Source organism: Pogona vitticeps, chromosome 6 (genome assembly GCF_051106095.1).
Source record: "Pogona vitticeps strain Pit_001003342236 chromosome 6, PviZW2.1, whole genome shotgun sequence".
In the NCBI taxonomy this organism is placed as follows: domain Eukaryota; kingdom Metazoa; phylum Chordata; class Lepidosauria; order Squamata; family Agamidae; genus Pogona; species Pogona vitticeps.
Window position 1 is genome coordinate 32,713,314 of NC_135788.1, and position 60,948 is coordinate 32,774,261.

General features: G+C 39.5%; 1 protein-coding gene across 2 annotated transcripts; it reads right to left on the minus strand.

Moving 5' to 3' along the window:
* Positions 1-55,394: 55,394 nt before the first annotated feature.
* POLR1F (RNA polymerase I subunit F) lies at positions 55,395-60,092 on the minus strand. Of its 2 annotated transcripts, none has more exons than XM_073003279.2 (4): positions 59,980-60,092; positions 58,993-59,134; positions 57,434-57,642; positions 55,395-56,106 (listed from the first exon to the last, which is right to left on the minus strand). In XM_073003279.2, the coding sequence occupies exons 1-4, from the start codon at positions 60,075-60,077 to the stop codon at positions 55,776-55,778; spliced, it is 780 nt and encodes a 259-aa protein (XP_072859380.2). In that variant the 5' UTR covers positions 60,078-60,092; the 3' UTR covers positions 55,395-55,775. The 2 variants fall into 2 exon arrangements, with proteins under 2 accessions (XP_072859380.2, XP_072859379.2); XM_073003278.2 differs by lacking the exon at positions 59,980-60,092 and adding an exon at positions 59,580-59,864.
* Between the last annotated feature and the right edge of the window lie 856 nt (positions 60,093-60,948).

Consider the following 60,948-nt stretch of genomic DNA (forward strand, 5'->3'; position numbering starts at 1 on the left):
GAAGAGTCGGACACGACTTAATGACTAAACAACAACAACTTCCCTAATTTAAACAGAATCACAATGCATCTCAGTCACGTGACTCATGTGGATGGGCAATTTCAAAGTCCCTGATTTCTCTCCTTATTTTAAGGGGGGGGGGATCTTTGAGCCAGATTTGGAATGGACAACTTTTCAAATGGAAGATGGTCCTCTCTAAAACAAGGCAGGTGGGCATCCTAAATCTGTTACTCCTCCAGTGAGGGCATCTTGGTGATGGCACCCTATCTGCATAAAAGAGAATCTCACTTGTCATATCCTTTATCGTTTTCTGCCTGTACCACATGAAGGCATTTTGATTTGCCCGCTTCTTTTGAAACCATACATTTCAAACAGCTGAAATCCCCCCCAAGCAAACCCCTTCCCTCAACATGTCAAGGTATGTACTTTCTTGGACTAGTCAAATTGCTTAGGTGCTTGATGAAGTAACACCCTGTGTGCATCTCTCTCTTCATGACAGTGAAAATACAACTGTAACAAATTAATTAATTATCAATTTGCCGTCCCTTCACAACACCCAGACATCACCATCTGAGGCAGCTAATGGCCACTCCAGTTTTAAATAAACAAAGTCTGAGCACTGTATGCAAACTCTGTTTGGTGATATGAGCTGCTAAATTGTTTAAATTTTCTCTACCAGAAGGTTTTATGATGCATTTTTCTATTTATTAATGGTCTAAATTATTATTTTGTCTTTACACTGTACTGTGTTTTGTTTCAGGAACTTATGTTGATGGATTGTCAAATAATAAAGCCATCATTTGAGGAAAATTATATTCTGAAATGTGTAATTTCATGGGAATTTTACCTTTTAAAAAAAATCAAAATTTCACACTGATGTTGAAAATGGGCAGAATGGATTCTGAGTGGATGTAAGAGAAACTGACATAGACAGGAAGTAGACTTATCCCTGCTTCCTTCATTTTCATTGCAGCTGACATGGTAAATCTGTATGGTTTTTGCTTGAATAATTATTACTATAGCTGTGTATGCTTCAGATGACTTTAGCATTGCACACACAATCCTATAGAACATACATATGGAAAATTAGGCAGCAAATGCTCAGAATCACTGTCTTTTGGATGTTCCAAACAATTAAATGCAAGAAAGTGACATGTGAACCACAATAATCTCGGAAAAGTTTTTGTGGGTTATCTGCTACATATTCACAGATGGCCAGTCTGGCATTTTACACATTCAAGTTTTTGGCTCTTTTCTGGCAATGTCCCAGCTATGAAATCTCATCTCAGACTATCTTTTGTAGTTCTGTCTTTTAAAGTTTAATGGACCCAGCAAAGGAAAAGAGGTGCCTCATTTTCAAAAAGGAAGTGCAGCGCCCTCTAGCCACCATCTTTCAGAAGAGCTTTTAGCTTTATGATTTTCTTTCAGGAGTTTTCATCAATGCAACTATAAAACTCTGATCTAACCCCAACTAACAACCGTGTCATATCTTCTTATCACAGAAGGGGCCCTATGGATCATCAAAACCAGCCCCTGTCAGGGAGGCATACTGGGGGATCGAACTCCCAAACCACTGAGCTATCTGGCAATTCTTTAATTGCTTCTCATTACCTTGACCATTTAGATTAGAGGGGGGGAAATTGTCAGGAATATACAATGTGTGACACACACAATGATTACACTCAATATAATCTTCCAGCTTAAAATGGCCAGTGCTGTTGATTAAATAAACAAATTGACCAAATACATTTTTATCAAAACTTAAGATATGGCCCTGATTAATTAGTGAGGATGATAAGAAGCAACACTTGTAATTCAGGACATGTCACATTGGCTCTTTCTTGCTTTTAGTGAGAGGAGGGGAGAAAATCCTTTCAAAGACAGCTTTTCCTTCGGATTTGTTTCCAAAACTAGTATGTAATGGGCTTGAATATATTCCTTTTTTAAAAAAGTTGGATGTGTTGTGTTACTCTGGAGCATCTAGCATTTCAAAGAAAATAACACAAAACAAAAGTATGAAACATGTGACCCAAAAGATGTTGTATGTGTAACAAAGTTTTGAATTTTTGATTAAATTATTTTAGCTGCACAGCAGAAGTACAAGGATCCACAGAGCAGAATAGCTTCAAGTTTCCCCGATTAGTCCACCCCTTTTCTCATTAACTGGCACTTACAGTATCAATAACTCATGCTTAGACATTTATAAGACAAAGAATAAACTATGTTTCATGTACTTGCAATTGAACAGATAAAACAGTGAAATGACAAAAACATGGCTGCTTAAAAATACGGGCCTCAACAGACTCTAGAGGGGGGGAAAGCTCTCGGCAGAGAGGTAGGGCTCTCTTTGAACTCAGAGGCAGGGAAGGAATTATTGGTTAGTGCTGGATAGATTGACAGTCACCCCAGCCCAGAAAGGTTCCTCCCAGACAAACTTACTAAAGGCAGCATGTGGGGCTGCAAAAACTCCAACAGTTGGACTGCATCTCCCATCAGCTCTAGTTAGCAGAGTGAATGATAAAGGAAGATGGTAACTGCAGTCCAGGAACATCTGGAGAACCTTGTTTTCTATTGGTGTAATCAACTATGTTTTATGTTCTCTCTTATTGTGCTATTAAGAGAAATTGTTCCGTCTCTTTCTGAATCATCAAAAGGCTCAGTCACTCATCACATGCAAATTTAATCATCTGTGAATTAATTGTATATTTGGTAAAAGCCAAGACAAACTACTAAACCAATATATAATAATATTTTCTGTAATGTTTATAATCACAAATAATGTATTTTCTGCCAGGCTGCAAATTTGGTTTAATTGCCAGATTAATCAACTAAATCTTTAACTGTTTAATAATTGGGATCAATTTTAATGAGGAGAGGGTTGGAATTTAAGGGCATGCCTATTCTTTCTTTTCTTTTCATGTGTGCATATTTTGGTTCCAAGTTTATTATATTTGCTAAAAGCCGTCACAATTGTTTAAAATACAGATATGATCAAATAAAATCATGATAAAATCACAGACATATAGAAGAATAAGAGACCCTTCATATCTGGGTGTCCCCCACACAATTGATCGCGATGGCTCCCAGGAAATTAGTGCAGATGTTTCTGGACGCTTTTGCAAACAGCGCTGTTCAGTATGTAACATACGGCTCACAGTCCAAAAGTAGCCTGCCCACATTTATCTGAGGGCTTTCCTCCTGTAGGGCAGCCAAAATGTTTCCCAGGAATTTTTTCCCTGGGATTTTGATAGGGCTGACAGTTGAGCAAATAGTGGACAACATCCTCTATCTCACCTGCTCTGTAAATATGCAGCCTTAGATGCTTAGGGACATTTATGTACCTGCCGTCTAAGACAGCAGTTGGCATGTTTGAAAGTGAAGTTCTGTGAATGCGGTTCTTAGGGAGGCAAAAGTAAGTGCACGTAGGTATTGCACCCTTAAGTGGTTTGTTTTCAGCAGATGGTACCAGTGAGAGAAATTTGAAGAGTCTATTAAGGCTAAGTCCTGGTCATTATCCAATTTGTAGATCCAGTCCCTCATCACCTCAACACCTTTTTAACCCCAGAAAAAAAACAAAAATGTCTGTAGAGAGGGATTTAGATTTTAGTTTTGAACTGAAGTTGCCCAGCCACCACTCTTCCATTGCTCTATTTATTTATTTATTTATTTATTTATTTATTTATTTATTTATTTATTTATTTATTTATTTATTTGCCGCCCATCTAGACATAGTCTACTCTGGGCGGCTACAGCGTTTCGGTAGATGGTGATCGGACATATCCATCACCCTTTTATAGTAGGAGAATATATCTAGAGTTGTCCTGGCTTTAATGGACACCATGCCTGTCTCTGTTCTAAGAAAAGCTGCCGGAGTTCCCTGAGGTGTTGCAAGGATGTGGCTCAGAAACATGTTCTGTCCTACTTCAAGACGGTGTAGGCTGTTCTGATTCATACCCCAGATCTCAATTCCATAAAGCATTTGAGAGATCACCCTCCCTGAAAAGATTTTTAAAGCTGGTTACCATCTTTAGAATGGAAACATTTGGCATCTTTTGTTAGTAGTGCATCCAGTAGGGAAATAATTAATACATGTAGCATTCCCTTATTTAAAAAAATGATAGCTTACCTTTATTATTTATTTTATTTTATTTTATTTGTTCGATTTATATCCCACCCATCTGGTATATTCTACCACTCTGGGCAGCTTGCAGAATATCAAAAACAATAAAAAAAACCAAAAAACATAAAAACATTAGCATACAACAATAACAAATAGTGCAGGAATAAATAAATAATAAACAGCAAAGCAAAGAAATCAGTAGTTGACAGGAGAGAAGGCCTGGATGTACATCCATGTTTTCAGTTGGCATTTGAAAGTACCCAGCGTTGGGGCCTCGCAAATTTCTGGAGGAAGGTTGTTCCAAAGGCAAGGTTATGAAACAGTTAATTACCTCAGACATCCCCCAATATACCAGAAAGATATTGATTATTTCATTGCTATTCAGTTCAAATGGGATCATTAATCAACTCAATTTTCTGTAATCAGTAGATAGCCCTGAGATGGGCATTAGTCCAAAATTTACTTGGAGATGAGGAGAGAATGTTCCAACCACAGTGTGTCTATGAACATCACACTGTTCTGATTTGGAAAAAAAAAATTTCAATGTTGACATGGCTTGTGTTGCATGTATTTTACAATATGAGCTTATGCTGTTGAGTCTTTTCAAGATCAGCTTTCCATCAGAATAACTGAGGTAACTGATAGTTATACTGGGAGATGCACTTTGAATGCTCAATAGAAAGTTAACATAAGCAATTCTGCATTTTGAAAGGGGGGAGAGATTCATAGCTATGTAGCTGTCCCAAACTGATCATCTTAAACATAGTCCTTTCACAAGGTAGAAACAGATGTAATGGATGTACCACGCAAACTGTGAAGAACTTCCATGAAGCATTGTTTTGTTGCTTCAGAGCACTCTTGTCACATGCCCTGAGAACTTTGTCCATCAACATCTAGTTTTAAATACAAGGGAAATCATAACGGAGTGAGGTTAGTCATTTTAATATGGGTTGGATCCATCACTCCCAATCCCTGCATGCCCCCTCAAGTTGGGGAGGGGGACTCTGTTACATGTGATATGCTCTAGTACAGATGGCTGAGGAGAACTACCTAGAGATACCATCTGTCATTGGGCAGCTGAGTTTTCATGAACTCTTGCATCCACTGTCACCATCTAAGCCCAGGGCTGACCATTAGCCCCACCCCAGTCTGCCAGTGGAACATCCTTGCTGTACCTCGCCTCTGAAGCCAGAGGACCATGGCAAAGCCTTTTCTTTTGTCTCCGTCTCCCCCAGTGCTTGGCTCTAAGAATGAAAGCATTAAGAAATAGCCAGGCTGTTAAAGCAGTGCGGGCCAGCAAAGGCTCTCCTCAGGCAGCAAGAGCACCAGCCCTCCTTCATTTTTTGCATGAGGTACAGTCACCTCATGGTCTGCCCACCTGACTTCTCGCTGCTCTTTCTTCCCTCTTTCATGTGAGTGTTGCTGCAAGCTATGCATAAGAGGGCCGGGGTTGCCCTTGCTGCCATGAGTGACAGGACAGCTTTTGCCACCCATGCTTGTACCACAGCCCACTTAACTCAGCAGATCTCCCCAACCCTTTCAGTAGCACTTCAGGAGGTTTGGGGGAATTCGTGAGGGAAGTAGGGTTTTAAGAACTGAAGTTTCTCTCTGGGGGAGGGATCAATCCAACATTATGGCCTGAAAGTAGCTGGTAGTCCAAACTGCAGAAAACGTATTGCATTGATGGGTTTGATACAAAGGTTGACTCATCATTCAGCAATTGGATCCATTATGGCCGGGACTAGCAATTGTATTTAAGTCTCTGCCCATATTTTTCTTGGAGGAAGCTGAGGGAAAAATCACTCGGGACTATATAAGTGAATTCCCACCACCTCCATGATCCCTCACGTTGTCCCTCAGATTTACTTTGTAAGTTGGATTGTTCTTAGAGATGGTGACAGAGTCACCTAGTAGGATTCAAAGTTGCATTGGAATCTGAGTCCCAAGTCCAAGTATGGCATTCTAAGATTTCTCTAATGTTAAGTATGATATATTGGCTTTCTCTTACGTTATGTAATGATATGGAAATAGAGTGGCATGTTTAAAAATAATCCAAAGGCAGTTATAGCATTCATTGCCAGAGATCAATAATATAGTAAATATAGCATTCATCAACATGGGCTAATAATAATTTACAAAGCACAGAAGCGTTTCATGTTTTTAAAAAACAGTCTGGCATTTTTCAAGAGGAAAAAGCGTTACTAGCTGATTTCAAGATGAAAATACATTATGCTTAAACAGTGTGAAATTTTACCAGTATGTATTTAGCATTCTTTAAAGCATACAGCTGGACCGCCATATCTGTGGGATCAGTACCCACAGTTTCACTTATCTGCTGCCTAAAAATATTAAATAAAAAACCCCAGAAATACAGATTCCCAAGGTGTATTACCAGATGCCATCCACAGAGACTGGCAAAACGTTAGGAAGAAAAACCTCCAGAACATGGCCAAAACAGCCCGAAAAACCTACAACAGCCATGTATTACCAGAACTGATCACTAGAGGGATCCAGAGACTATGCTATATATAGGATTTCTATATCCCAACTTTCCAGCATCTGCGGTGGGGGGTGGGTTGGAATATATCTCTAATGGATACTGCCATCCTAATGTACTTTCAGCTGGCTGGATAGGTCAGGTATCTGACTTTGGAGCCAAAGGTTGGGAGTTCAATTCCCCACTGTGCCTCTTGAGAACAGAGCCAGCCTGTGTGGCCTTGGGCAGGCTGCACAATCCCAGCACAGCCCCAGAATAAGAGAATGGTAAACCACTTCTTGACTGGAAAACCCTGCAAAAGGGTTGCCATAAGTCAGAATTGACTTGATGGCATGCGATTAATCTTACAGCATACTCCCACAGAGTACATCGGATCAAAATTAATGCTCATGGGGGCAAAAGACAATTTCCACTTCAGAGGAGTTAGCACATGCCAGGGGCTAACAGTTCCCTAACCTGCCGGGATTTGGGGAGTTGAAGTCCAAAGATCAAGTTCTGCCGCCTACATAGGCTACCACCAGGGAGGCTTGACTTTTCCGGAAATCAGTCTACTTGTGGATGATTGACAGCTGAGGTACTGGACCCCTCCAAGCTTGACTGTCCTTATTCCAGTGCTGAATGTATTCACATAAGTCAGGCTGAAGCAGGCTGAAGCAGAACTGGTAGCTGCAAACCTCAGTGATAACAAGTACTTTTACTATGATGAGGTACTTCCTGTTTGGCTTCTGGGTTTGTGGCTACTATCACTGGGGAAATCTGACATCTGGAACTGCAATTACGGTGCAGCCTTCTCCGATATGAAAGGGGTTGGTTACAGCTTCCCAAACACTGGGAGTTTCAGCTGAGGAAAATGCTGGCTTCATCACCTCTGGCTGGCCCAGTGTCAGAGTCAAATCCTCTAGTGGAGCTTCAAAAATAAAAAATGAAAAGTGGAATTTCAACCTTCGTTTACATCCAATCCACAGGTTTCATAGCGAGGCTGCCAATTTTATCCACTTGGCCTCCCTCAGCTTCTCGAGCCACACCAAGGCAAGAGAAAGGCCGACATATTTGAGTGCTGTGGGTTGCTTGATGCGGACAGTTTTTGCAGGTGGCTCACTCTCTTTCTGGCAAAAGAGGGGGAAAGGGGAACGTTGAAATAGCTACCAAGAAAATCTCAGTTCAGGAAGAAATAGTTATGCCGCTGAGCCATCAAAGTTAAATTGACCTCAGAAGCTTATTGAGGTTCCAGCTCAGTGCTGACAATAAACATCCTGGACACATTGGCTTTCACTACAAAATCTTCCACTGCCTTTAAATAAGTGTCAGTGGTTTCATTCTGAAATGTCATCGTATTTGACAGAATTTTGAATCCAAACCCAAATGGTCTTCCTGCTCTTGGAAGCTGGTGGGAGTAGAGAAGAATTTTCTTGAGGTTAAGATGACTGAGAAAAGGATCCATTCCACAACTCCAAGATGTGTGATGAGATGAAGAATACCTTGCCATAGAAATTCACATATCTGGGAGGCTTGATGAGCAAATCAAGGCTGCATTTTAAAAAGGCATTAATTCAAAATATATCTGAACATGTCTTAGTTGACAGAGAAATGTGTATGAAATTCAACTGGTAGGAAAAATGTGGATGGGAAATATGGATGAATATTCGTGCAAGAAGTAAAAAAAGAAAGAAAATCTGATGTGATTCATGACTGAGTTTAGAATGCAAGTGGGATTTGGAGAAATCTGACAAAATCAAGGCTGAGTATAGCCATATGGTGTACCTGTCATGAACTTTAGGAAGTCCTCCTTGCTTGAATGTAATTATTAGCTGATGATTGTTACTAGTTACAGAAAACCAATGCATTATATTTAGCATCTCTTACCATATACAAACAGATTTGTTTGAAATGTGGTGCTCGAGGAGAGCTTTCCAAATACGCTGGATCAAATAAAGCCTGAACTGTCTCTGGAGGCAGAAATGTTGAAATGAGACTGTCCTACTTTGGACACATCATGAGAAGGCAGAATTCTCTGGAAAAAAAAGACAATAATGCTGGGAAAGGTAGACAGCAGCAAGAAAAGAGGAAGACCAACAATGAGATGGACTGATTCCCTAACGGAAGCCACAGGCTTGAGTTTACAAGAGCTGTAGACAGGACATTTTGGAGATTTCTCATTCATATGGTTGCTATAAATTGGAGGTGACTTGACAGCACATAAAAACAGAAAATAGATACAAACCATGATGGGCTCCTTCCTAATCAAGTCAACACTAGATAGTGAAGGTTTGGGGCTTCCCTCTAGTTGATTTTGATCTCATCTTTTCAGCCTCAGCTACAATAGCCAACGATCCAAAATCCTAGATGTTGTAGTTCAAGATTTTGTGGAGCCATCAGATAAAAGATGGCTAGGTTAGAATGTAAGAGCATTTCAAATCCTGCTCAGCTACTGCAAAGCTCATTGGCTGATCTTGGGCTAGTGCACATATCAAGTCTCACCTCTGCATACCTCACATGTGGTGATAACATGTCTGTGAGTGAAGATCTTTTTAAAAAGTCCCCCTTCAAGGAAAGGTTAGATACAAATGTAATAAAGAGCCAGCCCAACTCAAAGAGAAAGCAACAAATGCAGTCAAAGCAGCTGTGACCTTTGTGAAGGTGGCATATTCATCACCACCATCACCTTAGACTGCAGAGCTGGAAGGGACTCTATAGATCTTCGAGAGTCCAGCCCCTTTCAAGGAGGCACAGTGGGGAACTCCCATCCTCTGGCCAAATACCTAAACCACTAAGCTATCCAGCAGTTCTTATTATGGAATCCCTTTCCAGCCACTGACATAAACATCAGTCAAAGCAGATACTCAATACACTTGCTTGTAATTAAAATATCCAACTGAACATGCTTAGAGTCATGATAGCTTATAAGATCTTCAATGTAGGTAGAGGCACATCAGTAAACAGCAAGAAAACTATTAGAGAGCTATGATAAATGTGTTAATTTTATATATCCAGTAACTAAATATTGATATTTCCAGTCTAAAGTAGTAGACCTAGAGTAGTTACACTGGAACTGTGCAGAATACAGTTGATTGCCATTCAGCTATGGCTTGCTATGTGATCCTTTTCTGACAGGCAGAGTTCTGAGGTGGATAAAAAGGAGAAGAAATATCATAAATGTCACAGTGAACTGTTTGGTAGCTCTCTGATGGGCTCTGAATGCAGGTATATATATTTTTAAATGTAGTTTACTTAGGGGGTGAATCAACATAACAGTAGCTTCACATTACACCCACTGAAAACAATAAATCTTGAACTCATTTGTCCCATTGATTTCATTGTGACTAAAGCATGACCAACTTAGTCTGTATCCAAGCTAAATTTTTGTGTTATATATTGCACATGAAAGGCCCTAGAATATATAGTATTTACATATATATTCTATACTGTGCTGTGCAGTAGTTCTCCATCTGGTTTGGGCCCTGTTCAGATTCAGGTCTGATTTGATTTAGGCTGATTCAACCCTGATTCAATGTGATTCAGACCTAAATCTAAATGAAAATATGAATCTTCACACACCCCATTGATTTACACAAAGGAATTTAAAATACCTGCAACTTTCTGTTTTGTATTGAAAGTCAAAGGCAATTGGTCCTGACCAAGTCTTGACAACTCACTGAGTTATCCAGCCAACCATGACATTCTTACTGAGTCCAAATGAAAAGGAGTAAGGTGCATGATTAAAGAGTAAATGACAGTATCTAACATATCTAACACACTGGGTTTCACAATGAACAGGTCACTATTCAAATAAATAACTTAAAAATAACAATATAAAAAAGATGTGGCTAGATTGCTCAGACCGAAAAGACTAAAGTTGGGGAAGTAAAGTAACAGAGGTTCAGAAGATTCATCAAGACAATTAATAACCACTAAAACATTCATTTTAGCTTTTCCAATGGTTTGCTACCAACGGCTAATGAAAAGAAAAGGCAAAAAAAAAAAAAAAACCAAAGAACTGAACACGAGCGCTTCAATGAAATCATATAATCCTTTCCTGTGAACGCTGGTGAGATCTTTGTCTGAGACTGTAAACAAGAGCTGTCCATAAATGGAGTCCAGCCCGGCTTTCTGCATCATCTCACCCTAGAGTCTCCCTTATCTGGTGCTGTAGCACTACGTTTTGATGGCACCCTCTGGCTCTTCTAGATTGCTGAATCTGGCCAAAGGTATCCTGACCTTTCCAGATCCACTCCAGACTCAATTCAGCCTATGATGGACCAAATTCCAATCATTGCCAATCAGCCTGATCCAATCTGAAATTCAGGATTTCACCAAATCAGTTGCCCTAGTCTTACGTGTGCTGTCCTAGAGATTCTTCTTGAAGGCTAGAATACCAGCATACAGCCAATCAGACACATAGATACTATTGTGAGCCCAAAATACTCACCCATGTGGGTGATTTACTCTTCCTGTGTCCTTTGCACCAATCTTTTCTCCATAAAACAGCTGGATTGTGCTCCAACTAGGATTGCACTATTACACACTTTAAAAATAACACCTTTCTTCTCTGTTCCTGTTAGAAGCAATCTGGTGGTGCTTCTGAAGTGGGAAGATCAACTGACAGGGTGTTGTCAATGCCCAGGGGATGGCTGAATGGGCAGCCCTTACACTCTTCGGGGAGACCCCTTCTATATCCCTCACATAACACGAAAAGTGCTCTTTTGATTTTAGTTCAGAAGAAAAAATATGCCTCAGTTATCAGAAATTTGGAGAACAGCTTTGTGAGGAGAATGTTTTTCAGAAATGTCATAAAAAGAAGAAATAGGAACAATTGCAAATTATTTCCAGTTCACAAGCTGTTTTGCGTTGGTGGTATACTGTGTCAAACATGGGAACATAACAAACAAAGATGATAATGTTGTTCCCAAAGTTTTCTAAAGGGACCCCCTGCTATCTCATGATCTGCCAGGATCAAAACTTCTTTGTTTCCAAGATCTCTCACCAGCAGAGTAGGAACGGTAATGAGCCAACAAATATATAGATTTTTTTAAAACAAGAAAAGGTGGGGGTGGAAATAAATCTCAAATAAGTAAGTCACATGACTGGGAATGGTCTGGAAACTTACCACTTCTGTAGAGTTTTATCATTTTGTTGAAACTAAAGTTTGCTATAAAGCTTTAATGGTTGCAAAAGAAGCTGTGTTTTAAAACAGATTTTTTTTTAAAAAAAAAGTTTCCGATAAAGGTAGCTGAAAGGCTTAAAAGACTAGGCACAGGAAGCCGCAAATGAAAAACAAAAGGAAAATGAGTACGAAAAAGAATTAAAAAGAACAATGGTTCGCTCCTGGAGAAATCATTCCATATTCACACAGTTCCTCTCATACTAAAGAGGCCACAGCATCCTAAATTCTTAATAAAAAGCTGCCTTCTGTGATGTGGAAATGCTCTTAGAATTAGGCCTTGTTCCATGTTGGGCTTTTGATATTATTTTACCCTAGCAGTCAAGCCAAGGCAGAAGAAAACCTTTTTGAAGGCAACTATGAAGCAAAGCTCACTGTTGGAATACTTAACTTTTATTACCTACACCACTAAAATTAGACAAGACTGCCGGCCTAGTTCACAAAAGACAGCTCTAAGGTTTATTATTTTATGAAGTGAAATACAAGCAATACTTTCAGATGAGCAGCTAAGCAGTGCCCGCTGCAGATTCCAATAAATACCGGTACCTCTTCCTTTCATGTTCAAGGTTCAAAGCATTGCAGGTCTGGAAAGCTTGATGGAGGACCCAGGGCAAGCCAGATACAATTAATTAAGACACATCTTAGCCCGTGGCTTGTAAAATATGTGCTCAAGCACCCTGCTGAAGATGATAACTTCGCCATGCAAAGTCAGCAGACAAAGATTTTCTTGTATGCCGAGCCTGCAACATGGCAGGAAAATAAGGTGGTGATGTCCCATATTCAGAAAGCCTAGGTGAAAGCTTTCCTAATTTTGGACTTCAGTCAGCCACTTTTTCAGTCATTTGTTCAATTACTGTGTAGGAAAAAAAGGCAGTTAGCTGCATGCTTGTGTTACATGAAGATGCACTTGCCTGGCACGAATAAACATGGTGGCCTTGTCAGTTCCAGTTTCCATCGCATAAAGCCCACTTGCAGGCATAAGACCTGATTATTTATTATTATTTAGTGGAGAAATTAATGCTCCAATAATATTCATGCAAGGGAATCACTGTGACTTTAATAAAGAAACTATACAACTGTCCACACGTACAAAAGCAAAGAAGAAGTAATGGAAATCAGGTTTCAGTCAAACAACAGAGCACAGGGAAATAAGGGGGAGAAGAGGTCAATATTTTCACAGAACCTCACACTTCTTTTTGGTTTACAGCTCTTCTCACACATTCACTTTATACGTGGACAGGACAGACACATACCTGTTTGTCCAAACAGAGAAGGTGCCTCACAACTAACATGGGGCACAATCTCTCCTCCCTGCTCAGACCATGAGCTATGCTAGACCATGGATAAATAAATATTGCTGTCTTGTCAAGTCTTTTCTGACCCACAGAGAAATTAAAAACTAGAGAATTATTTATTTTGTATTTGTGAATGCTTTCATGGCCGGGATCTAATGGTTGTTGTGGGTTTTTCGGGCTCTTTGGCCGTGTTCTGAAGGTTGTTCTTCCTAATGTTTCGCCAGTCTCTGTGGCCGACATCTTCCTCTGAAACCCACAACAACCAATTATTTATTTATTTATCTATTTAATATGCTGCTAAATCGGAATGAGTTTTTTAAAAAAAGAAATAATGTATTTCAGAATTTTGTGTTTGCAGCTCCTTGTTAAAATGCCTAGCGAATAATAATTTTTTTCTATGGTATGTGGCCCTCAGGAAACAATGTGGTGGTTTTTTTTTAAAAAAAAAAACACTGTTAAAGTGGTTACACATCTGTTTATACTTTCACACACACATACACATAAATGATGATGTTATGCTCCTCCTTGTAAGAAACAGAAATGCTGGTCCAGAACTAGGAAAGAATTCTGGCTTTTGTCTTATCACAGCCTGGCATTTAAGTTAGTTTGCTTGGCAGTTTTGTTTCACTTTCTTCCAAGCTTCAATTTTCACTGTCCCATTAAGTTCTTTGTGTCCCTCACAGGGAACCACTGATTTCAAAGAGCCTTCATATCGCATGTATGCAGCTTTACCCAAGGATATTTTCTGTTCAATGTAGTGTTGAAGTGGAATTTTTAAAATGTAAGCTGAGGTTTACAAACTTACTTGTTAAAAACAATCCACCTCATATTTGGTCTTCCTTTTTTCCTCTTGCCTTCAAGTTTTTCTATCTTTTCCAGTGAGTCTTTCCTTCTCATGATGTCCCCAAAATACAACATCCTCAGCTGAGTCACTTCTGCTTCTAGAGAGAGTTCACGTTTTATTTCATTCTAGCCCACACTTACCTGTCTTTCTGGTGGCCCATGGCATCTGCAAAGCATTCCTCCAACACCACATTTCAAAGAAACCTTTTTTTTCCTGCCAGCTTTCTTCACAGTCCAACATTAACTCTTTACTCCTACTTTTATGTTACATTTTAAAAAATTTTGAGATGTTCTTACGTAGCATTTTAAAAAGCCAACTGGTACAAATTGCTGGTCTGTGATGTGAAACACTGTCTTTCATCTTGTTGTTACTTTACCTTTTATAACATGAATAAAAGTAAGAGATTAGTAACATGTTACTCTTTGAGTAATAAGTAATGTTATCAGTCATTTTTACTGGATAATAGGTAATAAGTAAAAATACTTCTTTCAAAAAAAATCTTCCAGGATGTATTGATTAGAATCCCTCAGGTAAAGAGATTACAACTCCACAAAAACAATAGGCTTAGATTTATTGGTAGGTGAAGTTACTTTCAAGAATAGAGCACTCAGTATAATGTGTGTGACTATGGTGGCTGGGAGATGTAGTACAAAAATATCCCCCCCCCCCCCATCTTCAGTGGCAACACTGGTCCTGATGCTGGCATTGCTCCAGACTTGCATCTTTCCATTCAGCATTACTACCATGGGACGGACATCCAGATGTCCATTCCCATCCACCTTCAAAGGCTGGCAGGGATGGTCTTTTGAATGCGTATCATATCCCACTGAAAGTAATGCAACAGAGATAAGCAAATTCTGCACTTAGGTATCCATCAAATTCTAACACACAGTTCTTGTTACTTGTGTGGAAATGCTCTAGTATTTAACAAACCAGAAGACTCCTTTTGTTTTTATAGATTGAATTATATATTTGACTGGATTGTTCTGAGTTCAGGTACGCTCAAGTAAGCAGAGAATGAATGTACTGTACAATCAAGTCCATCTTCCTCACTTCACATTTCTTGTGTAATGCCTGGCCATTGACTGTTGACTTGCATGCAGTTTTGAAACATTTGCTTGCAAGGATCTTTTAGTTAAGAACTGTAGCTCTTAGGAGAATTGGTGCTGAGAGATACTTTAGTTTAAACAGTAAAGTACACTTGAAAAGTCAAGCGGCACTTGACCCTCACACTGTTCTCAGAGCCTCATCTGGGTATCAGCCATGTAAACTGGAGAACCATTTACAGTAGCTGAATCAGTTTACTGGCATGAAGACAATTGATTTTCCCACAGAAATTCACAGTATTAAAAAAAAACCCATGTCCTCACTATGTTTCAGATTTCTCAACCAGCCCTCTTTTACATTGGTACATTTTCCAGTATTTTAGACATGAAGAAACTTTTATAAATCTAGATTACACTCATTAGTCCTCCTTGGAAACATTAATTTAACATTAAAAGACAAATATGGGGTTGCCAAAGATAATTTTAGTTTTAGTTAGTTAGCAGTGGATGAAATCCTGTCAAGCAGCTATATTGTGTAGGGCTGATGACATCATCATCAGCAGCAATTCTTTTGAAATAAAAAAATTACCCTCTCCCCCCGCCCCAGCCACAAAAGGCTCTCATGGAGTCCCTTTCATTATAGGGAATCCATTAGACAGAGAATCTTTAATTTCCAAATATTGCTGCCATTGGGTTGATTTTATTAGTGGCTGTGATTTTTGGAAATTAAAGACTTTCGCACTCCATCCTGCAGCTTCCAGAGCTTCCTCAAAATGAAACTTACTTCATAGAAATCTCAAGATTTGGTGGGAGAGGGGGAGAGATTGGGTTTTTTATTTTCTGAAAATGACCACAGCCGATGACATCATCAGACTTAACATAGCGTAACTTATGGAGCAGGATGTCAGCCATCTTCTCCAAGCTCATCACAGTTAAGTACAGAAGAAAGCCTGAAGAATGAAAATGTTGTAAAGCGATTTTTAAAAGCCCATAGAAACACATTAAAACCCGGTTAATGCGTTCCTAAGGGCTGGAAACTCACTGTCCAGCGAAGATCCTCCATAGCGCGACCATTTTCGCTGCCTGTGCAGCAAGGAATCCGTACCAGAAAGCAGCGGGTGGCCATTTTGTTTACCCAGCTGCCATTTTGAAACCGTCGATCAGCTGTTAAAAAAAATCATTGCTTTGCGAGAATCTGTTCCCAAAGCAGGGAACCAATCATCGCGAAGTGAAAGTCCCCCATAGGGAACATCGTTTTGCGATCGCTTTTTGTGTGTGTGTGTGTGTGTGTGTGTGTGTGTGTGTGTGTGTGTGTGTGTGTGTGTGTGTGTGTGTGTGTGTGTGTGTGTGTGTGTAATAAGGAATGAAAAAATGTATTTGGACTGTCTCTCTAACATGAGTGATAGCTTTTGTCTGTTCTCAACTGTGGAACAACCTCCTGTTGGAGGCTTGATCAGCACTGACATTGGCATCATTTCACTGCCAAGTACAATAAGTACTTATTTATTAGAGCCATTTGGTGGTTAAGAATCATGGCCTGCATAGGTTTTAGTGCTATTCTTTCATTGTTTTTAATGTTTGAATGTTCTGCTGTTGCATTTTAAATAGTTTTAAATATTTTATGTTTGAAAATTGTTTTATACAGCTTTGTAACCCACTCTCAGATCTTAAGTATAGGGCAGGTTATAAACAAACAAACAAATCTGAAGCTTATCCCAGTCCCCAGCCCCCCTCCCTGCAAAACACAATGTATATTATATTGGTGGTTTGGCAATACACCAATGTATTTGAATTTAACTTGTTAATTAATTAAAAGAGAAGTCAGTTGCTTGGATTGTTGTGAGGATAAGGGGGAGAACCATGTATTTTAGAATTTTAACTCAAGAAGAACATGAGCTATATCAATTCCTGGGGCAGGGGAGAGATTTGAATTACAACTCCGAGAATCCACCAGCCATGCTGGCCGCAGAATTCTGGGAGTTGTAGTTCCCAAAAAAATTTCCAAATTCAGACCCGGCCATGGATGATATGAATATAGCATAATTCAGAATTCAAAAGATGTACCAGGAATCCGTAACTAAGCACAAGATCCCTTCCTTACACATCAAGTTGCAGACCAGAGACAAAATTAACATGTAAATAAACATTCGGAGCTTGTTGTAGACACTATAATGATTTCTGTTTCTGCGCCTAATATTTTGATTAAAATGAAACAATAAACTGAAAGTTAAATTTCTAAATATTTTTCTCATTATCTTAACACAAGCAAAAGGTGAACTATAGTGCCCTCCAAAATAATAACTAATTGTGACAAACCCAGACCTACTGGGATCTGCCACACGTTAACTGAGCTGCCACCAACCATTCCCTATAAGAAGTCACACAGACCAGGGATGGATTTTCAACAAATAAAAGAATAAGGTTTATTTAAAACACACACAGGGAAAATAAAATGATCAGGTGAATAAGATATAGTAACGTGGCTTAGTCTCATTCATACATGCATACAGTTTGGTTCACACAGAACCCTTAACTTGAAGCACAGACCCTGAACCTATCAGTTCTGGCTAACCAACAGACACCTGAACCTATCAGGTTGGTACTGACACACAGTAGTACCCTGTCTGACACACAGACTCCCACACCAGCTTCTTCTTCCCAGCTGCTGCTTCTTCACATCCCAGCGTCTCCTGAACTTCACCACACAGGCTTCACATATATATACAGTACAGCCCCTCCTCCTGATGTCCCGCCTTCCACTCCCCATAGGATGGAACTTTCCCTCCAAACCCATGACAGACAGGTAACATCAGTGCTGTATGTAACACTAATTAGCATGGGTCAGTCCTTCAAAACAATTAGGTTGGCTGGTCCCTGCTGACTCTACATGGAATCCAGTCCTTGTGCTGTCTTCAGTGTGTTGCAGGAAGAGTGAGACAGAAATGTAATTTTAAAAGTCTACCAAGTGTCCCAACAATGAGAGGATAAAAACTTCACCTACCTTCTCTTTGCAGAAGTATTTGCAGTTCTTACTTCTCGAATGTCTCTGATACTGAAAGAGATAACAAAGTGAGTAGGTGTAGCATACTCAGATAGATGGAGAGGATATGGGTCCACAGAAACCCAAGCCTTCAAGCAAATCCCCGAGTGGAAGGATGGGAAGGATTTCTGACAGTCCTGAATGGGACTGGGAAGGAAATAATAATTATATGCCATCACGTCAGTTCCAACTTATGGCAACCCTTACATGGTTTTTCTGGATATAAAGTACTCAGAGGTTGTATTATAAGTCCCTCCTATTGGTGGGGTTTTGAGACTGTGCATCTTGCCCACGGCCCCACCGGTGGCAGGGCACAAAACCCCCTCAGCCACATACACGCTGAGTGATACTAGCTGGCCTCACTTCCAGAGGAAACAATGGAGATTCAAATCTTTGGTTCCTGGTTCACCAGAGAGACGCTTCAGCCCACTGAGCTATACTGGCTTTCTAAAAAAAAAAAAAATTGATTTTTAAAAGAAAAAGAAAATGGAAGGAGGATAGTACCACTCTCCCCATACACACATTTTCACCCTGTGTACCTTGAACTTAGAAGAAAGTCATACTAGTGGGACTGTCTCTCTGCGGAGTGGAATGGTGTGGCCAATTCTAGGCTTTGAGGCTTTTGTTTGTTTGGGCTGGGTTCATATTTTGTTGTTTTTTCATAATGCTTTCTCCCAATATTTCTAATAATAATGTTCTTCATTCTTCTTGAGTATTTGAATCATTGACCGTTTTTAGCTTTTAATACTGTGTTTTTAATGGTGTAAGGGCCTTTGGGTTCTTTTTTTAAACGAGAAAGGCAGGGTAATAAATAGATAGATAGATAGATAGATAGATAGATAGATAGATAGATAGATAGATAGATAGATAGATAGATAGATAGATAGATAGATAGATAGATAGATAGATAGATAGATAGATAGATAGATAGATAGATAGATAGATAGACAGACAGACAGACAGACAGACAGACAGACAGACAGACAGACAAACAAACAAACAAATAAATAAATAAATAAATAAATAAATAAATAAATAAATAAATAAATAAATAAATAAATAAATAAATAAAGTTATTAATCTCAAGCTTTTTGGAGCAGCCATACATACAAAGCAAAGAGTTAACAAGGCACTTCTTTCAGATAGTTCATATTAAGTATAGAAGCCTTGCCTGAATCTTCTGGACTGGAGTCCAACTGCTCAGTGTGAGCAGACGAGAGAGAAACCGTGCTGTGTGGGTAAACTGATGACTCACTTTTAATATCAGACAGAGCCAGGATCTCTAGGCCTGCCAAGTTAGCTCTACAGGGATCCCCCGCTCCAGCCCACTCACATTTCCTCGGAACAGCACTCTTTTTCAGCAAACGCTGCTTAAGTGAGGCCCTTCACTTTGTAAACAGAAGTGCTCTATGAAATACTGTCTCTCTCTGTGGACAGCGAAAGGAAATTATAAGACAATGAGCTCTGAAAGGCATGGTGTTGTCAAGCCCTCCAAAGACACAGCCCCAATTTGATTACATAATCATAAATCTGTTTAAATGCTACCTTTGGCCCTGTGGCCCCAGAGAAGCTTATTCTGCATTTCTCTTTCCTTCTAGGTCGGCTTTTGGCTTTTTTGTTTGTTTGCAAGAGCGACGGTTCCGCTGAGATTTAATTTGTAGCGTGTGAGCCAAAAATCCATGCAACTCATTCTATGTGGTTCTGTGTTTTGACATTAGGACTTAAGTCATCATGCTAGTTGGAATTTTTTATGGACTTGTTAGACATATTTATTGGAAGTCCCCCAGTCTCAGCTTGGCAAAATTGAGGATGTGGAGAAGTCTTCCAGGAGCATAGGCTCACCTCTGGCAGATTTGTGTCCCATTCCAGCATAAAATGACAACTCATATATTTGTTGCCATATAGATCAAAAGATACATGTTTATTGTTCTGACAGCTGAACAGAATATATAGTGCTGCCTAAGTAATGCATCAGGTTTCCTGGTAGCAAAGACAAAACACTTTCTGTTCAAGCCTACAAAAGTTCTCTTAACGGAGAGCTCCGTTCATTTATGAAAGTCCACTGCCTAGCTGATTGCATTCAGAAATGTTGAGCTTTGCTCTCCCTTTTGTAAAAGCCGCAAGTTTCTCTCTAATAGAGACTCTTTCCCTTTTGCAACGCCTAAAGATCACACCACAGAAGATTAAGGCCGTTCATAGATTGCCAAAAGCAAAACAAAAAGAGGGCACTTGTATGTGTAAAAGTGCCTGTGAAAATATCTATGCTCGGATGCAAAATGAGAAATGGTATTACAAATCTAAACAGAATTGCAAACATCTCATCAGTCTAAGGGTAAGACAAGCTAGGTTCCTGGATTTGTCCCACAGTCTTGTGCAGGTTGGGATTTGCTCGTTTTCCCGGCGACCACGCAACATACAGTATGTGCTACTGTGGAAAAGCCCATCCCTGATTGATACCAGCCTGCACCTATTGATTTTTTTAGTGCGAATAGGATCGTGCCATCTTGGTTTGGTGCCAGCATGTGTGACCGCTGGAACTGCACCAAAGCAGATGGCTTAAGCTGTCCCTCTGCTTAAGCTGCTTAACAATTTTGAGAAATGGAAAGCTTCCTTCCCACTCCTTTGTGGAGAAGAAGAGAGGAAGTTTTCTATTTCTTTTTAATTGTTACTAACACATCAGCAATGATGTGCTGTGTCAGACATCACCAGTTAAAAAGAAATGGAAAACTCTGTTTCCTTTCCTCTCCCCAGGGGAGCAGGAAAGAAGCTTACCACTTCTCAGGATCCTGGGGTGATTCAAGCAATGCATGGAAGAGGAAAGAAGAGGGGTGGGTTGTTTTGTTTATTCTTTCCCCTTAAAATGAAAGACGATCAGCTTAGATTGTGCTGAACAGAGTCACCTGAAGTTAACACATTGCATTTCAAGCCTGTTCACTACAATCTAGTACAATTCAAGCCAGAATAATTGAGTTGTCTAGTTGCACCCTGAGTAGGGAAGAGCATGAATGTGTAGCCCATGTGCCTTCTGAGTCTGCTATCCAAGCACTTACTGTGGATAAGCAGCGTCAAGATCCCGCATCTCCTTCTTTATGTTTCTTCCTCTTTAACTGCAACTTGACTGAACAGTCTGTTGGAGAATGCCTTCACAAACAGGACTGTCCTCAGGCCATGCTTCAAGTACCATCCTCTGTAAAAGGTGTGCCTCTCTTACAAGAAAAGAAGTAAATAATAAAATGTAGGGCAGTTGTACATCTGTAAGACCGAACCATGAGAGCAGCTACTAGGGATGAGCGAGTCAGTATTTCTGGAGTGACCTATAAACACCCTTGTTCTCCATTCTGGGAATTCTATCTCACAGGCAGATATCTACAGAAGCCTAAAAATGTGGCTCACCTGAGAGAAAGGCCTAAGCTTGAAGGTTTTGTGATGTCACAGAAGTAGGGCAGACAAGGGTGGGGTGAGGAACAAATGTTTTCTACACCAGCTTATTATGAAAAAGGGACAAAACTGAAATTAAAAATAACTGTGCACCTGCTAATTTATATACAGTATATGGATGAAAAATACAATACATCCCAACATAATGGGGGAAACTGTGAACCTCTGTGATCAGTCAGTTTACCATGCAGCTGCTAACTGGATGGCTTTGCTCTTTTTTTTTTCTTAGCGTTCCTATCTTCTTAGACCTTCAAAGACAACTTCAAAGAGAGGACAGACCTTTAACTATAGAAGTCTCTCAGACAAAGGGCACTGTAGACAGTAGGATTTGTGTCAGTCTTTGCAAATCTGCTTCTACTCATCACCACTGTGTCATTTCCATAACTTCCTCCAGTTCAGAACTAGAAACATAATTCATGCTATGATTAATAGAAGATATGCTTCCCAAGCTTCATGTGAAAGGATTTCCCCTATGGTTGATTGAGATCCAGAAGAGATGTGATTAAAAGGTGCACCTCTGTGAGGGACTATAGCATGTAAGCACTTTCTAAACCTTTAGCCTTCTTTTTTTTCTAACGGAAATATGTCACTCTAGGCTGATTAAAAAAACAAATCCATATGTTCAAGAGGGATCTAGGGGACATATTCATCAGTGTAGATAGTGCTTGTGCTTCACCTGTGCACGTAAATTCACCCATTCAGTTATTCTCCAAGCACAGCATATGCTCAAATAAAAATGTTTGGTTTACTTCACCCTTTAGCAAATGACTTCTGTCTTAGGCTCCGTCCGTCCGTCCATCCGTCCGTCCGTCCGTCCATCCATCCATCCATCCATCGATTCATGGTCTGCCTTTCTCCTAATAAAGGGATTCAAGACACCTTACAAAATATTTAAAGGATGAATACCTGTTAAAACTACAGTAAATCAACACTATTGAAAAGCACTTGACCATATTATTATATTCAAGCCAATAAATAATGTAAAACAATCTAGAAGTGCATTTTAAAGTACTTAAGAATCACAGCATCAAAGGGCCCATCAATTGCTGAGTACTCACCTGAACAGAAAGTTCTTTGGCTATCATTATATGGACAACAGGGAAAAGCCAAAACTGGTATCCTTGGGGAGCGAGTTGCACAACTTGGGAGCAATCACCCAAAGGGCCCTCTCTTGTGTCCTTACCCAGGAGTGGGACTGTGAGAAAACCCTACCCATAAAGATGTTAAAATTTAATCAGGATTAAATATGAAGATACAGTCCTTGCATGGGTAGATACATTCCTAGACATAGGTCATAGTGGGCTTTGTGGCTCTTAATTAGCATTGTGAATTGTGGTTGGAAGTGGACTGATAGCCAGTGAAACAGTTTTAGCAAATAATTTCTGGTCTCACTATAAATATCTCCATCCAACAGCCTGGGACCAGTATTTTGCATCCACTGGAAATTCTGAACACTTTCCAAAGGCGCACATAGAGAACATATGACAGTCATCCAAAGGAATGGAGCTAAGGCATGTGTCACTGGGGCCAGACATCTAATGCCAGTTGGCACACTGGCTTTCACTGTGCAAACACATTCCTTGCCACCATTAAACTAGGCATACAGGCTCAGAGCTGAATCCAGAAGGACAGCCAAGTTACAAGTATAATACCATCCAGCATAGGTTGAATTGCTCTTCCCCGATCTATCTTTCACTTAACCAGGAACACCCTTATATCATATAGATTAAGCTTCAATATGTATAGTAGTCCATTCAAGACACAGGACAATAGATCGGAACTGAAACAGCTTCCTTAGGTTGGGATGGAAAGAAGAAATACATCTGAGTATCAGCTACATTACCAGTAGCACCAAATGCTAAAGCTCCAGACAATATTTCCCAGCATTTTCATGTATCATGCAAAATGGTTCATTATGGGCTCTCAAAAAGTCTTCAATGCCTTCTTGCTCATGGCCATTTGAGAATACTACACTGGACAACTCCCTCTGTGTGGTTTCTTCACTGCCACCATCACCATGATGGAATAGAACTTCTGATGGGCTCTAAACTGTGATCAGTTGGATTTTCTGTGAGTTTCCCACCAGCATCACCGTAGTCATTGTTGTTCCACCCATCTCATTACCACCAACTCCCTTAAAAACCAGAGGTCAAAAACTTGGTTCACCACCACCACCAAAAGGGAAGAATGCTCAAAGAAATAATGTTCCTCATTCTGTTCTTCCCCGCCTTCCACAAATCAACCAGGGCTTCAACAGAATTACCTACCAAAGTGACAGGAAATCCCAAAGAGCCATCAGGAAATGACCTGATTCCCATCATCTTGTGGGTAGACCATCTTAACCATCTCTTTTCCCTGTTGAGGCTCTGAGTTTCAACGAGTCTAAGTTCTACTACATAGTGATCTTCCAAGACACTTTAACCTATCCTCGTATTTGCCTTGCAAATTCCAATAAATACTTCTCGTTTCTCTTCATATCCCCCCACCCACTCACATCCTCCCCTCAATTAAACTTGTTTCAGAGAGTCAGCCATTAGAAGCTAGAAAAAGTGCTAGTGTTCCAGACACAAGATTTAGGCAGTCCTACATGACCGAGTCTCCCGCCAACCTAGCGGTTCGAAAGCATGCAAATACAAGTAGATAAATAGGGACCACCTCAGTGGGAAGGTAACAGCGTTCCGTGTCTAAGTTGCACTGGCCATGTGACCACGGAAGATTGTCTTCAGACAAAACACTGGCTCTATGGCTTGGAAACGGGGATGAGCACCACCCCCTAGAGTCGAACACGACTGGACAAAAAATGTCAAGGGGAACCTTTACCTTTACCTTTTTACATGACCGAGCAATCAGGTTTGCAAACAGAGCATGTGTTGACCCCCAAAAGACCAACACAAAAGGAGGAGGTCATTTTGCAATCTATGGGAGGTGCAAAAAGTTCCTACTGTGACAATCAGACATCCCCAGCACTTTAGGGATTCTCTCTTCTAGTCAAAGACTACCTGTCATGTACAGTCTGGCCCTTAGAGAGTTACAAGTTATAGGCACTACAACAATGTGCAACTGTGTCCAAACCAGGTATTCTCTTTTACCTACAGAGTTCCAGTTATACCAGAAATAGTCTGTGAAACCAACAGCTTATGAACCATTTCCACTCTGAATATTTTATGTGTGAAGGTGCTATAAATGAAATGCCTGCATCTTTAGCATGATATATGAGCGGTTGACTTACAGCTACAACCTTGCTAATTAAATTTTGTTGCTCTTAAGCCACCAACCTTAAGAAAATGAGACCAGAAAAAGTGGAAACATTCCCACACACATGGCTTTAAAAAGCTCAAAACAAAGGTTATTTTTAAGCAGGGCGACTACATCCTTGTTGATTTTCTCTCTTTCTCCCAAGAGTCACACGTTTCATTTGGAAACCACACAGATGCAAGTGATATACAGGGTCTGTAATCATACTTGCTTAGCTTTTAAAAAATGTTATAGTAATAGAGGGTTCCCCCCCCCTTCCTGTAGTCAGCAAATTTGGTGAAATAGGAAATATATTAACTTTTCTAAACAAATGAAACAAAATGGGTGTAGCAGAGATCCCGAAAAGACTTTATGATTATTTCAGACTATGGGATCCTTTGTATCTTAAATGCCACACAGGTAGTAAGTGAGCATTGAACTCCACAGCGTGGTCAGGGAACAAGCAGCTCTGGTAGGCAAAGTCCAGGGGATTGGTCAGAGGGCAGCCTTCCTGAACATGGTGCTGTCCAGATGTGTTGGAATACATCTCCCATAACCCCCAGTCAGATGGGGAAATGTGAGAGTTAAAATCCGAAACTTAAGACCAGATCCGAAAAGATGCCCAAAAGGAGTGTCCATTCCTTGAATGCAAGTCTTCATGAGCAAACACACACTTAAAGCGATTTGTAGAGTGTTAAAGAATTGAAGAGGTGAGATATCTTTGTCATGCTCCTAAAATAAATAAAGGGATGCTATCTGTTATAAAATGTTATTTGTATTTCTCTCAGTCTCACTAGGTTTGTGTTTCCTGGTTCACACAACATGAAAGTCCCTTAGCAATCTCTGCATCATTTGCTCTCAGCAAATCACTAACCATGTCTTGCTCCTTTTTCCTTTTGGACTTACCTAGACACGTAAAAGAATGCATTCACAGAAAAGGAATATTCAAGCATTTTTCCACTGCTTGGTTTATATTTCCTCAGAATTTAGAAGCAATCCTATTAGCAAAGTTTAAAATATATTCCTAATGTCCCATTGCTTGAAAAGCATCATTAATATATGCCACTTGTGCATTGGCCAGAATTCATCTGGTGTTCATGTTAGGTTTGAGTAAGTTGTTGCAGCTAATTGCAGCTAGTCAGCAAGGTGCAAGTGTGCATCTGAGTTACGTGCCTCGTTGTGTGCTGGATTGCACAACTCAGATGTGCTCCAGCACCTCATCAATTAGATGTAGCATTACAAAACATATGCAAACATCAGTATGATTCAGGCTATTTCTAGATTTTAAATTTTAATTTTAATTTTGTTAAGATCTGTAAAATCAGGATACTGACGATCATTTGAAATAGCCCTGTTTCCGATCATTTGAATATAATGCTACTCCTCATCTTGAGTGATGTTTTCCTAGTTTCATTTGTATGGTTTTTTTAAAATCAGCACAGAAATTTCTTTTTTTACAATTACTTTTTCCTATTAAATCTCTCTTGGTCATCACTAGTATAGGGAAAACAATGCAAGAATAATATGGGGATTTGGTTTTTTTTTAAATGTCTGGTACTTTTCTGGCTCTTCTTACAATGCTATTATTATTGGATGTGTTACAATTCTCTGGAATCTGACAGAACCCTACAATTTCCTTGGGTGTAGGGTTTCTCGTTTTCCTGTGTTTTAATGCCACAAAAACATTGTTTAAAAGAATGCCCTTCTCTTCCCTACCAGAACTGTAATAGTCTCAGCATATTCCTAATCTAATTAACATCCATAACACTTAGACAATAAATTGACTTCAACTGCTCTTGAAGCTCCATGGCACCTTGTTAAGTTGCTTTCCAAGGCAGCTGTAAATCAAAGCAAAAAGGCTAAGGTCATGGCATATGTTTGCTGTATGCTTTGGTGAGAGCAGTTGATGGCTTTACCAACTGCTCATTGATGTTGTTTTTGCAGACCTGGGGAAAAGGAAGGCTTCATAGTCATAATGTTCATTTCTTAGTCCCAAATTTTCCTGTTCATCTCTAGCAAAGCAGACATCCATTTAAGTGTAAGCATTGGGAAGACTGTCAGGAGGTGGAGGAGCAGGAGGAACAGATTTAACAGCTCTTTGCTTAATGTGCTAATCTAGAAGTTAGAAACTCTGAGATCAAGGGACTTATTTCCTAGGTGATAACCCAAAAGCAACAGATTCACCCAAGCAAATGATTTTATGTGTTGAGAATCATATCTAGCTTCAGCAAAACCCGTTTATAAAGAAAGAACATCCTATGTCCCAAACCTGCAAGAGGGCCATGGCCAGCAATGCTTAACTGGGTTATCTGTTAGCAAATTGATATGTCCTAGGAGAGTGGTGATTTATTAAAGCCCCATTGATTCAATGGGTCAGAGTAGATTCAAATAGGCCATCAGATTATCCCATTGTTCTATCTGTTTGTTTAAAAAGTTCATCTTCAAGTTAAACTATCAGGGTGGCATACAAAAAATGAATTTAAAAAAATCTATGTAAAGTCACAGTCAAAAAAACATGGAGTGAAACAATGGAACAGGGGGAGGGAGGAAGAAAACCAACAAAATGAATCAATTTAACCAGCCAATTCATACCTATGCAAATATTACCCTAGAGCAGCAACGATCAATCCTTCAGTTTCTTTCTTAAGGGTCCCCAGATTTAGCCATGCCCATGTTGAATTACGATCATGCTTTCCATCAATATTTCTCAGGTGTTGTCCATGTAGTGGTTTATTTTTCCAGCTTTTTAATTTATTTTCAAATTGTTGTTTCTTATATTCAGCCTCTGTTTCTGTTGTTTTCAAAATATTCTCCATTTTCACTGCCTTAAGTAATTTTTCTCTGCTTGTACTGATATAATCATTTAGGCTTCTTTTTTCCTTCTCTATTACCTGCTGTATTTGCAGTAACCCATGGCCTCCAATTTTTCATGGTAAATATAATCTGTTCACATCACTTTTTGGATGTAGTGTTTGATGTATGTTCGTTAGTTTCCATGTTTTTCGATCCAATTCTTCTAATTCATGTTGAGTCCAATCTGTTATTCCAGCTGGGTATCTCATTACTGGAACTGCCCAAGTGCTTTGCTTGCATTTCCACCATTCCTATCTTTGCTTGCATTTCCACCTGCATTTCCTGCATTTGATTTTAAGATTTTCCTCAGCCTTTTGATATATTCCCTTTTTGTCAGTTCTTTAACTTCTGTGTGCACAGTGTCATCTGCTTCTAGTATTCTAAGGTATTTATAATTTTCATCACTTGACAGGGATTTTATAATATTGCCATTTTTAACTCTATTCCATCTAGTTTTTGGATTTTCCACAGTGTATAGACAGAGCTGCACTGTCAATTCTAAATTTTATTTGGATATCTTCACTAAATATTTGGACTGTGTTTAGGATTCTTTGGTATAATTTTATCAATAAGCAGCTGATCTTCTGTCCCTCTTAACTTTTTAAAGTTTTCTTTCTGTTCAGTTGGGTATAGGGAGTTTTCAGTTAAGTAACTATATATTGATCTTGCCAGTATTCCTGTGAGGAGCTTGAACATTGATGGAAGGCATGTAATTGGTTGATAGTTACTGAGTTCATGGCCCTTTTGATGATCTTTTATTATCAGAAATGTGTGGCTTGTTGTCATCCAGTCTTCAATTGTAGAATTTTGAAGTGGTTAAATTGCTATATGTTGATGGAGACTTGTTAGATGCTTTAACCAAAATTCATACAGCTCATATGGACCAGGTGCACTCCAGCCTTTACTTGCCTCTTAATCATTTCAGTTGTTATTACAATATCATCCATTTGTTTTCTTTGAGTTTCTTTACAAATGTCTTTAATCCATGAGGCGTTTTTGTTATGCCCATTTGGGTTTTCCCACATTTCTTTCTAAAATTTTAGAGCATCATCTTTACATGAGCCAAATTTCTTTTGCTCTGCATTTTCTGTATGCAATAATCATTGGTTATTTTGAAATAGTGTGTTTTCTCTATATTGTTTCAAGCGTCCATCATATCTTTCCATTTTCTTTGCTGTAGCTGTTACCCACTGTTTTAATTCTTCCATAGTTTAAACAATTGTTTTCCTTTAAACAATTGTTTTCCTTTCTAGGTCATATATTTTGCATAGTCTGGCTTTTACTTTTTCATTTTTAAGTTTTGAACCTTCCAAGTGTTTTGAGTTGCTAATGTCTGCACTTAATGTTCTTGTTTTGTTTTTCAGCTGAATTTTCCGTTTTGAAGTGCCACAATTTTTCTGTTTGTTTTGCAGCTTCTAACCAGGTTCCATAGTTATTATGGTAGTTGTACTATACATAAGCTGGCTTGTTTCCTTTAGCCTGTTGACTGGGGATTGTTCTGATGACAACATTTCCATCATTTTACTGGTTTACTTTGTAATTGGCATAAATTGGGGATCCTTTGTCTTTCTGTGTTCTGGCTGATATGTGTTACTATTTTCCCCCTCAGTGATGTTTGCCGTTCTGTCAACTCATAATCTCCAAAAGTTGTTCCTCTATTGATACGTTTTTGTTTCACTATCGTGTCTATTTCTATCCTCCATTTGTCTTCCATATTATGGTAATTGTTCTGTGTTGATTTTGACACCTTTTCTAGTTTCTGCAATTCCAGTTCTGAAAACACTTTACTCCGGATGATAAACCTTCTCTGATCCATTAATCATTTTTCAGTTATGTCACTATTTGGGTATTTCTTTTTCCTGTTTTGAAAACCTCAGGCTGTTGGATTTGCCTCATAATATCATCTCATAATTTCTCGATTTTCAGTGAGAGTCCAAGTTTTGCATTTGTACATTGCTCCAGTAGCTTTGCAACAGCCTGTCCTGATTCCTCAACAGGTTGTGCTGAGCCCTGTAGCCCATTTGTCGCCAAATGCCCAGTGGCTATAGCATCTAATGTAGTCCTTGTTGACCCGGAAAATGATTGGTTTGGTATGGATTTCTGTTTATTTAATTGAATCATAATTGATGACTGGTGGACACTGGCTTCTAAGCTGAGACCTGTCTGGCTTGGGATACCCTTCAGCATAGCTCTCAACCTCACTGAAGGATGCAAACCCCTCCACCGGAACAAGGACTGTGCCCGTAGAGGGGTGATGATGATGATGATCCCTGTCTTTTAAAAAAATCCTTCATCTAAAGTAGGATTCCACATCTCTACCTTTCATGGTTTCAATCTGGTCCTTTCTAGTTCAATGGAATGTGGCAATGGTTTCCAAACTTAGGTAATCCAGGTGTTCTTGGACTGCAATCCCAAGAAGTCTTTACCAAACACTAGCTGTCTGGGGTTCGTAGGAGTTGCAATCTAAGCATATTTGGGTTACTCAATGTTGGGAACAACTGAACTATGGAAAGAGAGCACTTGGGGAATGGTTAGCTGTTAATACTCGGGCACTTCTACACTTGGATCCAAAGTTAATAGGTTTATTTTAAATATGTCTACATTTGTATTTTACCTGGCTCCTAGTGCAGGGCTAAGAAATGGGCAGCCCCAGATATTTTTGGACTAGATCAAGCCATTTTTGGATTAGATCAAGCCAACACAGCTGATAGTGATGGATCAAGGAAGTTGTAGTTGACCAACATCTGAGAACCTCATGTTTCCTATTTCTGGTCTCAGTTATTCCACAGTCTCATTAAAATTGCATATCATTCAGGTCTCAGCTGGATACCTCTACAAATGTAAGACATGATACCAGGTTATTTAAAATAAATTTATTCAATGCTCTTTCTTCACTGCCCCCAAATATTGTGAAGCTTCTGGTGTCTGAAACCAGCAGACTCCGCAAAGTATCTGTTATAGGGAAACTCAAGGGAGGAATCCTCTTCCTACATTCCAAAACAATTGCTAAGCCAATATTTACTGTCAAAGGGTAAGATCGCAAGGCAGTGATGAAGTGTGCCATATGGAAATGCTATGCTTTCTTTTTACACTTCTCTTTTTCAGATTTGGACAAAAAGTAATTTTGGAAGATTAAAGACAGAAAGGCTGTGGTCTGGCGTGTACTGGATTATCCATCTTTTCAAGGAATCTATCTGTGATTTCTGATACTTTAGTATAAATATAAATTTGTCGTATTGGTTTATTGTTTTAAGCATGGTATTTCTATGCACATGAAGAAGAAAAAAATCTGTTACATTTCAAATGAACAGCTCGTATTACGTTTTACCACAAAAATATTGTTATTGCTACTGCATTACAAACAAATATTTTAAGATGGAAAAGCTGGAGCAGTCTTGGAAAAATGAATCTCATCACTGACTCACACAAATTGAGCATCTATATCCATATGGGCTTAATTTTAAAAGTATATGTATATTCTCAACTTTCAACAGTAAGATATACAGATATGGGCCTAGTCGATTTGGTGTCTAGAAGTGGCAAATAATCTACAAACCCTTAATGGAGTCCAGAAATACTTAATTTATAACCCTTTATTGATCTGCTGTCTTGTTGAGGCTGTGCATTCAAGTGTTGGGTCACACAGAAATATTCATCAAGCCCAGATGGGGTATCTACTTAATTAAGGCTTTCCAGAGGAGGACAGCTGAGTTAATCTCCTGCAACAAAAGCAGTACAGAGTGACAGAGGTGCTGCGTTACCAGACTACGCCAGGGGGCGTAATGGTGAAGTGAACTGCCCAGAGATGAAACCAAACAGACACTGTTGTAGTGTTGAAAGTATTATTTACAATAAAGTCCATATATACAGGGGCAAATACAGCTTCTCTTGGTCTTTATACAGTCCTGGTCATTCACAGTAGTTCTTCAGTTAGTAATGGTAAATTACAGTTTCAGTAACCCAAGATTGTTACCAATATAAAGAGTCCAGCATCTACGAAGTCTTCTCCTCTCACCACGGAGATAGTCTTCTCCCGGGATCTTCTCCTTGCAATATGGCAAGTCTTCATCCAACGATGCAGAATATACAGTTCTCAGCAACACGATCACCAGCAACACAACAACCAAACACTACCCAACAACCCAAACTACCCAAACTACCCAACAGTTTGTCTCTGTAAGCTTGGCTAGTTTTATTCTTGGTTGAACCAATCAACTTGGTTGTCACACAGCTGCCTCAATTAACCCAGCTGTGCTCCTTTGTTACATGTTGCTTCACTAAATTCTGATCCTGTAACAACTTATACACTGAATTGCAATGAACAATTCCCTAGGTTGACTTTGAGACCTGTCAATCTCCTCCAATTGTTTATAGCAATTCTGTTACATACATTATACATTGCTTTGAACATATACAGAGTTCTTTTTACATTCACATACATCATATCATTCCCAACATTTCACATGCTTTGTTATGTTTGGTTGGCCCCAATACTTTTGTTAAACAATCAGCTTTATTATTTTCTGTTCCACAGTATACCAGTTCAATTAAACCATTCTCTATACTTTGCTTAACATTTTGGTACCTGATATCTGTGTGTTTAGATCTGCTTTTTACATTTGGTGAGTTCGCCATCTGTATGACAGCTTGATTATCTTCAAAAACCTTTATTTGTGTTTTTATATTCAATCCCAGATCTTGTGCCAATTGTTTATAGAATACTAGATCTGTACATAGTTCAGATAATGCTGCATACTCAGATTCGGCAGAAGACAACGATATAAATTTCTGTCTAGCTGTCTTCCAGCTTATCAAACTTCCTCCCAAATGCACAGTCATGCCTGATGTTGATCTTCGGGTTGTTAAATCACTCCCATAATTTGCATCGGCATAAGCAGTAATAGACAGTTCTCCCACTGGTTCTAAATTTAGCTTTTTATTTTGTGCCTCCTTTAAATACCTAAGTACTCTTTTTGCTGATTGCCAGTGCCTTTCATTCGGCTTGCTCACATTCCTTGATAGCAGGTTTACAGCTATAGAGATGTCTGGCCTTGACCATCTGCTTAAATATAGTAAGCTGCCTACCAGTGACCTATATACATCAATATCACATTCCGGGCCATTAATATCTTCTTTCTCAAACTCTATGTTCATTGGAGTTGCTGCACCTTTACAATCCTCCATCTTATATTGTTTTAGGAGTTTTAATATTTTGTTCTTTTGTGCTATTTTAAATCCTTTCTTACTTCTTTCTATTTCTACTCCCAAGTAGTTACTTATTTCTCCCAAATCTCTCAATTTGTAGTGTTTCTTTAACATTTGGATTGTTACTTCAGCCTCTTTCTTATCTTTGGTAAATATGGCTAAATCATCCACAAATACTAACATTATAGCTTGTGTCTTCTCATTTATAAATAAACAAGGGTCAGCCTTTCCTTGCACAAAACCATTATCCTTTAAAGTTTTGGTTAAGTGTTGGTTCCATTCATGGCCACTTTGTCTGAGACCATATAGACTTTTTTCAATATCCAACATTTACCTTCACTTTCAATACCTGGTGGAATTTCCATATAAATCGTGTGTTTCAAGTCAGCATATAAATAGGCTGTTTCTATATCAATATGCCTGGTCATGAGATTATGCTTGGCTGCATAAGTTAAAGCAAATCTCAATGTCTCTGGTCTTAGAGCCGGTGCAAAAACTTGATCATAGTCGTTTGAAGTTTGTGCATACCCTTTTGCCACTAACCTTGCTCTATACCTCACATTTCCATCGGCATCCACCTTCCTTTTAAATACCCATCTGGAACCAATTATTTTTGATTTTTCAGGCAGTTTTACCTCCTCATAAACTTTCAGTTGTTTTAATGAATTTAACTCCTTCTCCATTGCCTCTTTCCATTTTATTTGTTCCTGCTCAGGCATATTACATATGTCATCATATGTCTCTGGTTCAGCCACATTGAGACAGTAATAGGTCTCAGGCTTGTACCTGTCAGGAGTTTTTCTCTCTCTGCTAGACCTCCTAGGTAATTCTCTGTCCTCCTCGAGAGTTTCCCTCTGTTCTGAGTTGGATGGAATTTCTTTATCAGTTTGCATATCTTCAGGTTCTACCTCTCTTTTTATTTCTTGCTCTGGTTGAGAGTCACTATCCTCTCCACTATCCTCACTACTTTCATTCCTATCAGGCAATTTAATTATTGTTTCTGGGGGTTTACATATTTTGTCCCAGTTACTGTGCTCATTGAAAAAAGCACTGCTACTTATCACAAGTTTGTTGGTATTTGGCAACCCAAACCTAAATGCTCTCCTATTTTGTTGGTATCCAAGGAAATACATCAATCTGGCTTTCTTCTCTCCCTTTCTCCTTATTTCTTTTGGGATGTGAACCCATGCAGGAGATCCAAATACATGTAAAAATTTTAAATTTGGTTTTCTCCCAGTCCAAACTGTGTAGGGTATGTTGTTTATTCCACTGTGCCAAAGAATATTAATATAAAAATTCGCACAAAGTGTAGCTTCACCCCAATATTTATCTGATAGATTACTCCCCCTAATCATTGCCTCAGCCATATTCTGCAGAGTTTGGCCCCTTCTTTCAATAAAGGCATTCTGAGTAGGTGTATAGGGAGCGGCTCTCCTGTGAGTAATACCATTTTTCTTTAATATTGCTTGAAATTTGGCATTGGTAAACTCTGTTCCATTGTCAGTTTGTACCACTTTAACCTTTTTCCCTGTTTTGCGCTCTACAAATTTGAGCCATTTTTCAAACTCTACATGTACAGCACTTTTATCCTTCATGAGATAGCAATATCCAAACCTGGACTTTTGGTCTTGGATAGAGAGAATGTATCTAGCTCCTCCTAATGATGCACTTTTGGGTCCAATTACATCAACTGACACCAAATCTAATATATTTTTCACTTGTACATCACTATGTTTCATTATAGGAGCTTTCTTACTCTTGGCTAATTGGCAAGCTTGACAATTCACATATTCATTGCATTGCTTTAAATTAACTCCTACTGAGTTTTCAATTGTTTTTCTCAATGTTTTGTAGTTTGCATGTCCTAGTCTTTGATGCCATAAATGAATACAATCTTTGTGTATACATTTGTTTTCATAGACATTGTTAGCCTTAGTGCAGTTTAGTCTATATAAATTATTTCTAGCATAGCAATTCAATTTTTCATTGTTCTTGCTAGTTATTACACATTTCTCCTCATAGAAAGTGCTAACAAACCCATTCTTTGCTAATGAACTCACAGAAAGTAAATTATGTTTCAAATTTGGAACATGTAAAACATCTATTGGTCTAGCAATATAAGGTAATTTCACTTTACCTTTTCCCAGTACCTTAGCACTAACACCATTTGCTAAGCATACTTGTTGGTTGGATACAGGTTGGTAGTTAAATATTAGTTGTTTGCTCTTACACATGCTGGCAGTTGCTCCAGAGTCGACAATCCACTCTTCTTCCTGTTCAGAGTTATAAATCTCCTCAGTCAGGCTTAGTGTTTCTCTCTTGCGTCTGGTTTGTTTTTCTTTTCCTTTCTTAAATTTACAGTCTTTCATCAGATGTTTTCTTGAGCCACAGGAAAAACAGCGTTTTCCAGAATGAATGCTTGCAGCTGTGTCCCCCTCCTCCTCACTTTCTTTCAGCTTATCACGGTGATTAGTGAGTTTGGAGTCTCGGAGCTGTTTGTTATCTTTTCTCTTTTGTTCCTCTTCCAACAGTTTGCTAGTTATATTAATTACTGTTAGCTCTGCTTGAGGAAGAATTTCTAAATTGGTCACCAGCTGATCATATGACTCATCTAATGAAGACAGGATAATAAATGCTTCTTGTATTTCTGTAAATGTGATGTTCTTTTCTCGTAAGTCCATCAACATTGACTTCATTGCCTCTAAATGTTGAAGCATACACCCTCCAGCTTGCAGTCTAGTTCGAAAAAGTTTTCTGGCAATTTGAATCTGGCTTCCAACGTTATCTCTTACGAAGAGTCTCCTTAAATCCTCCCATGCCTGCTTTGCTGAGTTTTGGCCTCTCAGGTGGATAAGAAGACGGTCTTCTAGAGTTAACCCAATAATAGCCAGAGCTTTAAAGTTTAGTGCTCTTTTTTCTTCATCTAGGACTGCTGGGGGATTTTCTACAATGTCCCATAATGCTTCCTTTTGTAATAGCAACTGAACCTTCTGCTGCCAAGTTGCATAATTCTCCCCATTCAACTTTTTTATGCACAGTCCAGCCATAGACATTTCGTTGGTCATCTTTACCACAGACTGTAGCCACACACTACTTGGCTCTCTCTGTTCAGCAGTTTCTTCAATAACTTCTTAAATTTATACCTGTATGCAGTCTGGTGCGCTGTCTGGGCCCATAACCAATTGACAGAGGTGCTGCGTTACCAGACTACGCCAGGGGGCGTAATGGTGAAGTGAACTGCCCAGAGATGAAACCAAACAGACACTGTTGTAGTGTTGAAAGTATTATTTACAATAAAGTCCATATATACAGGGGCAAATACAGCTTCTCTTGGTCTTTATACAGTCCTGGTCATTCACAGTAGTTCTTCAGTTAGTAATGGTAAATTACAGTTTCAGTAACCCAAGATTGTTACCAATATAAAGAGTCCAGCATCTACGAAGTCTTCTCCTCTCACCACGGAGATAGTCTTCTCCCGGGATCTTCTCCTTGCAATATGGCAAGTCTTCATCCAACGATGCAGAATATACAGTTCTCAGCAACACGATCACCAGCAACACAACAACCAAACACTACCCAACAACCCAAACTACCCAAACTACCCAACAGTTTGTCTCTGTAAGCTTGGCTAGTTTTATTCTTGGTTGAACCAATCAACTTGGTTGTCACACAGCTGCCTCAATTAACCCAGCTGTGCTCCTTTGTTACATGTTGCTTCACTAAATTCTGATCCTGTAACAACTTATACACTGAATTGCAATGAACAATTCCCTAGGTTGACTTTGAGACCTGTCACAGAGCCTAGTGGGTATATTAAAGCATACTTTATTTGGTATACGCCTTCATGGACTATAGCCTACTTTATCAGAGGCTTGAAAGGTCAATCACTGTAAATGTTGGAGGTGGAGATGTGGTGGCAGCAGAAATGAAAGAGGTGCAAAATTGATGATTATCTTAACTGTGACTGTTCAACAAATAAAAAGTATTATGGACCAATAAGCGGAGCAACACCTGTGTTTTGGTGAAGCCTATGTCAAAATCCAACTAAACTAACTACACATGTGTGGATCTGCTTATCTATGTATCTGATATGTGAAGATTTTTCCTAAAGTAAACATTGATTTTCTGCCCTAGTTTGTATAAAGTTATTGCCCAATAAAAACACACATACTGTATTAGTCACAGCCATGGTATAACATAATGTAGGATTAGAGCCAGCCTAAGATACTTGTTACCTGGGACTTGGGAGATCCAGAGTTAAGTCCCATAAAGTCATGAAACTGGCTGATTTTGAACGAGTCACTTTCTCTTAATCTGACTTACTTCCAGGGAGGATGGAAGCCACAGATAGTACATTGTGCTCACAGAGGAAAGACAGGGCAGAAAAGTAACAAATAAACAAACAAAAGTAATAGGATAAAGTAGTTACAGTTCTGAGTATCTTAGCCTTGATTTCAATGGGTTTACCATAAGTCTGGCTATCTGAATCTATATTAATTGCAATTAGAGGAAACCCGTTTAACTTACTAGACAGGTCCATATAACTTTGGTGACTTGTCTAGAGTAGTTTGAACTAACACTGGGATGAGAGTACTGGAATCAAAATTAAAAACTATAACTAAACCTGCACTCCATTGATTTCAATGCAACCAAAGTATAAGTAACCTAGGTAGAAGGAACCTATTGTAAATTAAACAGTGGCATGATCACAACATATTAGGGACGTGGTGGCGCTGTGGGCTAAACTGCAGAAGCCTGTGCTGCAGGGTCAGAAGACCAAGCATTCGTAAGATCGAATCCACGCGATGGAGTGAGCGCCCGTCGCTTGTCCCAGCTCCTGCCGACCTAGCGGTTCGAAAGCATGCAAATGCAAGTAGATAAATAGGGACCACCTCAGTGGGAAGGTAACAGCGTTCCGTGTCTAAGTCGCACTGGCCATGTGACCACGGAAGATTGTCTTCGGACAAAAACGCTGGCTCTATGGCTTGGAAACGGGGATGAGCACCGCCCCCTAGAGTCGAACACGACTGGACAAAAATTGTCAAGGGGAACCTTTACCTTTACCTTTATGATCACAACATAAGAATGTGCCCTGCCTACGGCTTCAACAAGGGAAAAATCTTTGAGGAAAAGAGAAACCAGTTCAAAGCAGGTTGAGGGGGATTTATTAGATGCCTTGAGAGACTAACTCTGAGAAACAACGGGTATCTGTGTGGAATAATCCAGGCCCAGATATTTCCCTGATTGCATCCATTGCAGACAGAACTGTGTGCAATGTCTGTGAGAAACTCTGCTAAAACTGGAAGGTCTTTTATGACTTGCACGAAGAACAATGGTTGGCTACTAATTATGTTCTCAGGCATACTTCACAATTGGCTATAGTTAACCTGAGAAAGTAAAAGAGGGTCCAACACATCACTAAACTATCAGGACAACCATACCATTTTCCCATATTAAATTCTGATTGTAAGAATAACAGTCTGAAATGCAAACTTCAAAACCAGTTTCTGGAAGTGAGGGTTAGTTCAGAATAACCACCCATAAACGTCAGTGTATATAAAATATGGGACAAATCATATGAAGGCATTTCAGTATTAAAAGCTATTAATTTTGTTCAACATAAGTTTGAATTACAATATTATTAAATTTCCTTAAGCTAAAATGATATATTTAGCTCAGACCACAGTGTGCTAATATCACAGTCCTTCCCAATCTGTTCCTGCAGAGGTGTTAGGGATAATTAACTGCCATTTATTTTCAGTGATTCAGAATCTGCAATTAATCAAATTGTAAAGCCTGGGCAATTCTAGAAAACAGTAACACTTAGTTTATTATATATCACATTCTCAATCTCCTTGGTTTATGGAGGGATCGGCTAAAAATTGTCCCTAATAATTTATTAAGCATACCCTTCAGCCAATTAGTTTTTCTCACTTTATCTTAACTTAAAATGTGATGACTTCGTTATATGCCTATTTGTAAGCCTGTTTGTCAGTGACATTGATCAGAAACCCGAAGAAGTGCATATGTTTTAGCAATCAGGCTTTAGGAAGCCTGCATTATCCAGGGGGGAAAATGTGCTTCATTGTTTTCAAAACAATGGGCTTTCTCCCCCTTTTTGTAAAGTCAAAAACTGTTGTATTCTTCTTCTTCTTTTAAATACACAGATGAATGCAGATGCACAAAACCATTATCAGCATTCTTAGACAATAGTGAGTGCTTACTAAGAAGTCTCGATTGGCAGCCCTATGAATTCATATCACACATGGGGAGAGATAAGCATGAACTGCCAGTTTGGTGGTTCTCACCAGTTCATTTATCACCTGAACAAGGTTGAGGACCCCTGCTCTAGAGAGTGCCCATTCTGAGGCAGCACACAAAGGAGGCAAAGTGTTTGGCACTGCAAAGCCCTGCTCCTCTAGAGCAGTGGTCCCCAACCTTGGGCCACCAGATGTTCTTGGACTACAACTCCCAGAAGGCTTCATCACCACTTCTGCTGGCCATGATTTCTGGGTGTTGAAGTCCAAGAGCATCTGGAGGCCCAAGGTTGGGGACCCCTGCTCTAGAGGGTGCCCATTCTGAGGCAGCACCCAAAGGAGGCAAGGCAAGGAAGTAAGGCTGCTGCCTTGGAGTGGGCATCCAACACAGGAGGCAAGGCTTCGAAGTGCCAATTCCCCCCCCCCCATCTCTGCTCATGGACAAGCTGGATGAGATGTTGTCACACAAACCCAACTCCCCTGTTGGTTCTTCCACACAACCCAGGTTCACTTTCAGGTATGACATTTACTTTTCAACCCTTTTCGCTGCCACCAGAGGATTTATTCCTCACTATATCAAATATAATTCTTAAATCACAGTTATCCAATATAACAATGTTTATTTGTGTGTTTATAAGTAAATCATATAAAGTGAATCATGGATCGTCTTATTTTATTCATTAAATAAATTGTGCTTTGGTAACATTTATATTTGCTTAGGTAGAATCATTTTAATCAAGGTATTTATTCATTTCTTATCACTTTTAATTCTTTCCAATCATAACCATAAACCATACAAGATTTGTACTTTCCTTGTCTTATTCTCTATCTCTCTATTACCCTTCTCTAACACAAGGCTGGTCCTAACTGCATAAACTGCTTCTCTCTAACTGATATCCCTAACTGAACTCCCTAACTCTAACTTCTAACTGATCTTTAACTGTCTTCCATTCTTTTTATATTTCCTTAGTTCCGCCCCTCCTGTTCAACCATTGGTTGTTAAATCAGGGTTCCATTGTGATGGACTGGAGTGGTTACTGACCTGTCCGTCACAGATGTCATTAGCCATCACATGACTGAGCAAGAAAAAACAACTATTAAAGAAAAACAAATAGCAAATATGGGCAGGGATGCTGGCAAGTCTTTGGGTCCAAGTCCTAGACTTTGGTGTCAAGTCCCAAGTCTAAGTCTTTGGTACCAAATACCAAGTCCCAAGTCCAACTTCCAATTAAAAACAATTTTTTTCTCAAAAAAAAAAAGAGAGGGTGGGGACAGGGTGGGCGGGTCCTGAGTGGCGACTTGAGTCCAAGTCTTTGGAAAAAATACTCGAGGCACATCACTGGTTAGACTTAAGTCTGACATTACAGTGAGTCCCCTGACTCGAATGACCCCATCCCTGGATATCACAGGCCACATGGAAAATTCAGACCAGGATCTTGACATTGGGGTAGGACCATGTCTCTCCTGCTATGGACCTAATCAGTATTGGACTCTATTGTCCTTGTCTATGTCTCTATTTGCAAATGAAGGGCAGCTTTCCTTGCTTCCAAGGGAAATCCACACCACTCCCAAAAACTGCTTCCCAACAATCTCTGATCCTGAATGGGTCAACAAAAGCAGCAAAGGATTAACACCCAGCAACTTCTTACGGTCCTACTCTGGACCCAACCCTCCAAACATACACTGCCATTCAGAGACAGGAGGTTAAGCATTTATTAATTTTCTTATAGCCAAACCCACATAACCATCACTACCTTTGGCTGAATTTAGCCCACAGAGGTTTATATGAGCTTATTATGAGTTGCACAGAGGTTTATATGAGCTAATATTGGGGGTTTTTAGTGGGTGGGGAGTGTTTGGGGATTTTTTATGTCTGTGCATATGGGTCTGGTCTCTGGGAGTCCGTGTGAATTTCGTTATTTGGATATACCTTGTATATATTTACAATGACAATAAAAATTGAACAACTATTATTATCACCAATCATTTACAATTATAGGTGGATTTTTTAAAAAAAAAAAAAAATCTCTATTGGATATACACTGGCTATGAGGCTATAGAGTAAATTTGGAAGTACTACCATGCTGGCACTACACCAGCAATGCTGCTGTACTGAAAATTATCCTAGCCTAGCCTTGGATATGCTGGTAGAACGTGATGGCATGTGGGTGCATCTTCTGTACTGTGAAAAGGTGTGAATAGAAAGAATGACTCCCAATTGTCTTTGCCACAGAAGGGCAGAAACCACCACTAAAGACAAATTGTCAATGGTAGAGGGAAACCCCTTATTGTCTGTGAGAGCACTTGCTTTGCTTTGTGACCGCTCTTCAGGATTTATACAAAGCATTCTTTTGAAATCTGAGTTCTCTAATTCAGAAGGCTGCCTGAATCATGTCTCTCCAACACTATTGCACTTTCAACTGTAATGCAAGATCATTTATCATATCTGTTTTTCTCCTAAGATTGTTCTGAGGCTGGTGGACCCCTTATCCAGCATGTCTCAGTCTCAACGAAAGATGAACAGCATCTCTTTTTAAAAATTGGGATTAGAAAAATTCATGGAGATACGCTTCCAGAGCACTTTATTTGACCTTATTTTAACCAGTCGACGAGATGGCCTTCAATAAGATGCTGTATCTGGATATAAATTTGGAAAATGTCCTGGTTTTCTTTAACTTTATGTCCAGATATCAGGTCCACATATATATCTAGCAACTTTTGACATGCTGTTAAATAGAGTTAAGCTGCAGAGGAATCAAATAGATTTTGAACCAGCGTGATAAACAAGACTTTCATTTTCGACTGATGACCTGATTGCTTGTAAAGATCTACAGTAAAATATATTATTATTGCATTATGATTGTGAATCTACTCCTTTAGCAGCATACTTATAACTTGCATTATAACTTGCAGTTAAAGTTAGAGTTTCCAGAATTCGATGTCACTAAATGCTGAGAAGAAATGTCACCTGGCTCAGGTGGTATCTTTTGTCACTGTTTTGTTCGTTCTCGTAGCTATTGGATGTGCCAGATGGGAAGACAAGATATTATAGATCCATGACTTTAAATAATTATTAAAATGCAGCTAAAATAACTAAAGGTAAGTGAAGAGCAATTATAACTAAAAAGTAATTATTGAAATTACTTGTAAGAAAGATGAAAACATAGTTATGTTCAATTCTTAAAATTTGTAACTATAGTTGTAACTAATAACTGCCAAAGGGAGCTTCCTCAAACTTCTATTTAAGCCATTCCTTTCTATAAGTTTTTGAACAGCAAGGCACAAGAAGCACATTTCAGAAATCCAGCAATGTAAATAATACTAAAAACAACCTGAGGATAAAATTTTGCTCAGAATTGCAAAAGTGAATTCTCTCAGAAAGATGTTAAGCATGCTTGCATACATAGGCACATGCACACATACCCTCCCCTTCTGAACGTCTGGCTATTGTTCTAGTTGCAGCTGCTAATGGTGCTCAAATGTTTGATTGAAAGCAATTCTTAAGAGCACAACCAGACACACCTAAAATATGTTCTGGAATATATTTTCAAAGATCCTCCTTGACTGTTGGGTTTAATGATGTGCAAATTAGCCGGCTCTGGCAGTCAGGTAGTACATTTACGCAGAGTCCTCAGGTGCAGGCGAAGGGGGGAACGCAGAGGTGTCATGAGGGGAGAGCATTATGGTGTGACAGACAGAACCAAGAAATAATATAGAACTAATTTTTTCTTCATTCAGTTTTTCTCTCACACTCTCCCTCCCCTCCCGCAGAATTATGCATACAGTAAATATACAACTAAAGCTCAAATATTGCACACTGTGCACCTTAGGAAGAGGACTCCAATCCACGGAGGCACAAAATAAATGCATTCGTTTTGCAGTTTCATGTGCCTTTCTGTTGCTTATCTCTATAAAGTAATTCATTTCACTGTCAAGACTACAAAATGGAGGTGAGTAAACAAGCTTTGGTCATTGATTTATGTGCCGGGCTGTGGAGCCAGAGGTTGGGAGTTCTATTTCCCACTGTGTCTCAAAGAAGGATAGGCAGCCTGTGTAGCCTTGGGTGAGCTGCACAGTCCCAGGATGCCCCCCCCCCCAGAAGAAGCGAATGGTAGACCACTTTTGAGTACTGTGTATTTGGAGAATCTTGAAAAGGGTCACCGTAAGTCAGAATTGACTTGATGGCAGATGGTGACAATTATTAAACAACCTTAAAACCCGTGTGAACAAAGAAGGCGACCAAGTTGCTCACAATAATGGTTCCAAAATATCTTCACCACAAAATTACTAGAAATTATAAGTAAACTGGAGCCAGCCATGGCATAAGGCAGACTGAGGCAGTCTAAGGCTATCAGTTTGCTGTGTCATCACATCCCAGTTTGCATATGGATGTTATGATTCAGCAAAACCTTGCTAATTATTTCCTTTATTTTTGTACATTTCTGGCAGGTAAGGGAAGACATGCTTATGGGGCTTTCTTCTCACTGACCACAATAACTTTGCTCACTCACCATATGTCTTGATAGGAGCTGGGGCATAGGCTGTTTTGCCTCAGGCAGCAAAATGTTTTAGCCTTCCTTACCTTGTTCCATTCCTCATGTGTTGAATCACAACTCTCTTGCCCAAATATGTTGGATTAGAATAGTCATGCCGGCAGGAGTGATAACAATTGTAGTTTAACACATGTGATGGGTACCTAGATTGGGAAAGGTTGCTTATACACTGTGAAAAAGAATGCATCATTTTGATAAACTGTACTCAACCAAGCTTCTTAGTAGAGAAGTAGCAGTCTGTGGGAGTTGTAGTTCAAAAACACAAATGTTCATAACTCTACTTCTTAACAACTAAGCTGTAACTGCATTTATTGATGATAAAGTGCAACAGGGTTGCTGCTATACAACACAGTTGTTGGAAGGATTGATGCATACCACCAAAGACAGTGTGTTTAGGCAGTTTCAATTCAACTCTGGATGTGTTCACACAGGCAAGGTGCCATGCTGTCAATGTGGGTTGCTAGTTGTTGCAGTACTGTGCTTAACACATAGTGAAGCAGCATGGCCGATGGGTTATGGGGCATCTAGCAGGCCAATATTTAGTTCAAATTGCATCTATTATCTGGTAGATACAGGCTGAATTGTTGAGTCAAATATAAAGGATGTACATCTTCACTTGTGCCATCCTTGCATGTGAAGTATGGGTACATTTATCTCTTTGACGGCAAGTAATTTTAAGGTGCTCTTGACATTGTTCTTGCAACAATAAGAAGGATGTTATGTGAAAATTGCTCAACTTTTGCACAAAACTACAATTTGCATAAATCTAGAATGAGTGTTGCTATGTTTCACAGACATTTAAGAACCTGAAGCATTGGATAGGTTGCTTGTGTGTTTGTTTGGTTTTTTTTAACAATCAGTAATGTTGTACTTGCCTGGTGTTTGTGTGGGCATACTTTGCTTTTCAAGGAGAAAGGATACATTTACTCAGGCAAGCCCCATTCGGTTCAATGGGACTTAATTACAAATAAAGTGGAAGTATTTTATTTATTTCATAGACTTTTATACCACCACTATTAGTGCAAGGCATTATTTTGGGTGGTTATTAAACAATAAAATCAAATTAAAATGACAGTAAATAAAAGTACCAACATGATGGAACTGCCTTTCTCTCCATTCTGTTGGAAGCCCTCACAGGCACCAAAAAACTAGCTTCTGAAGGTTTTCTAGTCCTTCAGAACAGTTTTTTTGAGGGACACCTGCACGCTGCACCTGAGAAAAAAGAGCATTTCTCCCAACTCCTCTAAATTTCACTGTTGCACCCAAGAACTCCAGTTGGGGATCCTACCCTACATGGATGCAGTCTTATATGTATTCACTTGTGAATAAACTCAATAGAACTCGAAGGCAATTAAACACACACTCACCATGTGTATAATTTTTTTGCTGCAGATATACATGGCATTTCCCAGCAACTGTCTCTATGAGCATGTTTAAAAGAATATAGTTGTAGAATTCAAAGACTTATGTTTAATTGCACCCTCTGGTTTAATCATAAGTCTTATTTACTACAACATGAGTGGTTTGCTAGTTATAAGGCAATAAACCTTATTCATATCCTCTACGTGGGGAAGGGTTCTTTAAGACTTGTCAAACTGTTGTTGTTGTTGTTTTTTATTTCATTTTATTTGCTCCAGTCTGTTCAGTGTCACTGTTGTTAGAGCAGCAACATGGCTCCAGTATTCAGGCCTGGGAAGCTGTACATCAGGCACACTTGAGCAGATTTATGTCGTCAACCCCCACACAGTATCAATCATTCTTCAAGGTCATTTTCCCCTACCCAGGCAAGGGCTGTATTAAAATCATGAAGACAGACATCAAACTAAGCCAGTTGCAAATTTTCAGGTGCTGTGGAAGGAAGGTGGGGGGTTTGGGTTGAAGAATTCTTGGAAACACAACTCAAGATTTTTGTGATGGGGAAACAGAGGAGGGTGGGGTGGGAAAGATGTTGTTGCCATCAGTATAAATTCAAGATTTCTCTGTTAAAGAAACCAGAGCCTGTTTTGAGACAAATAAACAGAGATTTATCAGTCTGGCTGCAGTTTTACGAAGTGCAAGATTGAAAGATCTCTCCTGTCTCTTTCAAAACTTGACCAGATAAATGAGATACATCCAATCTAAAGCTAGACATGTTTCTACTTTCAGGGTGTATATATTTATGACCAATAGAAAAAGACATGATTATTTCAAACTACTCTTGATATTCTTTTGAATAGTTTGTCATTCTCAGAATTGTCTTTTTATTACTGAACCAGTTTTTAAAGACTTAAAAATGCTAAGGTTCCTTTTTTATCTTTGCTCAGAAAAAGTCAGATTTCCCCCCTTTCTTTTCATAAGTACTTGGAAGTGTAAATGGTTACTGGAATTCCTTCCCTGTTAAGGGGATCCCCATTAAAAGCATTCTTCTGTCTTTTGATCCTGAAAGAACCCAGCAGGCTGCCTACAGGTGGATGTGAAAATGAGGTGAAAAACAGTTCAAAGGACCTTGAACCCCACATGCTTCCCAATTACTGGTTTCGTTTTTCGAACAGTAGAAGAGTGGCCTAAATTCCAGAGTTTGATTCCCAAATGGTAATGCACACCCTTTTGGAATGCCAGAAAACAGAGATTATTACAATTAAGAAACATTTCATAATCTTAAATATCTTTTTAAAATATATATATTTATTTTCAAACAGGTGGTTTCTGCTGTTTCTTAAGGAAAATTATGTTTTTGTTACCTTCTCATGGCATGAACAACCAATGGTGCTTATTTTTAATTTAAAATAGTTTGACTAAGGTTTCATAAAGTTTTAAAAGATTATGTCTTAAAAGTTGAACTTTTTTAATTTATTTGCAGATGCTCATGGCTTGGTCTCAACATGATCAAGTTGCACACACCCTGAAATTGATAAAGGAGCTATTTAATTAGTGGCAACTTACCTCTGTAGGTGGCGTCATTTGCTCTTTTAAGGATCTTCTAGGTAGATGCTGGCTCTATGGCTTGGAGACGTACTGCGCCCTAGAGTCGGACACGATTGGATTAAATGTCAACGGAAACCTTTACCTTACCTAGGTAGACAGTACTCAAAAGTGGTTTACCATTCCCTTCTGGGGGCATCCTTGGACTGAGCAGCTTGCCCAAAGCAACCCAGGCTGTCTCTTCGGGGGGGGGGGGAGAGGCACAGTGGGGAACTGTGAATAATGAAAGCTGAGCTATCCGGCCAGCAAATAATAAACAATCTCTTTAATTAGTGGCAGTCTGCTTGTTGCCATTGATGTCATTCTTACTGAGCTGCTGGAATTCTATAAGAGGATGCAGGAAAATGCAATATTATCATATCTATCCCTCCCACACAACTCCATATTTCTAATATGTGTGTTTGTTTATTGATTTGATTCATGGTTCACTCTTCCACAAGGATTATGGTCAAAATGCAATGTTTAATATTCCAATCCCATATGTAAATGTTTGGTTCTCTTTTTACTTGAATGAGAACATCTTGGGCAGGTGTTCATTCCCACCTGTTGCAAAGTGAAATCCAGCTCTGCCATGGCTTAACTTGAGGGAACCTTCACTACCTCAACAGCTTCTACAGCCACATAGAAACTGGGACTAATTAGTTCAAGAGGGTTCTGTGAGTACAGGGCATTCTCTAGGATCATAGGCTGAAACATCCCCTGCTCTACTATTTTTTAGGTAGCATTCTGGAAAAACAACAACAGACTTGACTTAATTATATGTGTGGCCTTTGGAGGAATGGTTGTGACTGCTTTTTTTAAAAACATCTTAATGTTTGCTTAAATGTTTGGGGAAGTCATTAATCAAGACTAGCTGCCATCAATCTCAAGACTTGTAAAAGTCAACTGAAGGAGGCAGGAATACTTTAAAAAATGTGTTAAGCTAAGGGAATCATATGGAACTTTTTAAAGGAATGTATCAAGGGAATTTGCAGACTATAACCCTATGCAACTGCAGGAAAGGCTACTGAAAGTGTGAATTAATTTAACACAGAATTTGTCCTTAGTCATTCATAAGACATCACAGATGCTGGGTGAAGGGTAGGGAGCAGAGTGGCATGCAAAATCATAAATCTGAGGAAAAGAAATGGAGTGAGGGAGGGAGATGGCACACTCGAAAAGCTAGCTGTTATTTTTAACATAGGCGAGACATGATGATGGATTTTTCCACTGGGGATTCCAAAAGATGTGCAAGTGGGGGCAAGGTGAGGAGGGAGGGCTTGTGGGGGAGCGGGAAGAGGAAGAGCCTATCATTTTCAAAAGGTCATGAGAAGAAGCAGAGCAGAAAAGCGCATTTGATCAAAGAAAAGCTGTCAGTTTCATATGCTTGTGATAGAGGCAGCTAAGAAAAAGATGCTGAAGCTCCAGAGTGCTCACAGCTGTTTTGCAAAGATAGCGAGAGGTGGTTAAGTATCAGTGGTGCCGTTTTATACAGTGGTGCCTCGCTAGACAGTTACTGTACGTTGCATTACAGTATTTTGTATGTCGAGGCACCACTGTACTGTTACTGTATATAATACCAGTCAATTTTTTAAAATATAATTTTGATTGACCGTGCCTGGTAATTTTAACAACATCAGGTCAAAACAAAATAAAAATAAAAAAGACAAAAATGTGGTACCTAGAAGACTAACTGCTATATTTGAATGTGAGCTTTCATGGACAACTCCACTTCCTCAGACCCTAATAATACTTCGCAATGTAACAGGGATGGCTTGCAATAACATCATGTTCCTAAGAAAATATACAGTGGTGCCTCGCTAGACAGTTACCCTGCATGACAGTTTTTTCGCTAGACATTGGCTTTTTGCAATCTCTATAGCGATTCACAAAACAGTGATTCCTATGGGGGAATTTCGATGGACAATGTTTGGTCCCTGCTTCACAAACCGATTTTCGCTAGACAATGATTTTGGCAGCTCCCTCCGCGCTCGCAAACAGGTGTTTTCGGGACCTAAGCTTCACAAGACAGCAATTTAAACAGCTGATTGCCGGTTTGCAAAGCGGCTTTCCTATGGCCTATCTTCTCTAGACAACAATGATTCTTCCCCATTGGAACTCATTAAACAGGTTTCAATGCATTCCAATAGGGAAATGCTTTTCGCTAGACAATGATTTCGCTAAACAGCAATTTCAGTGGAACGGATTATCATCATCTAGCGAGGCACCACTGTATTCTGAAATGCAGCCACTTGTTTTAACCTGAGCCTCACCATTATGTTTTGTGGGACACCAGCCCTCAACATTCCCCAGCCAGCTAGTGGATTCTGGGAACTGTAGTCCAAAAAGTGACTTTGACACACTCTGTTCATAACAATCCATATAACCACTGCCACAGGGGCAGTCCAAAATGGCAGACAGTCATGTTCATTCATATCAAGAAAGCTGTTGCGGCACTTTTAACCTCCATCACTTATAAAGCTAATGGTTTTAAAATTTAATTATCCACCCAAGGCTTACCAACGTCCTCTGCTTTAAAGCCATCTCAAAAATACTTTTGCATTACAGCCGGGATATATTGTTGGACAGGAAAATCCATTTCTCTCCTAGTTGCTGTGAAAAATAAAGTTATACATAAAGAGAAACTTGGTGGAGTGGAGTTGGCAGGTGACATCATTGCCCCTGGTAATCAAAGAAGCCTGGTGTTTTGACTCTGTGAGGCCTGTGACCAGTACATCATGGTTAACCATGATTGAAAACCAGACCTTTTCTGTGAGAGTAGATTTTAAGAGTATAAAGTTGACTCATATTTCAACTCTTTCTCTTTGACCATACACTGGGTCTATGCAACAGTCAATTATTCATGTCCACTTCTTTTTAAGCAGCTTCGCCAACTGCACTCCCTAACCTGCTTTGAAAGGTTTTTATGGTTCTCAAAGGAGTTTGCTGCTCAGTGTGTATATGCATTTGATGTATGGACATGTATGCCCATGTTTTGTCCACTTTTGATCCCAAGACAGTATACAATTTCAGTCCATCAAAGAAACAAGGGACTAGACCTAGACTCAGGTGTGTGTGTGTAGAACTGGATGCCAGAAGTGGGACTGTCCGTCTCCCTTTCCCCCACAGGGAGCCACTCTAGCATCCTGAAGTATGCTACCCAGAGTGTTGAGGGACTCTGTGGGTGGAGGAAGATCCCCACAAATCAGGCATAGGCCCTTCCCATGAGAAGATCCTCCTGGACAAAAATTTTTGGATCCAACCCATAACACCCATGGATGTGGCTAAGGATGGTGTTGACTGACAACGTGAGTGGTGATCTTTGTTTCTCTTGCAGGCTGCGCTCCTTGTCTAGTTCCTCACTTCTTTGCATATTTAACTCAAGGGAATGTGCTGAATCTTAAAAATGGCCATAGCTTGTATTCTGGTGACTGCAAGGATGTAAAATACTATCATTTTTGCTTGATGAAAGGTCACCAAATATTGCAATTGAACACGGAGGAGTGAGTTACTTTCTATAAATGGTGAAATATATATTACTTTCTATAAATGATGAGGAATATTCATGACAAGCTTCTAAGCACTGCTGGAGCTTATGATGCTTTCCCTTCACAACAGTGGTAAGAACCTCTCTCCCAGAGGTGTGTATGTACAAGAACAAAACGGAAAACCCAAATTACTTTTTCCAGCAGAGTTGCAGCAAGTCCAGGATTAAAAGTACATGTGCTACAAGTAATAAAGTTACCTGTGTTTGTGTGTTTAATGGATCAAGTAAAAATTTGAGGTCATTTGGGAGGATTTTTTGCCATTTTTATATTCTTACAAGTATTTTTAAGCCATTCCAAGAGTAACTAAACAGAAGAACATTTTTCTGGTCTTTAAACAATAAGTAAAGATTAATGTGAATAAATTATTTAAAAATAACAATGAGCAACTACTTTTGAAAAAAACACAACATTCTAAGCATTAAATAAAGTTGCAATCTTCTATGTGCTTATACACTTTTCTGAACAGGCACACATAGGATTGCACTGTTAAAGTGAAAATTCATAGGATATAGAATCTTATATATGCCAAACACACACTGCCATGATCAGAATATATGAATAACTTAACAGTATTTATACATCACATTTAAACACAATTCACAAAGGATCATCCATAATAAAATAGAATGACAAAATCCAACAAATAGAAAGTGAACAAGCAGAAAACCAGTAGTAGTAAAATTAGGAAAATTAACAATAAAATAAAATAAAATCATAATAAAACAACAGACCTTTGGAAAAAATCATTAGAATATAAACATATCAATACAGTACAATATTAAGAATACTCAGGTTATTAGGGCTGGCTAGGATGCCCTGGTTGCTTCAAAAATCTCACTGTTTTTAACAGTTGCAAAGAATTCATTTATAGGTTTTGAAACCTTGTGATGTACATAAATTTTCCATGCTTATCAAAACAAAACAAAACAAAAATAAGGCCACTATCCTTTGCGTGTGAGAGGGGGTTCCTGTGTTTGCACTGGCTGAATCCATTCTTTTCAGCAGAGCTTGTAAAGAAGCAATTCTCAGCGGGTTGTGTAGCAATTCTCAGACTTCCTTAGTATGTATGATCTATACTTAAAGCAATACTCCACCATGTGGCATGGTCTGAAAACCTTCCTCAAACACGTTTTAAAATTCCACAGAATTCTTGGCTTATAGAAACTTTGTTGTTCTTCTTCTGGAAACGGCTTCTGAGATTTGTTGCAAAATGTTTTCTCTTTTTAAAAATTCAATATAAATTGCATCCAAAACACAAAATATGAAATCGGAGTCAGAGAAGTGCTACTCATCTCCCTCAATATACCTGTAATAGGGCAAGGATTATATCTGTTTGGTGGTAGATCAAACGACACAAACCTATTGTAGGAGGTAGGAAAGTTGGTCACCCTTTCTGGGCTAAGCTTGGTATTGGTCAGCTTTGATTTATGCAGTAGGAGAGGCCAAGAATCAGCAGTTATCACCTAGTTTCTTTTCTACAGGATATCGCAGTACCACTTAAAAAGAAAAAATCCATTAATAAATTTACTTTGAAGTATGTTTCATCTTCAGTTTCCACATTAATAACATTTATTTTAAATAAGCAGCTGCATTTTTGGGTGACATTGCTAAGCACTGTAGCCAGTAATCTACTGCTATTCCCCTGCTCTGTGAAAGCTCAATCTGTAGGCTTCTGAGACCTACGGATACTATGAATTCTACAAATAATATCTTAAAGAAAGCCATTAACTTTCAGCAGGGTGTCACAGGCATCTCTCATCCAGGGTTGTTTTCCTAAAGTTACACCTGCCTGGAAAAATTCCCATATTCTTAGTTCCAGAGAAGGGGTTTCTGGGAGTTGTGGTCCAAAACACCAACTCTTCCAAGCCCTGTTTTGTCATGGTCTCTGCAGTTAGAGATCAAGTAGAAGGCACCATCAGAATTTTTTCTGCCTAAAATTGTAAAACAAAACTGCTAGCCTAAAGACTAGTCTTCCCCAACATGTGTGGGGTCCTAAGTCTCATCATCCACAGAAAATCTAGCCAGAAGCCTGGGGCAGACAATACTAGACCAGTGGATAAATAATCTGGCCAGCTGTAAGGCAGCCTCTTGAAATTTTAATAGGATGATTTAATCCAGGGAAAAAGCACAGGTTAGTGCCACGAGTTAACATGGAGGGCCTGAGATTCTCCCTGGCACCTGGAGATAAAGACTAAATTGCCAGGTTTATCATATGAACTCTTGAGTGAATGCTGCAATGCACGTCCAGCATGCTAACCGACTTGTTCTGAAGTTTTCAAATGCTTTAAAATGAAGTATACAGTAATTATAAAGTCTATGACAATGCTGTTATTGTTAGAAGCGCAGTTATGGTTATTGCATTTGTTTTAATGAATGCTTTTAGGAGTATAGCATATTTGTTGAAATACAGTGTAACAACAAATGGACTGATAACAGAGGTGAAACAGGTCCAGTACCAGCCACAACCGAAGCTATATTTTATGCCGTCGTGATGGGATGGTGACTTAAGTGATTTTAAAATAAAAAAATTGCAGATGACTTTTTAAAAGTCTTGTCAAATAGGTATCTCCACACACACATACCCATAAAAGGCACAGAAACATTCGTACAGCTTAGAATTTCAGAAAGGAAGGGAGCCTTTAGGAAAGAAATATTGTATGCAGTCTGCTCCACCTTCAGAAAAACCACTACAGCCAGAATCCAAAATCCCCAAAGTGTTCCCATTTCTGCTGTCATAGTTTCCTATTTTAAAAAAAGATTTATTTGATACAGGATGTCCATTTTAGGCTCTGCTAAATCGATAGCTGTTTTTAATGTGTTTTATATTTTGATATGATTCCCATATGTATGTACCTTACTGATTTGATTGAATTTCTATGTTCATTTGTGTCACATATCACTGCGAGATATATCAGCAGCATTAAGTATTAGCTACTTTATTTGTTACAGGGAAACTGATACATTCTAGTAATAAATTACATTAAATTATTCTGGATTGTGGCCAAATGTCCTGAAAGGTCATTGTTGTTTTCTTAAAAGGGAACAAAGTGTTAACAGCATTTAGTAAAAGGAACCAGAAGATTAACAACTTACTTGTGCTGCTGCATTGCATTCAACCATATTGCTTGCCCTCAAACTGAGGAGATATGCAGCCTTCTTTTTTTTAAAATACCTGTATCAAATGTAATCATATTATTAAAGTGAACCCTGCTAAGTCTCATGGAATTGTTTTTAAGGACTCCCTGGGGCTGTTATTTACAGTCTCAAACATCTGCCAAAAATTCCATCATGTTCTTATTCTTTAAATCCACAACAAAAACACAACAGCGTTAGCTTTGGGATCTTTCTAAATAACAGTTAATGTGTTTCTTCAGAAGGAAGATATCTGCAGCCCAAACTTAATATTTTAATGTATAAATCACAAATCAAGGCAGAGAATGAGCTTAAGACAGGTCAGTTGATGGAAAACACTGAAGTCATTTGGAAATTCTGAAGTTATAAAATGTGTGACTTGTGAGCAATTAAGCACAATACTGGAAACAAGAGCAGAAGCATTCCTATACTGCATTTGATCCATCAGTCATGTAACAGATATGGTGTACAATCACATTGTTTGAAGGGGTTAGAGAGCTCACATAGTCCAACCCTTGATTGATGCAGAAAATTCAGTGACAGCATCTCCAATAAGTGGCCACCCAGACAGGGCAGGTAGTAAGTGACAGTGGACCTTTTAAGCTAAGATGCATCTTGGCTGTGGGCATATAAGAGAAGTCAGAACCCAGCCTAATTAATTCTGGTTATATCACCATTCTTACTTACGGTATCCTATACCACAGTCTGTATACCCAGTGTGGTCTAGTGCATAATGATGGGCTAGGAGTCCTGGGTTCAAATCCTCATTTCAGCCATGGAAACTCACTGCGAGTGTGGAACTGGTAAAAACCATTCCTTAAATATCTCACTTACCTTGAAAGCTCTACTGACTTGATGGCACATAACATACCACAGCCAAGAGGGAAGCCTGTTACTCCTTACTTCTGACTAAACAGAATGTAGAGGGCAAAGAAAGATACTTGTGAAATGAGAATTTTTTTTAAAAAAAAAACCATACCTGCACTGATGCTGGAGGTAGCCATAGACAGGTATGTCTCTGAGCAAATGACTTACCTGTCCACGTATCTAGCTTCTCTTTTAAAACCTGTTTAGTGAAGGATAGCCTAGTGCCTCTTGAGGGAATCTTCTAATTATCATTGCATTCTTTCAAATATTTTGTTGAAATTCTCTTTTACACAATCTAACCCCAGTGGCTAATTTTCTATCCTTTGGAACAACAGACAACATTACTTCATCTTAAAATATTTGGATATCAGTAGTTTGCTCTTATATCTGTTTCTCAACTTTCATCATAGAGCCTGGTGTCAGGTATAAACAAAATTACTTTAAATCAATGAGACTTACCCAACCTAATATCTGAACAGAAAGTTACACAAAGAACAGTTACATAGAACTAGAAATGCTTAACTTTTCTAGATCGGCTGTCTTAACATTATAGCCATCACTCACTGGAGCCAAAGCTGATCTACAGCTGCTCGCCCAGTTTTGTCCATACTGGGACAGGCATAACGTAGCTCCAGTAGTATAACCAGGTCTACTTCTAAGAGAACTGGGGTGCACAGCATAATATCGCATTAAACTGCACATAACTGTACACAACTACCATTCTGAAGGTGGAACCAAAATTACAGCACAATTGTGTACAAATGCACTCAGAAGTTAACACAACCTGAGAACTAATGGCTACACTCGGCAGATGCAGAATTTGCTTTCTTGTTTAGTTTAAATGACTTTTAAGAAAGCAGGATAATCTAGTTTTGTCTTGTACATAGGACTTGACTTTTAAAAATCCATTTGTTGTTTAAGGAGGCAGTGGAAGACAGAAGGGCCTGGCATGCTCTAGTCCATGGGGTCATGAAGACTCGGTCATGACTTAACGACTGAACAACAGATTGTTGTACATGAAAAATATAAAACATCCCCTGAAAATCAGCCCTAATGCATTTTTGGAGCAAAAATTAATGTAAGACCCTGTCTTGTTTTCGGGAAAACACGATATGTAGGATCACATGGAGAGCTCAGTTCAACACACGGATTAGTATCATGGGCTTTCTGAATACATTTTTTCAGGATACATTGTATAAAATGTATAACAGAATACAGTATATAACAAAAATATATAACAGGGGGCCGGGAGACTCTGGTCTGTATAAATTGACTATATCCTTTCTCCAATAAAGTTACCTTTCTCATTGATGCATGAAATCTTAATATGTTTATAAAATACACAAAATGCATGAAGCAGCTGACAGTCTGGTTTTATTTATTTTATTTAAATCGAGATGCACTCTGATTATGTTGGGGAAAGTCTTGGAACCTTATATCTCACAATTCTGCCAAGTTCAGGAAGAAATACTGTACTTAAGAATGTCTCCTACTTTGCCCAACCCGAAACTTTTGGTGGACAACACTTTGTATATATTGCAGAATGATCAGTGTACAAAACCCCCGTTATTCTCTTTTCACATCTGGTTAATTACTTCTATTCAACTTTCTCATGTGCATATGCACAGCACATAATGATTTCTGGTTAATCAGCTAGTGAAACTAAAATGAAGTGTAAAAATACAGATTTATCTAATAAAAGAATTCCAGGTCCAATGACTGCATTTCTGCACTTCACAGGTACTCTCTCATTCTTTTCTCTTTTTAGCTTTTGGTTGTGACAATCCAGGGAGTCCATCATCTTCCTCGCACAATTTTCTTTTCTTTTTCTTAGATTTGCCATGATCACTATGGTAACCACTTGAATCGCTGGCATGTGTTCCTAAGTCTGCTATGTTCTGACCATCTTCTCTGTCTGGCACATCTTGTATTCTACTATCAATGTCATGGTTTGCTATCTCTCCACTTTCAATCCCAATAGCTGCCACGTCAGTCTCCATTTCCTCTACGCCATTCTGCATGTCACAATGCTTGTCATGTTTTTTCTTGTGCTTTTCCTTTGGCGTCTCTTCTTCAATGCTGGATTGAAGAAAGAATGCACAGAATAAGCCTTCTAAGACATGTTGAATCACTATGTTGCAAGAGAAACTATAATGGTTGTCTTGCAATTAAAGCTATTTATTTTAACACTATTTCAAAAATGTGTATGTTCATTGTATTTCTGCCTCTTGTATTTTTGGCAAGGATTAAATGTTCTTCTACACGGTACAAAAACCTGAATGCATAGCTAAACAAGCCCTATTAACTGAAAACAGAATGCAGTTAGGTGCATCAGAATCCACTGCAGGTATGGAACCTTTGGCCATGCAGATGTTAATGAGCGCCACTGGCCAGGCTGGGTAGGACTGATGGAAACTGGAGTTCAACATCTGGAGGGCCACATGTTCCTGGGTATAGTGGACAGAAATGCTTTGATTCCGAAAGGTACTGCTGCCTCAAATCTATGTGTCTCACTTTCTATGTTAACCCCATTCATAATGATCAACAAACCATCTGTACAGCATTTTTCAGGGAACTGGAAAGGCTATCACAGGACAGATGGGGAGAATAAACCTACTTCAGGCAGCTCAGCTTGTGTGCCTAAATATGGATCTATCAGAGTTTTCAGTATCCTCTTCAAGACACATGGAGCAAAAAGGCATCTCAGAAAATGAACCGGTTTATGGCGGTTTTGGCCCATGTCTGCCCCCCCCCCACTGCCTGGCCTACCTGGCACCATCAACACTGGTGCCATCACCTCTCGGTGGCCCAGAGAGGCAATGGTGGTGGTGCAGAAGCTAGCTAGAGGAGCCAGGTTGCATCCTCTGCATATGTGCCTGCTGACCAGCTGGTGAGCAGGGAAGGCACTGAGGCTTTCCTGGCAACAAACTAGCCAGAGGGCATATACGCAGAGGCAGCAGCCCAGCTTCCCTGCCAGAGCTGCTGCCTCTGAGGATGGTACCTGGGGATTATTATGCCACTCTGGGTGGCAGTGGCAGGTAGGCCAAGGTGATAGGAGGTGGCAATGAGAAGGGGTTGGGTGGGCAATCCGAGTTTGTCAAAGCAAACAAAACGCCAAGGGGAAAAAAGTTCAGCATTTCATTTTGCTTCCGCAAAATAGGATTCCCAGTTCATTTCACTGGATTATAAAATAAACCACGAACCAGCCCGTTTTGTTGGGTTTTTCAGTTCATGGTTCATTTCGTGCCCATCTCTATTCACCACAGAAAAGCAAAATTAGCCCAGATTCAGTTAGTATTTCAACCTTCTACTGAATATGGTGCACAGCCTTATTCCTTCTCCTGCACACTAGAAGTAAATTTATTGTACTGAAGTATTTTTAAAAAGCAACAGTATATTACTGTACCTGTTTCTACACAATCTTCCTCGGATACAGAACACTCCAGCAGCATCTGAGTCAAACTGCAACACTTTAAATACCAGTCTATTGCCTATTTGAAAGCCAACATTTTTCCATTCATCAGTTGATATGTGATCAGGTTTAGGGATGGAAGCATTAAAACATCCATGTACCAGACATCCTAGATGGCTAGGTGCCACTTTATTGATTACACCCTAGAAAAAGACAGATACATCAGGGTTATGGTGTAGAATCTATTTTTATTATGTTTTTCACAGATAAAACAACAATTTAGGATTAGCTCTTACTCTTACATTCTTTACAAATTCTACATGGATGAAGACAACTCAGTGCATAAACTCCGATGTTTACAAGAAGCTATCACTGCAGTAAGCAGAGACCAGTTTTGCAAATATTTGCAAAAGATTTCAATTGTAAGGCATAAGTAAGTTTAGCTTTTTTTGCAAAATTTAATAGTAACACAAAATTTGAGCCCATTTAGAGTTACACAGCATTCATCTGAAGATAAGCACATCTTTACAGTAGCTTAAAAGGCATATGAAACTACGATGAATGCTTAGCAGATCAGAAAGTTAAACACGCATATGCTTCTGTTATGAAGTGAAATTACTTTTAGAAAATTAGTCTCATCATCCCTTCGCACTTGGCATTTTTAAAACCTTGGGCAGCATCTAGTCAGATGATAAACACTGCAGATACCTTAAATATGGTTTCTGGACCAGATGCGCCTCTTTAGAATTGTGACTTTATACGAAAAGCATCAAGATTTGTCATATGAAAAGTTCATATATGAAATGGGAATCTGAATCTTGTGAAACATTTCCAAAACAGTTGCTGATGTCATTTAAACATAATAATTAACAAAGAACACTGCCCATATATAATTTCTAACCCTGCTTTACTACTGCATCTTTTTGCTCAGACTAATAAAAAAAATAACATTCACAAAAAAAAACTGGAGAACAACAGTTAGATACATTTATGTCTTTAATGGTATTAAGAACATTTAATACTACATACAATCAGACTGCTAAAAGATAAATGTCTACAAAAAGAAAACAGAAACCATGTTATCTTTGGAGAAAAGTTTGGAAAATATCTTTACTGGGTTTTGAAAAGTAAAAAACAAAGCAGACTTTTGTCTGCATGATGGAGAGACTGTAATGGGATATCTTAACACTTCTGTCTCAACTGAACCTAAAAGCTCCATATTGCAGTCTGCACTCAAGAACCATAATTTTAACACTTGACTTAATTTTTTTAACTACTACCTTCCTCCCTTACCTCCCAAGACTTACAGTTTCTTTGCCTGAGAAATGACCAAAACTCAAAAACTCATAGTTCACAACTTCTTACTAACCCAGGAATTGCTTAAGTCACAACTTTGTGCCTACAAAAAAGATAGTTTAACTATTGTTCCTGGAGCAATCAAGTCAATGCTAACCACCAAGTGTCTGATTTACCACTAGGGACTGTTTATATTTATCAGGAGAGCACCACTTCAAGCATTAGAAATAAGAATGTTTATTTCTTTCTATACATACCACAAGTTTTTTCCCAGCTTTAGGCTGAAAGACAACAAAATTTGCTTCAATGTTCAGATGGATGGCTCCAATGTCATCGATAATATCTCCCAGTTCTTTTGTTATTTTAATATCGTCATAAGCCACAGGAACGCCTTGAAAACTGCAAAATAAAAGTAACCAATTCCCACCAATGAACAAAAACACCACCAACGGAAGTCTTCAAGTACTAGGAAAGACTTAAACAGCAGAAGAGATCCAACGTTAGTTTAACTAATAATTCCACTGATATGGCTATTCTAACAATGCCCAAGTAACGACAGGTAATCTCTTCTATAGGTACAGTTTATTAGGGAAAGCCTCAGACCAGGGTGAAGAAACTTGGGGTTTTGACCGAGGCACAATATATTTAACAATCAACATGCCTATCCGCGTGTTGATTTAATCTTCAACCACCTCGCACACTTTTCGTGACCGAGACAGACCGTTCTCTACCAGTTCTGTGGAGAACACGAAGGAGTGAGAGGACCTGATCGCCTCCCCACAAAAGGCCCTTTTTCAGGGCCCCCGAGTGCCTTTCACACGACCCGAATTACACGCGCCCCGACCTTTCGGAGTAGCGTCGCAGCTCCGCATCCAGCTGGGCGCAAATCCCGGTCCGCTTCCGGTGCAGGAACCGCGGCGGCAGCGCGACGTGCCTTCGGTGCGGGGTCACCACCAGGCACGAGTAGCGGCTCTCCGCCAGCGCTTGCACCGTCTCGAAAGAAGGCAGCTCAAGGCCGAGAGGAAGGGCCGGGGTGGCGGGGGTGAGTGTGAGAGCCGCGGCCGGCGGGGCCTCGGCCGAGCTAGCCTCGGCCATGGCGTAGCAATAAGAAACGAAGCTCCCTCGGGCGCCTCACCTCTCAAACACGAGGTGTACTCTCTCTCCCCCCCCCCCCGTCTCTCTTTCTCTCTCTCTCTCTCTCTCTCTCGGGGCCGTCGCCTAGCGATGACGTCCCCATAACGAACCAAAGCGCGGCTTTCTCAATGTCGCCAATCGCGCGGCTTGAGAGCGGCGAAAGGAAGTCGTCTTTCCTCTCTTCCGGTGGTGCCGATTTGTCCGCCATCTTGTGGGTGGCCGGTTTGCTTTCTTTTTAAGCCCCGCCCACCTGTAGAAGGAAAACTCTCCCCCATCTCTTAAAAAAGCTGGTTTTGACTAAGCTTGGATTTGCCTCCTGTGTCCTGCAAAGTGAGCGCTGCTGTCCTAACTGGGAGCGCTTCCTAAATATGTTCCATACCGATTTCTTATACTCTGGTTGGATCCCTTTAAATTAGATGTGATTGCACTAGTTGTGCCCATTTTTGGTATCCAGTACTGTACATAAGGGATGTGGTGGCACTGTGGGCTAAACCACAGAAGCCTGTGCTGCAGGGTCAGAAGACCAAGCAGTCGTAAGATCGAATCCACGCGACGGAGTGAGCTCCCATTGCTAGTCCCAGCTCCCGCCAACCTAGCGGTTCGAAAGCATGAAAATGCAAGTAGATAAATAGGGACCACCTCGGTGGGAGGGGACGTGGTGGCGCTGTGGGCTAAATCGCAGAAGCCTGTGCTGCAGGGTCAGAAGACCAAGCAGTTGTAAGATCGAATCCACGCGACGGAGTGAGCGCCCGTTGCTTGTCCCAGCTCCCGCCAACCTAGCAGTTCGAAAGCATGCAAATGCAAGTAGATAAATAGGGACCACCTCGGTGGGAAGGTAAACAGCGTTCCGTGTCTAAATCACACTGGCCATGTGACCACGGAAAGATTGTCTTCGGACAAACGCTGGCTCTATGGCTTGAAGAGCGGGATGAGCGCCGCCCCCTAAAGTCGGACACGACTGGACAAAAATTGTCAAGGGGAACCTTTACCTTTACCTTACCTCGGTGGGAAGGTAACAGCGTTCCGTGTCTAAGTCGCACTGGCCATGTGACCACGGAAGATTGTCTTTGGACAAAACG

What these genes read in the sequence shown, in the direction of transcription:
- POLR1F (XM_073003278.2), bottom strand. Translation starts at nt 59,830, where the DNA reads ATGGCCGAGGCTAGCTCGGCCGAGGCCCCGCCGGCCGCGGCTCTCACA. An exon ending in AAGCTGGGAAAAAACTTGTG is followed by an intron (nt 57,643 to 58,992) that starts GTATGTATAGAA and finishes GTCTTTTTCTAG; the next exon opens with GGTGTAATCAATAAAGTGGC. An exon ending in GGAAGATTGTGTAGAAACAG is followed by an intron (nt 56,107 to 57,433) that starts GTACAGTAATAT and finishes TCTTCAATCCAG; the next exon opens with CATTGAAGAAGAGACGCCAA.